This window comes from Ornithodoros turicata, chromosome 4 (assembly GCF_037126465.1).
Source record: "Ornithodoros turicata isolate Travis chromosome 4, ASM3712646v1, whole genome shotgun sequence".
NCBI lineage: Eukaryota > Metazoa > Arthropoda > Arachnida > Ixodida > Argasidae > Ornithodoros > Ornithodoros turicata.
In genome coordinates this window covers 35,585,208-35,657,296 of record NC_088204.1, presented here as the reverse complement: position 1 = coordinate 35,657,296, position 72,089 = coordinate 35,585,208, and the positions used below count along the sequence as shown (strand labels likewise).

Below are 72,089 nucleotides of genomic sequence, written 5' to 3'. Positions count from 1 at the left end.
ATAGCATATATCCTAGAAATCAGGTGCACCTTATCCTTCTGTAGAGTGCTCTTTCAATTCACAACTCAGCCCATGGGGTGTAAAAGTGTTAGAGGCAATTATGTGACTTGTCGTCCTGGGTGACATCACTGACCAGCCTCGGAATTTATTCCGTGCTCAGGAATTATTGTACAAATCACTTTGTATGTAGGACATGATAAGCAATATGTAAGTTGCAACCTTGTCTACAGCATTCACGATGGCCTCTTACAGGGGCCGTGTAACTTGAGTTTTGAATTTATAAAAATATAAGTATACAATATGTAATATGAAATTTATATAAAATAAAAAATAACATTTATAAAAATAATTTATAAACAAAAATAAAAAGGATTCATGGAAGCAATCCGTTAGCATACCCATTGCGCATGAAGCACACTTATATATGCTTGGACATCATCTAATTAATCTTCTGAACCATATGTGTGGCTGCATACGAAATGTTTTATGCGCATGCTCTACCTTCCTATTCCTACATGTGCACACGAATAACAGTGAATATATGTGAAGTGGCAAAAAGCAACGCTAGACTCTACCATCGTATTGCCCCTTTAACTTTTCCGCATTTATGTCTGGTGAACAGGGAATATCTCACTAGAAAAGAAGACATTTGCGCATTGTTTGGCAAGCAAATAAATATATTTATTTACATTTTCCATAAATCAACAATGTTGTGACCTGGTGCAAGTATTAATGTCAACAAGGAAAGTGCTTACAAATTATTCCTATGTGCTCAAATGCAGATATGACAATTCTGTTTTTGTACCTCAGCACAGTACAGTTTCAAAATTAACAAACTGCGCAGCATCAGCAATCTTAAAGTATCTCAAGAGGGGAATCACATAAAGCTCCAATAATAGACTGTGCAAACAAAGCTAAAAAAAAGCAAAGTACTTCAAGAAAAATCTGAATAATCGGTTGACGTTGTGATATGTACTACTACACTCTAAATCAGGCACCCGATATGTACCGCATGACAGAGGACTCGCACCTGGGCCAAGCGGTACACATAAGGTACAGTCCTCAACCAGCAGGTACAGTTCGCGACCACTGCGAAATTCAAAAGGTACAAGGACTGCGAGACCCATCCGTACCGGATAGGTACTTTTTAAGCGCGATCTGTAGCAGCTGTACCTCATGTGTTACCGCGTGTTTCCGGCGCATGAGTACGAACGCCTTCTCACGATCTCCATGCGCTGCAAAAATATTTCGCGTGATTCCGAATACCAGTCAATAAATTCCCTTATGCAGAACTGCGGTAATGAATCAGCACTATCATTCTATCAAAGAAGTGCAATAACTAGAACCTGTGACCATGAGGGATCGCACGTTTGGGAAGATTGCGTTTCTTGCAACCGCTGGCAAATCAGTTTGTTTTGAAACGTCGGGGACCGAGGACGAGTGTGCTCGGTCTTTGAAGAAACTCGTTCGACGCTTTCAAGATTGGAGTCATGTAAGGTGCGTATTATATCTATGAAGTAATTCTTCGTCAGCACGACACATTTTCGTTCATCTTCGCTCTGATTCCCAGTGGTCCTGATCACCGGCAGGCTGGACCCAACGACTGAGGGACGGAGACAACGAACTTTGCGCTTCATGCACGAACGTTGATGCGTGAATTAGAGAAGCCTAGATTGCACTTTACACCTGGATTACACAAGCAAGTAGGCACGTTTTTCAGGCAAGCTATTTCAATTGTTGGATTTTTTTAGATTGTATTTTCTTCTAGGTTACGTCCAGCCGATGTCGTAAATGGGTGAGTCAGTCATCTTCTGTGGTTGGTGTTACGTTTTGCGGAAGAAACGGAGTTGGGAAAGAACAGCAATCCAAAGGTGTGGAAGAGATAAAGAAGCGTGACCACAGAGCAGCTGCAACGGCGAAGAAGAGATGCAGTGGTCAGCGTTCATCCATATACGTTGTGCCCAGTGTGTGCGACGTTTGTGCATCATGACAATGCACGCTCGCGATGGACAAGCATCACCCCTGAAATGGATGTAATTTTCGAATAAAGGTATTTGTTTGTGATATTTATCGTACAGCGTAGCTTCCTGGGGCTTTTAATATATCGTAGAGGAGGGGAACCACCCCGACGGGTAGGCCTAAATCGCTGCGCGCTATCCGTTACATGTACCGCATGTGAGGGCGCGTGTACCTCTTAAATTTAAGAGGTACATTTAAAAAAAAATGTACCTCTTGGCCAAACGGTACTTAACCGTTACATATGCGTTACCTGGTTTAGAGTGTATGCACAGTTCATGAATGGAACATGTTACCTCGTTGCATTGCCTCCATGTAAGCACTAGAACAGGCAGCTTTTTAGGTCGCTCTTTTCGTGTTTTTCGATTGTCCTTTTTTGTTTTCTGTTCTTGCAATAGCAAGCATGGCCATAGTGAAACACTAGCAGCCAAGGACAGGATGAGACATCTGCAATGCGACTGCTAGCTCTAAACTGATATATTTATTAGCAGACTCTGGAATATACACATATATGCTGCTAAGCAAATGACAATATAACCAATAGAATAACAGACAAGAAAAAAGGGTTATATATCTTCCCCTCTCCTCATTCTATTTCACAGGCAGCCCTAGTATCATTCTGGGTGTGCCCGTGCGTTCCCTTTGAGATAACGTATCTCGGACAGAAGCAAATCCAACAGCGGACTGCTTACACATGCAACTGTCTTGGATTTCTCTAACCACTTGTTATTTAACTGCTGCCTTGAGCTGTGTGTTCCGGAAATTTAGGCAGCATCCAGAGTCCCTGCAATGTGTTGCCAAGTTTCTCGAGGGCATCAAAAGTCTGTCCTTGGCTGCCTGTGTTTCACTATGGCTCTCAGATACAAACTACCCCATTTCAACACAGTAGAAAACACAGATTTGTAAATAGCATCTGTTGACTGCACTGTACATACCCCCCATATAAAGGATCATAGTGGATACTACATCTCGTGCGATAATGTTAGGAACACAAAAAAGCTAGATTTGAAACCACTCTTACGTCGTAGTAGTAGTATTTGTGTGAAGCTACGCAATTCCTGTCCTGCAAATAATTTAAACCATATGTTTCATCTGCCAGCGTGATGATCCCCTGAAAAGCAATTCACACTTGGCGGGAACTACCGGTTCTGAAACCTATCCCTGACATGTGTAGCCATCAGGGAGAAAACCCAAGGGCTGCGGTGGAAAAGACAAACACACACGGGCTATGTCCTCACTGTGTATCAGCTGCTCTGGCTACTAAGAACACGTTCCAAATTAATATAACATGGCTTGACTAGGGAACACAAACGGACGTGTTTGTGTCTGTCGCTTCGTGTTCCCTAGTCTTGGGGTTTTACATCATGCATAACGTGCAGCTTTCCATTCACGCTTAATATCCGTAGCAGTAATGCATGAAGGCCACTGCTAAGTTGTGTTGAGAAACACCACTTTATGTTTCCCATGTCTAAATGAAACGTACCTGACCTGATCGAAATTAACCGTTCTGAGTCTGGAACATACAAAGAGAAAAACGCAACGCACGCCACAACATTAACAAATAGTCAAATGAGCTGTGGAGAGCTCCACCTTGGGACAAAGTCAACAAGTAATTCACCAAAAGTCAATGAGCGCCTGAAATGTAACATCTCTGACTGGTAGCAGGACGGTCCACATTCAATTCCTGGTGCTAGCACTGACTGGCTTTTTCATGAATTATTTGTTGAAGTTTCGATGTACTTGAGGACGATTCGTCAACCATTGTATCCTCATGAGGTGATGAGGGTTTGTCACCCCAAAGAGACTCCCTTTCTGGCATGTGTCCTTATGGATGCTCATCACTGCAGAAAAAAAAAAAGAAAAAGCATTTAATGACAATAAATGAATAGTCGTATTTACTGTATAATGATTGTGCACAACAGAAAGAAGACTTTTGCACAAAAGGCTGTACTTCTTGAGGTCTAACATCAAGTCACAAAATTCCAGAATATATGACATGTTGTAAGGTAGAGAATAAGTAGAGTTATGAGTTGTCGAGTTGAGTTGAGGGGGGAGTTGTACCCCCTTTTTATTTTATTATATATCATTGTATAATTATTTTTATGTCTGTAGCAACCCTCGCTCTTAACATTACAACATGTTTTATATGTTCTGGGATTTTGTAACTTCATGTTAGACATTAACAAGAGCAGCCTTGTGCACGAAAGTCTCGTCTCATTAAAATTTAGATGCTCTCAACAGTCTTCTTTCTGTTGTGAATCTCTTTCGCAGCATACCTGCACATTGCTGTTCTACGTACTGTGACTTTGCAGTAAGAGTATGGACTTTGAGTAAAAAGACTATACAGCACTGCTCAGGTATTTCTGCCTATCGAGCAGTATGTATGTATGCAGTATGCACACAGTATTTGTGCACCGGACCCACTAAAAATGTAGTGAATGTGGCATTGCCCACGGTAATGCACCAAGTTGAACACAATTATTGTAGAATCCAGGTATTTTAGCTTACATGTCAAGCCAGTACCACATCCAGTGTGAAGTTGTGACAAATAAATAGTTTCCATTTTTCTTAGCTCTCAGAACACAGACAGTGAATTAATAAGAGTAGACAATGTTAACATGCATTCTGGGCTATTCTTCAATTAAAGATTCACAGATAGTAAAGGCACCTTCCTCAATGGACGTTGATGACACTGAAAATTCTAAAACGTTATCAGCTTCAACAACAGCAGCTTCGGTGTGTCAAAGGATTGTATGTCCAACAGTAATCCAGCTAACAGTAACAAAAATGTGCAAAAGACAAATTAACTGAACTAATGTAACGTAGCTTCTATATCAGACAGTGAAGCTTGTAACACCCCATGCACAGGAACCAGTGTCCAGACAGCAAAACTGCTTGAACTGGGAGATAGCAGCTAATCGGAATGGCGACCTTTTTTTTCCACCCTGAAAGCACAGGTTGTAACTTTGAGGGCAGATTTAAAAGTGGTGTCAAGATGTCTGCATGCGAGTGCACATGAAAAGCTGAACATAGATGAATACTCAAATTATAACATCACATTGTCATACCTGTTGGTGGAGGTGGACTGCAACTAACGTGTCAGCAATTTCTTCATGACCAGATGCAAGCCAGATCATGCTTCATTTCCGCCTTCAGCGTGCACCTGTGGTAATTCAGAAGTTAGAGTATCAATAGTACTATTGTGTTGTTAATCGTGGTTATATCAGAGTAAGCGCAGTAGGACAGCTGCACAATGGATTGCTATTTTTTATATCTGAACCTCGACTTACATTTTTTGCTCTCGTTTTTTGCCTTGATCCTCCGTGGCACGTTCAAAATGTTGTGCGTCGGGCACCTCAGATTTTCATCAGACGATTTCGTGCCGAGATTCCAAATTGCCTCTGGAGTCGCGCGTAACCTGTGATAACATTCGTGGACGAAATCCTTGCAGTGGAAATTAGCAGGCACCACTGTCAGCCAAGAGCTTCGCACTGCTTGGTCTTTTGGCAGCTTATAATAGGTAACACTTGAATGCTCCGATGAATTGTTCTAACAGCGTAGCACCGTCGCATCTTCGACAACTTCGCCGTGGCATATCATGGCATATCACGTATCGTATCGCTCCAGCCCATAAAAGGCAATGTCAGAACAAGGAAGTGCACTTTGCAAACGACGCCGTGCCAAAAAAAAATATTCACATGCTTTGTTTCCGGCTTAGCAACAACATAACAGCTGTTCGCTTATGTACGATGCACAAAGGACGAAACGAAAGAAGCCAAGCGGCCAAGCCAAGAGTCCATGCCAAGCCAAAGACAGATAAACCGAGAGCAGTGACGTCGGTGCGCCCGTGCGCAGGGTTTGCCGACGGTCTGATGGCCGGGCGTGGGAACTAAAAAAACTGTTTTCTAAAAAACTACGAACAGTTGGAGCAAGATATTTCGCACACATATTCAGTGTTCGGTAATGAACACACAGCGCGAGTATTGCTCAGTTCTGCGGCACTTCAAAATCGGCATATCTGACCTTTACGTTAACGTTACGCCATCTAGCCCTAGACATCCAGTGTCTATGTACCTAGCCGAGATTTAGACACGTTTTTGACCAGATGTCTGGAACTTGGTCAGACACCCAACCATGCATTATACATGAAGTATGCAGCTAGACCAATTTTATCCCTCCATTCAGGCGACACGTCTAGGGTTATACATTTCCTGTACCTTACTTTAGCTACCCTTAGACGTACTTTAGACCATGACTAGTCCTGCTACCGTCCTGACATGTATTCGTGCAGAAATTTGATAGAATTGATAACAAACGTGAATCTCAGGATGAACATTTATTCACAGTAAACCACACACGAAGTCTACGGTACAAAACTCAGTCTAAAACAGGATTGACTTTGCTGCCAAACAGGCGTCTTGTGACTGATGACTGTTGAATTGCCTACTGACTTTCACAGCATCCGAAAAAAAGTTCGATTTCGTTAACCACACGACAACCATGTAAATAGAAAGCAGTTCCAGCCTTCCACCAACTGTATTTTCAGTCCTCTGTTGACAAAAAATTTTTAAAGAGGCTCCCTCAAGAGTAAGAGTAGGGAGCACATAGAACACCAGGAACATTGGAGGGCAACATAGTTACACGTCAGAGAAACTGCTTCCCCTTACATCACAGGGAACTACAGGGGGCTACAGTCAAGCTTATGTGCAATAGCTTGATGACAATACACACATGTGCAATAGATGTGTCGTAGGGTAACTTACCACTATTTTGGTATCTACCGATGCAAGATAGTCCAAACACCTATAAAAAGAAAAATACAGTTGCTATGAAACCATCATACGCAAACAAAAGTACTTGAGCAAATTTTCAGTGTGTGATTTCACTACCAGCGAAAAATGTAACAACCGAAGTCGGGCTGACATGATAATGAACGAAAGAGCAATTATGTTCTGGCGTGCCCGCACTGCATAGCGTAACGATGGACTATCGTTTACTCAAAAGACTTCATCAGTCATCGAAAACTCGTCAATCTCGGAGGCTAATTAGTGATACCTTATTTTTTTGCACTAAGGCACTCACTGAAATGTTCTACTGCCGAACATACAACGTTAATCACTTCTTTGAATGCTAGAGCAGTCAGGTCAGCCCACACTTCCCACTTGTTTCAATCGGTGATACGAAGCTGAAATAGATAAACGAAATGATATTCCCATAGTATGCCACGCACCTCTACCACATGCGATCTTGGTGCACACAAGCAGGCACACACTTTAATGAAGAGTGAACTCACCTCTGGAACTTCATACCCAGAGAGCAAAGGAACACTGTCCGCCACAGTGTGCTCTGGGAGCTCTGCTGCGCTCAACCGTTTTTGTCACTGGAGAGCACGGGTACGTTCTCGCGATGCTCAAAAATTGCGAGACAAAATGTGCGGGAGATTAGAACTTCGAAAGATTTTCGTATAACGACCAGTGGAGTGCAGCCAAGAGCCAACTGCTACCCGTTGCGCGTCCGTAAAGTTTGAAGTTTCAACGGTTGAAACTAAACAGGTTCGAACTGGTTGGATGGATGGATGATGGATAGTGATTGGGTAGACTGGCAGACGCCATTGGCATTGCTTCAGGTCGTGCTTATTGAGTACTTATTTTTGTAATATCTTTAATTTCCGTGGCCGTTCCTTAAATTGACTTGGCGGAGGTTAAATGTTAACTAACACATATGCCAATCTAGCGGAAGTGACACCAACGTCATCATCGTTATGCCATCACCATCGCCCGTCGTCGTTGTAGCGTTGTAGCGACGAGTATCTTATTTTGGTGCTGTGTATGTTGAAAATAGCTGTTCTGTTTGCAAACATTTTATCAGTGCCTTTGCTACTGAGCTGCAGGTGTGCCTAATATTTAGCTTATTGCTTGTTCAGTGGTTTCAAAGTGATACCATGGGCAGTTTCAAGATGTTTTTGAAGGGTTCTGAAATCCTTGAGCCACGTCAGATTCCATTTTACTGTTGCAGCTGTGTAACTTGTGGGAAAATATTATGTGCAGTAAACAAGCATCTGGGCGATTCCACGCGAAATGATCCAGCGGACCTGCTCGTCCCTCACAAAACTATCGCGAATTTTTACGAAAAATTTTTTAGCAGTCCATAATAGTGCAAAACGACACACCACGAAACATTTCTTCCCAAATCTCAATATGGCGGGTGCTACACACGAGCAAAGTTCGCAGCGCTGGCGAAAACCGTGCCTGGCGTGAACGGCAGCTGCGGCTCATTGAAAGCACCTAGAACTGTGCGGGTTTTTTTTTTTTGCGTATAGAGGAAACAACGCTTTACACAGCGTTCAAATCCCGGTTGTCGTGCTGTAATTGGTGCTGGTATACAAAGGCCAGAAGTTTCGCAATTTTCCTCTTACTTCGCGATTTTTTTGTGGAAAATCAGATCATTAAATTTTAATGAATATTTATCCCTGAGAAGGCCTCGTGGAATACCTCAACAGGAAAAATCGCAAGACACATAATTCATGTAGTCATTGCAGGAAAAAAAGAGGAAGTATGCGATTTTTCGAAAATTCGCTACAATCGAGCGTACAATACGCAATGAAGAGGTCGGAAGAGGCGCCTGAAACCAACGCAGTTCTATAGAACGAGCCTTCCTCTACAACATATTAAAAAATCTCGAGGGTGTTTTTTGGTATACGGGAGAAAATAATTTTTTTGTAGTAGAAGGTATTACGGCCACACAGACTCACGTTGCATGTATCCGGTGGGGTGTTATATTTGTTTCTTGGGCTCCCGTTTTAATTCTGCGTATTTCCGATTTTTTTCTGGTTGGTTTTCAATATGACAGCCACCCGGACCAAAGGAACATGGCTCTAGTTGAGCTCTGTGGAGTTCCGATTCACCAGTATGAATATTATAGGGGCGTGGATGCAGGTTCAGTTGAGAAAACTTTCCTTTAACTGTCACATTTAAATGCTGAACAATTCAGCAAAAATATTAACCACGAAAAGTCTAACAAATTATAACGCTAGAGGAAAAGACGAACGTGCAAAAAAGTCATTTACATGGCAGTACTGGAAACGGCGGAATCTCGTGGTGGTGGTTCATCGTTAATGCTGTCCTAGGTTCCAGTGAGGCTCACAGCTACATAAAGCCTTGCACCACTCGCGTATGGAAGCGTATACCCGCGGATATCCGCAAGAAACTTCTGGGTTCGGATGAAATATGGACGCTTGTTGTGATCTGCGGATCGGACGTGGATGGCGCCGGATCAGGAGCGGGTCAGACTCGGATAAACCGCGAGATTGCGCCATCAGTTTGCTTCACACTAGGTACAGAAGGAGTACGAAAGCCACTTGCGCATCTGAGAGAGATCTCTGGCTCTGGCGTCTCGAGTCGAGGTGCGCGTTCAGCGCCGATCTTGCGTTTCACTTGTAATAAACTCTACTTATCCCGTTTGGTGCAAAATGTGTTGCTGTGCTTGGTGCCGTATAATATTTCGTGGAAGCTAAATCTGTACTTGCTGTCTTGTATCCTTTGGTAGCAACATGGACGCTCAGGACTCGCAACAAAAGCTATGCCGCTCCGGGGTTTTCACTGTCGGAACGAGAGAGAGGAAGTCGCCCGTGTGGATGAAGTTTGGTGACAGTTTTTTTTGTTGCCCCCCTTTTTATTTTTTTGCTGTTTTGTGCTGACGGGAAATACCGTTTATTTCCTGGAAAATTGGCCTGATATATCGAGCATAGAAACTGAACTATTGCTGCGTGCCGTGGGAGACGCGAATTATTTGGATAGGTTGCGGATGTGAAAAAGCTCACCCGCGCAGGGCTTTAGCTCACACGACAAAAAGTATTACTTAGACCTGTCCATCACCGCTAATCCCCAATCTCCGTTGCCGGGACCGTGCACACCGGAAACGATGCCATAAACTTAACCACCCAGGATTGCAATACGCGTGTTATGCTACAGAAGCAAAGGCTATGGTAACCTTGCAGAAGTCTGTGCCACAGCATATTGCTTGCTCATTAGAACCCAACCAGACCAGAGAAAAATTGAAAATCAAAAGAATTTAAACAGGAGCCCAAGAAACAAATATAGCACCCCACTGGACACATGCAACGTGGGTCACTGTGGTCGTGATACCCCCTACTACAAAAAAAAAAAAAAAAAAATATTTTATGCTGTATACGAAAAAACACCCTCGAGATTTTTTAATATGTTGTAGAGGAAGACTCGTTCTATAAAACTGCGTTGGTTTCAGGCGTCTCTTCCGACCTCTTCATTGCGTGTTTTACGCTCGATTGTAGCGAATTTTGGAAAAATCGCATATTTCCTCTTTTTCTCCTGCAATGACTATGAAAGTTACATGTCTGGCGATTTTTCCTATTGAAGTATTCCTAGGGGCCTTGGCAGGAAAAAATATTCATTAAAATTTAATGGTTTGATTTTCCACAAAAAAATCGCAAAGTAGGAGGAAAATTGCGAAACTTCGGGCCTTTGTATACCTGCACCTATCACAGCACGACAACCGGGATTTGGATGCTGTGTAGAGCATAGCTACCTCTATATGCAAAAGAAAACCGCACAGTTCTAGGTGCTTTCTATGAGCCGCAGTTGCCGTTCACGCCAGGCATGGTTTTCGCCAGCGCTGCGAACTTTGCTCGTGTGTAGCACCCGCCACATTGAGATTTGTGAAGAAATGTTTCGTGGTGTGTCGTTTTGCATTATTGGGAACTGCTAAAAAAAATTCGTAAAAATTTGGGATCGTTTTGTGAGGGCCGAGCAGGTCCGCTGGATCATTTCGCGTGGAATCGCCCATCTGCCATCTCCTGCCCACAGTACGGGCAAAGTGCTTCTGTGTTTGTGGAAGAGTGGTTTATAGTGCTGCGCTGAACGATTCGTCGGAATTGTCGACTATTTGATTAATGTTTCAGTGATGCGATAATTTAGTTTCTGATTTCTTTAAGTTGGTGTAGCGTAGTATTCTGCAGGGGAGTTACTGAAGGACAAAATTGACATTTACCAGGAACGATAACGCCATCAGGAGCGCTAGTTCAAGAAACATTGCCTCATGCAAATGCGGGCTATCGTTAAAAAAGAGAAAAGGTTACATTCAGTAGAATAAAATATTATTTCACAGCAGTTACATTCTGATAATGTTTTCTAGTTGTGGATGCTATATATAGGTATGTGGATGAGCAAAAAAAAAAAACCCCCAAACCATCGTATGTAACGACATTATTTCAATTATCTACGCCTTCAATTCATCTGACTGATCTTTTGTTACAATATATGGTTATACAACTGACATAGGACGAAAGACTACATACTATCCATTTGGTCATAATATAATCGAACACAGTTAATGTGGTGCATTCGTGCATAGTTTCTGAAAATTGTTACAGAGCCCAGTTTTATTACCTCAGTATGATCATTTGCAAACAGATTGTGCTTGCTGCTTCACACATGTGTGATGGAAAGTAAGAGAATAAGGAATATCCTTCATGTATGAGAGTCATCCAACAAATAAGTTTACCTGCTCTGAACAAACAAATAAATCTATAGCATAATATTGAAGAAATTTATGTACAGACTAAAGCTCAACTTTACTCCCTAATTAAGTCACCTTATTTAGCTTAACATTTTTGGTACTGTGATACCAAGTTTTCGATACGTTGTCTGTGCCATGCTATGTCCTGTTTACGAAGTGGGGTATTCACTTTACAATTCACCTGATCAATTTGTGTTTCATGTTCACTTGCAAATTGGTGACTGCCGAGGGGCGCTTTGAGAGGAAGATGGAACAACAAATTGGGCAAATTTCCATTGAAGTAGGAAGCATCACCTTGAGCATGAGGAGAACGAAGCATACAGGAAGCTCACGAACGTGAGCCTCCTGTATACTTCATTCTCCTTATACTCAAGGTGATGCTTCCTACTTCAACGTTATGCCAGCATCTTATTCTCTCTGTGGCAAATTTCCACATGAATTTCTGGAACAAATCCCGAGTCTTCCAAGGCGAGTGCAGACAGCGTTGACGTGGTACGTTACTCCCTTCCAAGTCCTGTGCGTTTTTGTTGAAGCTTACCGAGGACCCTTGCATTTACTGTGGTTGTGCGTGTGAGATAATCTACAAGTTGCACACAATGATTGTCCGAAAACATTTCCATTTTCCAGACGAAAACGCGAGTTTGACCTCCTTCAGAGTGCTTTCACCGGGCACCCACCATGACTTCCTATGGTATTTTGCCTCAGCACTTGCATAACGCACCCATGTCTCATTAATAATAATGCTTCCAAGAAATTCATTTCGACTGTCTTGATACCATTGAAGGAAAATGCAAGCTGCATTCATTCGTTGCTCTTTACGAACGTTACTGAGCAAATGTGGCTCAACCTCGCATAACTCTCGTTGACCGAGCTGAAGTAAATTTGTTCCCCTGAGTATCAGAGTGCAGTACCAGTGACCCGCCAGTCTCCGCTAACAATTCTTGGAACTTCAGAAAAGAAATGTCGTTTCATCGTGTTATAGCTGATCTCCCACTGTACTGTTCATTGTGCACATTTTCACGACCCTGTATGAAGGACACGCCATTTCAATGCCTGTAAAGCGTTTTCTATAAACAGTTGTTAACTGTCGCTGGATATTATCTGAAACACTTTTTTCTTTGACGAAATGTAGGACAGCTCTTTCTTCACGGTCAGGTATTACATCCATCCTTGAATGCCTGACACATAAGTGAACGGCATTCCATTAACCAACGTCTGTAGTGCCAGGATGTCACACCCAGCTGTTACAGCATTCAATTCGTCCTTGTGGTATTTCTTTTGAATAACAAATACTATAGGGAAACTTATTTTTCCATGACCCTCCTAATTCCAGTTCACTTTCTCCATTTTGCTGCATTTTTTAGATTTCTTGTGGTGACTCTTGTGGACAGATACCAACATGGAAGATTAATAATAATTAGGGATTACGTTGAGAGACAACTGAGATCATGAGCGACGCCACAGCAGTCATTCTGTGGATTGCCCTCGTGAGGGTCCTTTAATGTGCAATGAAAGCTCACCACACACCGCATTTAAAGGAACTGTAAAGTGAATTTCAACCCAGCGTTATCTTATGATTTTATGAAAGCCTACGAAGAGTACTTCTCAGTTACGAAATATTTCTTTTTGAATGCCTTTTTTCTCTGAGTAATCGAATTTCAAAGATTGCATTCGAGCGGAAAGTTCAGTACTCCCTCAGCAACAACACTGGGTTGACTCGTGTCGGCTACGGCTATTCTCGCCTTCCTAATCCGCCTCCCGGTCTGTGGCGTAAGCCGTAACGCCGTAATGTTGTTTTGAGATCCACGTCGTGTGATGTAAATTTTTCCACATTTGAATGCCCTCAAGCTTGCGATAGTCCAGCTGTCACGCCCGCAAAACTTTTGTTCTTACGAGTGCACGCCGGAGACGCAGCATGACACGATATCATCCGCAGAATCGTCGACGGAGGATGAATCACCGTCATTGCCGTCAACTTGCCGCCGTGGGAAATATGCCACCGGAAATATGGCATTGCTCTTTCGGTTCAGGTGTCGTTGCGGCAAATGCGTGCCGATGGCGACGGCAGAAGAATGCCTTTGTTGCCACGAAATGAGACGTTACTGAAGCAGCGTAGCGGTTGTATTTCAAGAAATCTGTACTTTGAAATACTGTGGCTGAAGACTGAGTTGCTCCAGGTATTCTACTGCTACGTGAGAGAAAGCGACGAGTACGCTGCTATCAGGAACAGCAAAGTGAGGAAGTGAGTTCATTCATGTGTGCCTTCGAATTGTTATTAGTAAAGTTACATATCATAATTTTATGCTGTCCATGGTACATGCAGGAAATGTCGGTACGTTGCCTACAAACAGTTTACCATGTGGCTCTAGGTACCATTAGGAAAGAACTGCAGAAATGTCCTCAAAGCATATGCTGTACGTACCGTAAGGGAAAACTTTCCTTCTGAAGCATACAAGAGTTTTTGCCTTTTGACGTGTGATGCAGTAGGTGCTGTGTGACCCATGTGTATGTTTATTCGCTTTCATTGAGATGAAGCTCTCACTTTCCTTTCAGGTGCTTGTTGGCAGAATTGAATGCCTCCCATCTTGACAGATGGTTTGGTCGTGAACACTGCTTGATTACAACAGTACTCCTTTCATGAACAATAGAGGTCTGCCACATACCCTTCTGGAATAACCAGACAGCGACTACACAGTAAAATACATTCTACAGACATCAAAGCTTGTAATGTTGCTTTATTGATCACTGTGTTTATGAACGAGCATACAAGTGATAGCAGTAAACAAGCAAACAATGAAGGAGAACATCTCCATACTGTGTTCATATCAATTTGTCGTAAACAGTGTATGCATGCTTTTTTTTTCTGTTCAATACACAGGTGTTTGCCACAAACACGTTCTAGTCGAGTCCATAATCTCTAAGAGAACATAGGCTATCACTTGCCTATAAAACATCTCGCGTTAATGACTTTATCAGTATAAGAAGGCCTCAGGTGGGGGGTCATGCCAATGGCATCAACAGAGGCTTCTCTTCAGAGGCATCCCTATCGCTGACAAACATTTTAGACCTTTCCCGTGCTCATCCATCATTGCAACCCTTTCTCAATGCCTTATTATAAATTCTGCATGTTTTCCCTCATACCAGTCCAATTGCAGTCATTGTAAAGTTACATGCAGTCAATTGCAGTCATTGGTGCGGGATCAGGCCTTTTGCAGACCGCTACTATTTCACTGTAGCTCACGTCTTTGCAAGTTGTTGGTGTTTCACTCAGGATGTGATCTACATCATCTGCAAAGATAAGATACGGTCATGACTAAGTGTCTTCCGTATGCTCTTTATATCGGAACATGGTCCCTCATGGCTGTCATGGATGCTGAAAGTGTGTCAGGTCAAACCTAGACACATTATCTCGAAGCTTGTATACACAGTTTCCTCAATGACAGCTCATTTGTATACGTAAGCTCATACTTCTCCGCATGCTAAGCAGAAGCTCAGCATTACGCTCAGAATTGGAATTACACCTGTAAAGGTGGTTACAAGTATGCTCCATCCACGGGTTTAGCTCAGCACATGCACGGGATTTTTACGCAGCTTCAAGCTTTTTCTTAACCCTGTGTTACAAGATTCTCTTGTGGACTACATGGCCACTAAGCATTGTCAAGCATGGCAATTGCGTATTGCAATTGTACAAGCTTGTTTTTTTTTACTTTTTACTACATGTACCTTTTATGTCATTGTTGTAGATAGAATTATTGTAAGAGAAAATTCAACTACGCAAAGCCTTGTTTTGTATTATTTTTTCGTGCCCTCAATGCTTTCTACCAAGAATTTGGATTTGCTCCTCTCTACCTTCTTTGTTCCCTTTCTCTAATGTACATCAGTATAAATATCTGTACCATGTGTGTCTGTATCATGCCTAATGAAGGACACACTCTATTCGAAATCTTGTGTTTCAGTAAGATTATTTGAATGTTGCAGTCTCTTATGGCCCTGAGTTCTGATAATCCTACTTGTGTCCCCAAAGGGAGCCTGCAACATTTCTGGTAGGCGTTGCAGGTGAGGTCTGTTGAGGTGACTTTAATATTAATCAGCTCGAGTAACCAGGGAACCTGAGAGAACTGATGTTCTGAGCCTGGTTGTCTGCTTGCTCTGTCTCTCTTGTCTGCTTGCTCTCTTGCTCTGTCTGTTGAACCTGGTCAACAGCAAATACTACAAGGTGTCATTTGAATCTGTGAAAACATAAGGCGCTATGAATTCACACCTTGGCTGCTCTGACCCCATTGAAAAGGATTGTGCCAGGCAGCAAGACGTTGCCCGCAGCCATCTTGTTCACTTCTGGCTGACGTTTCCGAGATAAATTGTGTTCTTTTGGGCACTCTGCTTTTGTGGTGAGAAGCGTGACTCGAACATCTGTGCCCACTTTGTGAGATGCACCGGAAGTTCTGAATTTGATACACATTTGATGTACTTCTTCTTGTCTGGTGGAGCAGATGGCACAGCACTGCAGAGTAACAACAACAACAACTTTATTTTCGGCCTTGGAGAGTGGGGAGTTTCATCGCAACAGTATATGCAAACTTGTATCAGCAGGCCATTCAAAACTGTTGTCTTTAGATTTCCAGAATGACTCAACAGCTGGTTCCACCAGTGGTGCAGATATTGTCATATCATGCACCTGCAAGAGATGCAGAAGTTAAAATGTTAAACAAAACAAGAGCTTGACTCACCTGTGAGCATGAGGGTGTATGGACAATAGGTGTTGAATTTATCACCGGATAAAGGTTGAGAGGTGTTGACGGTAAACAGGCGTTTGCACGGTTTTGCTTCCGAATTTCACATTCTTGTCAGTCACGATGGAATCCTGTGTCGCTGATATAAATGAAGAATACCTGTACGGCGCATAATTTATTTATTTGACGCTTATGTTCTCTTGCGAGCGCTCAGGGCTCCACAGGGGAAAGGGGATATTGCGTTTGGTACATAAGCAGCGTAGGCATCCAAAAATCGATTTGGATTTGAAGTGAACCACATATACGTATTACTCATGTGTATCGGTAAATACATACCTCGTGTGCACTGGTGTTCGCATCGTCAGACGTCACAAGATGAAACACTGTTGTCTGGACTGCGGTCCGTGTTGAGAAGCTTTCGACCATCCGCTGCTACTATTTCGAACGATTCGTCAGAGAAATGGGTTGAACAAATACGGCGTGGTTCACGAACGTCTTCACCATAGCGCTTGCAACAACTTTCGTTTCCGCGCATTTCCCGTTGGAATCTTGCGGTACACAACGTCCCTTGTCGAAAGAGCACACTTGGTGTATCCCCAAAATTACAGTAGATACCTGGCATCGCTGTCAGGTGAAGCTCTGTTCAATTCCGGCAGGAGGAAACTAAAAAAAATGAAATTTTTTGAGCACACAAACTTCGCAAGGCCGTGCGACATGGTTGGGAGGAGAGCAAACAGAGGGCGCTGACCGCGCTGACAGTATTTTGTGATACTGTTTCTTCGATATTTTGAAGAATTGTCCCGGTAATTCTTGTTATTCTAAAAGTAGTGTTTATTGGAGATTAACAGCTGGTCATAAGTTCATTGTGTATTACTGTGGTATCACGTGACGGGAGTGCTCCCATTATGACTGTTTTAGCTGTTGTGGGGCGCAACCTACTGTCCCATTTAATTTTTCTAATTTATGCTGTGTAATAATGAACGCGCTTTGAGTGCTTAGGCTCTATGTGAGGCATCACACAGGCAAACACTACCAGGTGGCACACAGAAACAGGGGGGTCAAATTTCGCTTTACAGTTCCTTTAATGTCCCTTGCGGAAGATGGCATGTCTAAGAAACTTGTATCGTGGCACTAAGTTGCTGGCGCATTTGTCGGGTTCGAACCGGCGACCTCGGAATCAGAAGGCGAACACACTACAGACGGTTGCGTTACTGGCTCGCTTCATTTTGGCTGCGACCTTCAGCAAGCCTTTTGAAACGGTGTGGGACAGACAGCCACCGTCTGGATCACCAAAGTGATGTCGCCAGTAAGCGACGACGTCAGAAGCGACCAATGGGGAGGCAGGATTGTGACATCGCTCCGCAGTCGACGTATAGGCCAGGCTGGACAAGGCCAACCCCTGACCGTCGCTAACAAACGAGTTCAGAAAATCCTAGTGCTCCTTGTGCACACATTGCATCCTGGGCACTTGCTGAGCGCGAGAACGAAGAATAATCCTTCACATTTCGCTTTCGCTGAGCTTGACACGTCGTGGACAATACACCGGTAGGGGAGAACTCGGAACAGTTTGGAGGTCACCTGTTTCTTTCGTATTAGTAAACTACCCACAGTTCAAAGGGACGCTAAGCACTCTGGGATTTTCTGAACTCGCCTATTAAAGAGAACCCCACGATTGCAAGACGGGTATATAAGCGCGTCCCTTTCTGCATGTTTTTGTCTCCTCACCATGCTGTAATAAGCAACGTCACCTCGTTCTCCTCATTCCTGCTCCGACGGTCAAGCTGCCACTCAGAGGGTCCTGACCCGACGTCCGCAACCAGACTCAGCCACCAAGGCCGGTTCACGGACAACTTGAACAACACAATGATGTTAACTCTGCCATCAAGTAATTCAGTTTTCCGCATATGTTTTGTAATAACTGAACTTCAGCTTTGTAAGCCTGAAGGCTAAGCTTAGAACCGCCTCTTATAATTTAGTGAGTCCATTTGATACGTGAATGTGTCCACACCTCTTAAAATATCATAAGACAAAATCTTGATTATTTCTAATATGTGGTATATACAAGGCCAGCTACAAGACGTATACAATTAGCCCTTATGAAAAAAGTTTTCTAGATTGTATAGAGTTTGAAAACAAGAACACAGAATGAGAGCATTAATCCTGAATAGAGAGTGTATACAGTATTTATCTGGCTTCAATGTGGTTCCTTTCAATAATTGGTGATAGAAACAGATACAAACTGGATAGCAAATTTGAATAGAAGCTGGAAAGGATATTTTATAGAAGCTAGAAACAATATTATGTAGGAATTGGAGAGCATATTGTATAGAAGCCGTATACCGAAACCATTCACGCTTGTATCCACTCTGTATATGGAACCCTAAATGTGGTGTGCCCGATCCCAATGCATTCAGCAATGAGAACGCTGTCATGCATTTTAAAATAAAAAACACACACAAAAAGATATGAATAAACAAACACAAATGGGAGGGACTTGTATCGCGAGACGTATTTGCAGAGAGTCAGATACTGGTACAACACGCAACGAAATGACTTGGCCATATGGGGAGCCGTCTGCGCTTGAGATGCGACACTAGGGGTGAGGATGGCACGCATAGATTGTTATTTCGGGAGCAAATAACAGCCACCAAAAATATTTCATCCGACTCATTCACATATTACTGCATGGAAGACTGTGTTTCTTATTTAAATTACTCTGCAACTAAACCAACACAATCTCTATAACAAAATAATGTGGTGCTGCACGTTGCGCGTGTGTGGAGCCCTATATTCTACAATAAGCTGCCACGGTCTATGCCTTACACATGGTTCAAACGTGGTAAATACAGTTGAAATAGATACAAAACTGCTGCCTCAGAACTGGTTTACCCATTTTGTACACACATACCTTTTCCTTTGACAGTGTAGGATCAGCAGTCTGTCAAGTGCAATATTAAAAAGCAAACAATAAATGTTCGCGTTGCCTAAAGTGATAAGTCGCACTGTTGCTATTGACATTTATATCCATGTTCACACATTCACAAATAATATGCATTACTTGTTATTCAAATGTGTAGAAAAAAAATAGTACTACATGTCGATAAATAGGAACTTCCGTGCCTAGTATAACCACTTTATGGACTGTATAGAAAGTCTATACATTCTATTTCCTGAATCCTGTATAGAAAGAGTATCGAGTTTACCAGTAAAAACCCTATACAGATTCTGTCTATTTCCCATGCACAAAGTTGACACTGACACATTAGATAATCTATAGGTCCTGTGTATAAACTAAAAAATCAATTTCATCAGTGTATATACGCTCCTCTTTCTTTATTCGCACTGCTCGGTGCCTACTCGGTATTAATGCGCTCTACAATGGGTGAAAACTCCATATTTGTTACAGTGACGACATTACTGCACATTTGAGGACATTATTTCGTTGCACAAGATATTTAACAAGTACACAGACCGACGTGACATCCAGTCTATGTAGTTCTTCAATAAACATTTAGTGCAAAAAAGTCATGCCGTCAAATGTGCATTGATGTCCTCATGAGGTAATTACATGTAATTAACATCAATTAAATTGAGAGTAATTAAAGCAAAATAACATAATTCAACAGAAATATATGATAATTCAAGATTAGTTTAGGTAACCTGCGGTTACCTTCAGTAATGAAAGGGGTAATTACAGGGTAATTGAAGCTATAGAGTCGCTAGAGTCGGGTAGAGCACGGAGGTGGACAACCGGAAGTCGAGTTTCGACCGGAAGTGGACAATGGGAAGTTTGGTTCAGACAGACAGTGGATACCCGCAAGTCAAGTATGGACGGAAAAGGCGCATAACGCTAACGCATTTCTCTCGCATTTACCGCTAACGCGCCACTGAAGTTTTTCTTTTCCTTTTGATGAGGTTCCTTCCAATCTTACTATAAACACGTACCATGCCAGCATTGGACAGCGGCTTGCATGGCTCTCGTCAGCACTCTAAATCAGGCAACGTTTAAGCGAAACCGTCATCATCAGCTTTATTCCAGTAGTAGGGTAGTTTCATTTAAATCGAACAACCTGTGAAAGTCGTATTTTTTAATTCGCCCAGGAAAAATACATGTTAGAGGACAGCTCAAACGACGCAAATCGCGCCACATGCTACGCTCGCGCGTGGAGTAGTTTCCGCGTGGGAGAGGAGGAAAGCCTGAGGCTGCTTGAGCGCGCTTTCTTCTGGACCGACTTTAACCTGATCTAGCACCGCTCATTTTATGCCTAGCAACTGGAGGTTTTTTGTGATTATAGGCTGCACCATAGACACTGTCGACAGCCACCCACAGAACACTGAAGGCCACAGATTTTCTGTTAAAAAATGCCAAACTTTGCGTAAACGTTCAAAAAGGCCAGATTTTGTTAACAATTTGCTTCATGGCGGAACGTCTGAGGACATCGAGCTTAGTACCATTCGATAGGAAGTTGAAAGAAGTTTCGTGCTGTATAAAGTTCATTTTTCTCAGTCCAGTGCTTTCTGTGTTATTAGCTTGAGAATCGCACATGGTAGGCGAAAATTGCCAATGTTGCACCTCAATTTTCTGAAAAATGCCGTCTTCGATTTCCTTGATTATTTTTGAACAGGTGGCATCATGTCTCTACTTTAGACCCCAAGGGAGACAATCTTTTATTTTTACCTGAGAGACGCGCAGCGATTTTTTTGGTCAGGCATGGTCCACGAGACTGGAGCCTTGCGCGCCCCATCCACGAGCACGCGACCTTCAACCTCTTCTTTGCTACAGGTCTCCCGCTGACGAAGTAATCAGTGACCGCACTGCGTGAGCTTGTTGTAGTGTCCCCAGAGCATCACTTTACGTTTACCCAATGGTCTCCCAGTTCCGTCAGGCTCATTCAAACCGTGGGAGAGTACATGAGTTGACTGTGCGCCCTTGACGAGAAGCCCCAGTCCGCGAACATACCGACAAAGTAGTGAGAAGAAACGAAGCGCTTCGTAAAGATCGTTATGCAGTGGTAACATCGTAGCTTTTGTTTCAGGTTGCCGCCAGTCCCCCAGGCAGTTGAAAGTCACATCCTTTTCATTGGCAAAGGAACGTTGTGGAAGTTTCGAAAAACGTAAAATGTGCCCATTGCGAGACCCCTGCAGATAATGGCTGCAACCATTGGATTAGCATAATCAGAAAGCTTTACAGGACTTTCACATGATATAAAGTGACTGGGTTCAAGCGCATTTTTTGTCCGCCTAGTATCGCAAAACCACGACTGGTGCGCGAAAATTTTGCATGTTCGACCTTAATTATTTCTAAAACGCCAGAATATTCTTCACGATTTATTCCAGAGAGGCAGAATTATGCCTGTGCTTTGCGCTGCTGGTAAGGTACCTTTTCTCTTTTTGATTGAGACGCTGGGCTACCTTTCCGTGGAGCGATTTTTCTACACAAAGGTGCTCCTCGTATGCTTACGAGCGCGCTTTGCTTCGGAGTCTTTGGTTTGTAATTTATTGCCCAGTTGTTGCATTCGGTACTTACTTTGCACTTATGGTACGTATGTTTATTTTTTCCTTTGGAGACGCAGGCTAATACCTTCGTGGGCGCCTTGAACTTGCTATTACGCACTTTCATGGGAGTCGCACGCACGACGTGTGTGTATGCACGTGCGCATATTCACTATTCTCCATCACATGTGCTTGAGGCAATGCACATACGCACGCTATGAGGCTGTCGTGCGAGTTAATATTAGGAAGGCAGAACTACGGCCACAGGGGACAGAAAGTTACAACACCTGAGAATACAAATTTGTGGCCGCCTGGTTAGCAGCCGTATCTTAGCTTGGGAGCAGTAAGTGATAGTTCCGAAGCTGTGCATGCTATCTTTAATTAGTTTTATGCCCCGTATCGTTATTTCGGAACCACGACGAGTACTATATACAAAGCCCGTAAGACCGCTGTGATGACAGTATGTTGCTGCTCTCAAGTATAACACGTTCGCCCTCCACGAGCTGTGTCAGTGCCACCGTGGGAATCAAAATTTCCGACAGAACAATGCAGAACTAAAATCCCTCGTTTCCGGTAGCCGTAGGTGCCCTAAACTCTCGGTGTGGTCTTCAGTAATCCTTTTGGCATCCATGCGCTTGAACCCAGTCACTTTATATCATGTGAAAGGTCATATCTAAACCTATCGGATGATGCTAATGCAATGGTTGCATCCATCACCTGCAGGGGTCTCGCAATGGGCACATTTTACGTTTTGCGAAACTTCCACAACGTTCTTTTACCAATGAAAAGGATGTGACTTTCACACTGCCTGGGGGACTGGTGGCAACCTGAAACAAAAGCTACGATGTTACCAGTTGATAAAGATCTTTACGAAGCGCTTTGTTTCTTCTCACTGCTTTGTCGGTATGTTCGTTGGACTGGGGCTTCTCGTCAAGGGCGCACAGGCAACTCATGTACTCTCCCACGGTTTGAATGAGCCTGATGGAACTTGGAGACCATTGGGTAAACGTAAAGTGATGCACTGTGGACACTACAACAAGCTCACGCAGTGTGGTCATTGATTTCTGCGTCAGCGGGAGACCTGTAGCAAAGAAGAGGTTGAAGGTCGCGTGCTCGTAGGTGGGGCGCGCAAGGCCGCAGCGTCGTGGACCCTGCCTGACAAAAAAAAAAAATCGCTGCCCGTCTCTCGGGTAAAAATAAAAGATTGTCTCACTTGGCGTCTAAAGTAGCGACATGACGCCACCTTTTCATAAATAAGCAAGGAAATCGAAGATGGCATTTTTGAGAAAATTGAGATGCAACATTGGCAATTTTCGCCTACCATGTGCGATTCTCAAGCTAATAACACAGAAATCACTGGACTTAGAAAAATGAACTTTATACAGCACGAAAGGTCTTTCAACGTCCTATCGAATGGCACTAAGCTCGATGTCCTTAGACGTTACGTCATGAAGCAAATTGGTAACAAAGTTTGGCCTTTTTGAACGTTTACGCCAAGTTTGGCATTTGTTAACAGAAAATCTGTGGCCTTCCGAGTTCTGTGGGTGGCTGTCGGCAGTGTCTATGGTGCAGCCTATAATCACAAAAAACCTCCAGTTCCTAGGCATAAAATGAGCGGTGCTAGATCAGGTTAAAGTCGGTCTAGAAGAAAGGGCACTCAAGCAGCCTCAGACGTTCCTCCTCTTCCACGCGGAAACTGCTCCACGCACGACTTTCACTCGTTGTTCGATTTAAAATGAAGCTACCCAGGAACAATTCATGGGAGTTAATTGCAGATAAAAATTCTGCTATTTAATTGATAAAATATTGTATATTCCTAATAATGATTAATAAATAGTATAATTGTGCGCATTACAATTAATAGTTATGCTGTTTAATTACTAGTTGAGTAATTAAAAATATTATACCACATGCATGAAGTCATACTGCACCGGGGCCCAAAATCCATACTTATTGATGAACTCACTTATATGTATACAGAACAGATTCAGAATGAAAACATTATGCTTGCGATGTTTGTATAGAAAATCTATGGAATGTGACTGATAAAGTACCTATCCACTCTCAATGAACTTTCTATCTAGCGTCTTGGAACTGGATAGAGAAGGAATTGTATACAAAGTGGAAAATCATTTTCATAAAGGAGACGTCAATTACCAAATGTCTACAAGATATCTTGTAAATAACTAATTTTGGACGTTTAAATAATGGTAAGACTTCTAGACGTCTAGTCAACTACTGCTTTGGTCATTACCCCTAATGTCTACGGTTAGGACAGGTCTGGATGTCCACTAGACTACCATGTATTCCCTGGGACAATACTCGAAACTTCGAACGCGCTTGCACAGCAACCTCAATCAAGATCATCCTTACTGACGAACACCACAGTTCCTCAATCGAAATGGCCGATGAACAATTGTCCAAGCAAGTGGCACCGGAAACGCTTCGATGTGAGAAGCAGCTGCAATTTTGCACATGTATGTGTGACCGTTGAGACAGGAAACAACCTGTAAAGAAACCGAGGTGAATACCACGTTGGTATACTTTGTCGTCATGGATCTCTTCGACCAGCTTTCCGCTGTGATTCTGTTTTATCTGAGAACACGACAAGAGTTGCACAAAAAGAGCATCGGCATGTCTAAGAGAAGTTTCTTTATTTGTTTGTTTGTGCTATTGTGAGGAACACAGAAGTTCGTTGTATTCCATTGAAAGAATCTAAGATCTACATGTTTTAGGAACAGTGGATGCCATACATCTACGTCAGTGTCATTCTGGGAACAACGATTGAGGTCGAGGTTGATTTATTTTCCATTTTGTCTTAGTGTGCACCTTCTACAGTAGCATCAGCCTGCAGTAAACCAAGGAGGACAAGAACAGCGCGCCATTATGGCAAATTACATTTTGAGTGTGGTCCTCATTGTGGCCCTTTAGTATCCCTGTGCAGTTTCTCTTCCTCTGAAACAGCAAGATACACAACCACATGTCTAGAAAATCACAGTTGGAAGTCCCGGCTCCCATTTAAAAGTTCCGGGGAATGGCGAATGTAACAATTCACACATGATTTTGGCATGAAAATGCTTGCCGCATTTTGCAACTCTGTACTAACCACTACGACAAATTGCCTGTCACGGCAACAGTATATTGGCACAGCAAAATATACTGCAATAGATCAAAAGTCAAGAAATCCAAACTTCAGGATTAACTTTAGTTTAACATAGCATCTGGGAAATATTTTCAGTAGGCATCCGTGTAGTACGATGCGCACTCATGACAGACTGAATGTGAAAAACTACTGTTTCATATACCCAGACGGAACATATTGTCCCCCGGACATCCGAGATTGATCCTTACGTCCGTGTCCGAGGCGACGAGGGAGGAGATCAGCATACGGACAACGAAATTTCGTTAGCCCACGGACGTCCCTAAATGGATGTAGAAATTTTGTGATCCGTGGGACGTCCTTCTATGGACATTTGAACAGATCTTACTTCATTGACTCAGGCTGCGTTCCGATCTGTGGCCCTCAGAGTTCTGTGGGTTCCAATCTGCGGCCTCAGAGTTCAAGTTGTACATAGTAGTATGTTTTTTAAAACTGCGTAGAGAGTTGCAACACATGTTTAGTTGTGAAGGTGACAGTTTACGCACGATGTCCTACAAACTTAGCGCATTAGAGTCCTGCTGCGCTTGCGCCGTACGCATTTCTTGCGGGAGCAACGAGATGGCGCCTCGGCTAGGCAAGCCTCTTCCAATAGTGACAAGCAAAGGGGTCTACTCAGCTGCCTAGTCAGGCGGCTTCGCGGGCGCGAAGTATTGGAACGCAGCCACAGTCAAAAGTTGAAAGTCGATGTCCATGTGCACTGCTTGCAGCAAGAAAAGGAGGAACGCGCTTCTTGTTGTGCATGATAAAAATAGCAATGGTGTCTATATTTGCAATATGTGAACTGCTACAATAAAATCAAAAATAGTTTTCAAACAGTTAAATGTAACCACAAAAAGTACTTCAAAGAACTTTATCGGAACCGAAAATATAAATAGTTTTAACAATTGTCCTCGGGTTTTGGAGAGATACGAAACCCGAGGCGATCAGACGGCTGCATCTGTATGGCTGAATCAGTCTAGTTCGGCGCCATCTTTGTTTTTGTGAGCTCGGTGCACGGAGGAGAAGTAAGGAGAACGAACTCTGCCGAGCCGCCGTTGAGAAAGCGTGGTCTCGATTCCTCGAGTCTAATTGTGGCCGCGGCGCGGCGCTCGCGCTCCGTCAGGTACTTGCTCCTCTGAAATAAGGTTGCTGTAATGCACTCTTTCAGATGTACTTGTGTGTCCAGTGGAAGCAGAAAAACATATTTTGATAAGTAAACACGCTTATCATGTATCAAGGAACGATCTCTTCGTGAATTTTTCGCCTACAGTTTTTGTTAGTGCAAAGCGAGAAGCTTTTATTTCAGAATGCGGGGAAGCTTCCGTGAAGGGGGCTCCGCGTTGGCTGGAAGGCTTGAATGTCTCCGTAAGCGTGGGGCTCTCGCAGTCAAGAAGCTATTCTCTTTTTTCTTTTTTTATTTGCGATAAAACACGACACCCGAAGAAACACAAAGGTTGTTATCCGACATCGTACAGGATGGTACGCGTATTTACATCACCGCCAACGCACGACCACGAGATGTACATTGATAATGGTTTGCATTGATCAGTATTAGTTCCCGGGAACACCTCGCAGTGTGGGGTAATGATGCCAATGGGCTGGTTAATCCGCATTTGCATTCTAGCTGTTGCATGAGAGCTTTGTCGCGTATGCACAACGTTTTGGGAAACAGGAGCCTTTTGTCGTATTGCGATGCATCCGCTGGGATAGAGAGTTACATATTTCGCATGCCACCATACACGAATTTAATACCAAGGTACCAGAACGCACATCTGTCGCAGGTTTTGCACACGCGCGGTACAGGATTCAGTGCATGCACTTCCTGTTTCTCGAAGACGATTTTCATCATGGTGTACCGGGGGGGGGGGGGGGGGGTAAATCCCATATGTACTGGAATTAGGGCTTTTTAGCTTTTCTGGCATGGCAGGTATATATTGGTGGTGTTGCCGTATTGTTCCTTTTTTTTTGGTGGTGGTGGTAAAATATCCGGTGCAACGCTTTGAGCAGCATGCTTGTACAGAAGTAACTTGAAACTGAACACCAAAGCGATAGTGTATAATGTAGAAGTAATGTGTCGTTCAAGATTTCAGTGTTCGTCAACATAAATTAGAGACTAGATCCCGAGTTTACTTTGCAGTTCCCAAAAGCGAGCGATTGGCATGCATGACAAGATATAAGAAACTAAGTGCCAGAACCTTCGGAACCGCACCGTGTCCCATCATCAGAGCGTCCCGCCCCTCCTTGCACTCACACACACAAAGGTCTCTTAACTGCTTGATACGTCCGGAGATAAAACTTTCTCAGTCCCAGCTTATGCAACGACCCACATAACGCGCGATTCCGGAAAGGTCGCATCCGGCGACTTTCGATTACACAGCTTCTAACTTACTTTCTTCCCTCCTGACTTTCTTTCCTCCATACCACTCCAATGTGGCTTTTCGGAACAACGTTTGCTTCCTTTGGGGTATGTTAGCGTGTTAGCGCAGCGGTCAAAGTACGCGCGCACCACAGAGAGAAGGGCACGATACCCGAGACAGCCGGGGAGAAGTGACAGAGGATTCCGTCGGAAGCATTCGACACTACACCTTTGGCAATGTCAGACGTTTGTCTTACGTATTAAAGTTTCGTTTTTTTTTTCTTCTTATTTCCGATTCCATTTTTATCGGACAGATAGCTTCCATCTATGAGACCAAAACGAGGTAGCAGAAACCGAAAAAAAAAAAAAAAAATAAGAAACGAAAAAATAATTGTACCTGACCAGAAAATATTAACTCGTTAGTGGAGACACCGTTGTTCATGCTTATTAAACAAACATTCGTTTTGAACGCTTTTTAGTAGAGTATTCGAGCACAAACGGCGCGTTGCCGTGCAGGCGATTTCGCGGAGCTAGTACCGGAGGGAACGCGAGCGCCGCGCCGCGGCCAACAATTGTCTCGATAAATTGGGACGTCGTTTTTCAGCGGAGTTCGGTCTCCTCACTTCTCCTCCGTGGCTCGGTGTTTGCACGTCAGATAACTGTTTTCTTCGCACGCGTCCGGTTTCTCAGAATGTGTTGTATGAGATGGATTGCGAAGCAGCAGTGGCATATTTTCACGGAATGGGCTATAGCGGATCCTAGAGTAGGTGCGAGTCCTCTCACAGAATCGAGACAATCAAGATGGCATCAAAAGGCAGCCCTGCCGCGTCCTCGTTGGGTGTTGGATAGAAGAAGAGCCTGCGGTTGCGGACCAAATTTCGGTGAGCTTATATGAATTTCGTGTTTTATCGACACCGGTGCGGGCGCTGCAATAAAAATAATCTCTCGTCCCAGTGTTACAGCGCAGAAGACGACGAATACGTTGGGGGAACCGGGGCGAACCGTAACACGCGGGCAAGCAGTACCGGCTGGAGGGACAAAAGGAGGACACAAGTTGCAGTGCAGGCCGCGACTTTTACTTTGTATGTGAGTGTGTGCCTATGTTGACATCAAACAAGGAACTTCTCTGACACTATCCGTGAGAAAAGAACGAGGCGCACTGCACAGCAGCTAGGTAGGCGAGTGTGAAATTTTAGTGTTTAACGAGGTATGGTTTATTAATTAGCAGCTGTCCACTCATAAGGGTCACACAGGCTATCTTTGCCTTAGTCGTATGCTCTCAAACTGGCGCAATGATATGCCATTGTAATTTGGAACCTTTCACGTTTTTCTCTATGTAACATAACTGTTATTTTCATGCTTGGACATGCAGAAGGGGTGCAGAAAAAGGAAAACCAGGAGCTGAAGTTTCTGCTGGACACATCGGAGAACACAATCAGTATGTATTGTGGATGCAGCAGACAAATGTACCAACATGTAGTGGCTTTGAATTTTCCTCACAGGTGGAGCCAGGATTCTAAACACATTGCGGAGTGTTGAGTATGCCGGAAGGGGGCGGCACTGGAGGAAGATGAGCGAGCGAGCGGGTTCGCACGAGCAATAGAAAATAAACCGTTCTCCAGTAGAATACGGTCGGGTCAGCCTCCTCTATCCTTAACAATTGGTACCGAAACCCGGGAGAAGGCTGATCTCTCATATATTCACCCATGGAGAAGCTTCGCCGTAACCGAGCTGTCCTTCGTGGCGCCGTGACGCGGTGCCTGTCATCCGCTACCGAACTCCTGCAACAGCCCTCGGCGGCCCCGTCTGACTTGCAGGTAACCCTGGATGAACTTATCGACAAGGACAGGACTCTTACCGCTTTGAATGATAAAGTCGCAGAGCTCATTGACGACGACACCTACGAGCAAGAAATCAGCACCGCTCTCGATTACCACGACAAAAATGTGCCGTTGCGTAAGTCGGATTCGGTTCCTTCTGAGTTCTCGTGCCGCATCTAGCGCTACATTGTCTAGTACCGCTACCCAAGACCAATCAGGAGAGCGCTCAGGCGAAGGGTCGGGTACCGTCAATGCTGCTCCGAACGCTACTGCGAGCTGCTCGCGCTCAGGAACGCAACGGGTTAATCTACCGAAACTCCAAGTGCCGGTCTTCTCTGGTGAGCTCCGTGAATGGCAGGGGTTCTGGGAACACTTCGAAGCAACTATCCATCGACGTCCAGATCTCCCCGACATAGAGAAATTCCAATACCTGAAGACATACTTGAGTGGATCTGCAAGGCGTGCAGTCGAGTGGATTCGCCTTAACGAAACCAACTACCCGGTGGCGGTGAGCGTGCTCACCGAGCGGTTTGGCCGTACCGACGCTCTTGTCGATGAACATATTGATAGCCTTCTTGCCATCGCGCCTATCTCATGTTCGTCTCAGATAACTCGGCTCCGGGACCTCTACGAACAGATTCGGTTCCGCACCAGCTGCCTCGAGAGTCTTGGTGTTCCTGCAGCGGAGTACGCAGTAGATCTCCATCGGGTCCTCATGCGTTCCCTACCGGAAGATATCGCTGTTCTTTACAGACAGCGCTTGAAGACGCTAGATAAACAAGATGCACCGTCCAGCTCCGTAGCAGGCTCTCGTGCCGAAGAAGTGAACACTGCCATGGAATTTCTGAGGGTCCAAGTGGAGAGCAGAGAGGAGGCCAAGGCAGCACGCGTGAAAGAAAACTCGAATCTCACATCAACCGAACGAGTGCATTCACGAAGCTCCTCCCACCTTCCGTCTGCTTTGGTGTTAGCTACAGGATCCGCCCCTCCCGACCAGCTCACGTGTCCTTTGTGTGACCAGTCCGGTCACACAACCCAGGAGTGCCACGCCTCCTTATCAACCGATGAAAAGCGAAGGAGACTGTCAACAAGGCGTTGCTGCTTCAAGTGCGGCAAGCGTGGGCACATGGCTCGTCAGTGCCGCACTGCAGCGACACTGAAATGTCGGGCCTGTTCAAGCCGCCATCTGACGGTACTGTGCGACCTATGGAAGAGACCTGACGCAAGGTATCCACAACCGTCATCCGCCCTCGGGGCCTCGAACTCCCAGTCCACACCTGGACCACAGATCCCACAGCACGCAACAGCTATCGTGGCTGCGACTCATACGAGCAGCGGGGTCGGTCACCCGATATTACTACAGACAGCGACAGTATGGGCGTCTGGAGAAGGCGGCAACGTCATGGTGCGACTACTGCTCGATACCGGCAGCCAGAGAACGTTTATACGGAGCGATCTTTCCCACAAGCTGCATCTTCCTTGTGAAGAACAGGAAGACCTCACCGTACTTACGTTCGGAAACACTAGTCGGCCGCGACGGTACCATTGCCGAAGAGTCAAGCTGACTCTTAGCAGCCGATTTACCTCTAATGCAGTCACCCTAAAAGCGCTGGAGGTTCCAGAAGTGTGTACCGTAACAACTACCTTGGCCAGGCCTCCACAGCTCCCCGCATTTGCGGCAGTAGAAAAATAAAATCACGTCACAGTCACGTGGTATTACATCGTCAGGCATCATGACGGATGCCCATTGGCCAAAGGAGGATGCGCGCTCCGGGATTGGTTGATAAAGTTTCGAAATATCTGACAGCTCACTTTTCGCGGGCAGTCGGCCAGGCGGGCAGCTCCAAGCGAGGTCGCTGCGTCTCCGTGGCTCGCCGATGTCGGTTGACCACAACGACCAAAGAGGAAGTATACGCGCGGGTTTGTTCGTGAGCTATAGTGACTCTGGACATGTACTGATCTCCGATAAAGCGTCAACCTACGGAAATTCTTGCCGGGTCGGAACTGGAATGCTTGGTGAGCTGACGCCGGAGGAACACTTTCGAGCGCTGTCGCATTTTCAAATGCCGTGACTAAGAAGAGAGTGTTCGTAACGACAAAAGTATTTCCCGTGACTGTGTGACCAACGGTGCATCGCCAGAATGAGAAGATGCTCATCTGTGAAGCGCACGCACTCGTGGACTTCGCTCGCCTCCAGAAGTAGACTATATGTGTGCTTTGCAAGTTTGAACTTGGTTTGGTCGCTGTCAATTCAAGGAACGAAACGTCCTGTACGCACGGTGAATATTTGAGTCAAACATTTGAGTTTATACGTTGCATCAATAAATATGTATTTCGGCTATCAAAAATGTCCTAGTTATTTTGGAATAACGGGCGCCAGGTATGAAAACCAGTAGAAGTCAATGGCAGCCAGGGCCGGCCGAAAGCCGAGCCAAACTGAGAGGTTGCTGATTGGTTGGCTGCTAGGCATCACGACGCATTTTCATTGGTCATATGTCCAGTGTTGCCTGAATTATCTCAAACTATGGGCTCTATGGGGAGCTGTGGGCGCCTGCCTTGGCCACGGATCTGCCGGAACTCAGTGGGAAGAATCTGCTCTTCGCCGACGAACATAATTCTTGTACGAGTGAAAACTCTGTCATTAGCGTCCTTATCGGCTCAGACCTCTACTGGAGCGTGGTTACGGGACGTACCGAGCGCCTCGGCGACCGCATGTGTGCCGTGGAGACAATGTTCGGCTGGGTGGTCCAAGGAGTCACCTCAAGTTCCAGCCTTCCAGCACCCACTCTTTTTAGGCTACTTCAACATCGCTTGCGGTAACGAAAAAGTGATAGACCCTTCGGAGATGTGGACACTTGATGCAATTGGCATAACCGATTCAGCTCATTCCCAAGCTACCGAGGAGCGCACGGCATTTGACCAGTTTCAGAGCGCAGTATACAAGGAAGAGGGACGATACGTCGTTCCCTTGATGGTCAAGGCGCCCTACCTTTTGTCCACTACGAACCGAACCGTTGCTGAAGCAAGGCTACAGCGTCAACTTAAACGTTTCGAAGCTCATCCGGACGTGCTGCGAGAATATGACCGCACAATCAGCGAGTACTTCAACGAGGGTCATGCGGAGCGAGTGGAGCCGTCGGACCAAGGTGCCCGTCATGTGTATTATCTTCCTCACCACGCAGTCATACGGCGGGAAGCGGTGACAACCAAGGTTCGTGTCGTGTTCGATGCCTCTTCGCATGAACCGGGAAGTCATTCGCTTAACGATATACTGGACAAGGGCACAACGCTCGGTGCAGAATTGCTGCAACTTCTTCTGCAGTTCAGGTGCAATCACATCGTCATGACCGCCGACATTCGCAAGGCATTCCTGCAAATTCACGTCCGACGAGAAGACAGAGACCTCTTCGTTTCTTGTGGATCGAACGACTTCCCAGTAGCGACGAGCCTTGCCCAAACATCGTCGAGTGGCGTATGACGAGGGTGCCATTTGGAGCTTCGTCGACCCCATTTCTACTGTCTGCAACTTTGATGCATCACCTTGAATCTTGGAAGGCTGTTCATCCAGAAATCGCATCGCGTCTACAAAGAGCCTTTTACGTGGATGATCTAGTTATCGGCGCTTCAACCGAACCTGAAGCACTCCACATTTACCAAACAGCCCGTGCTATTGTGGCGGACGCCAGCATGGAGCTGAGAAACTGGTGCTCCAGTTCCGAAACGTTGAACGAGCAATTTCGTGCAGACGGTGTCTCACTCGACGACATTGGTCAACCGTTGGTTAGATGCAAGGTGCTTGGTCTTCCGTGGAACCGATCTGCTGACACTATCGTAATGACCACCCAAAACGTGTCATCTTACGTTGCTACGCAGCCAGCTACTAAGCGAGTTTTACTTCAGACCTTTGCGAGGCTGTTTGATCCTCTTGGGCTTCTTGGACCGTTTCTCGTCTGCGCCAAACTTCTGTTCCAAGAGCTATGGCGGCGCAATTGCACATGGGAAGAAGCTCTACCTGAGGACGTGCATGAACAGTGGAAGACCTGGACGTCCGAGCTTAGCGAACTTTCATCGTTCCAAGTCCCACGTTGTGTCATATCTCCTGCAACGCAAGGCGCAAAAGGACAGGAGCTTCACGTATTTTGCGACGCAAGCCCAATGGTGTACGGGGTTGCCGTTCATGTGAGGTGCAATCTGTCTGAGAACAGTTTCGCTTCACAGCTCCTCATGAGTAAAGGTCGCATAGCCCCGTTACGGCCCGTTTCGATTCCAAGGCTGGAACTATTGGCCTGCTTGTTGGCAGCCAGGTTATGCCACTATGTCATACAACTTCCCGAGCTCTCACAGGCCGTGGTTCACCTTTGGACTGACTCTGCGGTCGCATTGCACTGGATATGTGGTGACGCAGTCCGCCAGGAAGTATTTGTACGAAACCGCTCGTCCGAGATTCGCCGCCTAATCAGAGGATTCCACTGGCACCACTGCCGGAGCCAGGATAATCCAGCAGACTTACTTACCCGTGGCGAGCCAGCGTCTTTTGTTTCACGCAAGACAATTTGGTGGGCCGGACCTGCGTGGTTGACCAATCCTCAGGTCGATTGGCCTACAGATCTCTGCCCTAGTCAAAAGCACGATGACTTGCGCACTCTGCCTGTCAGAGCTTAAGCTTGCCGACTTCTCCTCATTTGCACGATCCACTCCTTAGGATAAATGATTACGGACGCCTTACTAAGGTTCTAAGAGTCACTGCTTGGATCAAAAGGTTTCTTCGTAACGCGTCACTCCACACCACGTCCTCCTCCGGACCGCTAACAGCCGCGGAGTTGTGTGAGGCAGAGTTGTACTGGATACGATTTGTTCAGCGCTGTGCGTTTCCTTCAGAAGTCGCTACGTTAGAGGTCGGACAATCTGTCGAGTCTGCTTCCACTATTCCCGTGTCGTGAGTGACACTTGGAGGACTATGTATGGATGACTTTCCCTCAGCAGTTCGGCACCCTTCACCTACTGCTGATAATCCCCCACTGCAAATTAGAATACCACTTTATCAGAGAATATTTTATTACATTTTGTATATCGCACACTTCGACAGCTTCTACAGAGGAAACATATTTTTACTAGAGCAGTATGCTGAAGGCGAAAAACTGGAACGAAAAGTACAAAAGAACACCTGAACACGCCCTTTGGCTTTGAGCAAGTATTTCGACTGTTCTCAATATCAGTTTTCTGAAATATTCAGGTACTGTCACCTTCAAGAAAAATAATAGAAATACAACAACGAATGCTCTGGCTGGCACAGTAAAAAAAAGGTACTCAAAACCTTATAATACCGTATTCTCCCCCATTAGCTGGGATGCCGAAAAGGAGTGTTAAAGTAAACAATGCTAAAACATATATGTCAATCTGTATAGTATGACGACATCATGACCCACTGGTAGCCTTTGATTTGCTTATGCACCTGAAAATTGCAACTTCTATATGTGCTATTTAGGTAAGATGACATATACAGAGTGTGTGCAGAAAAATGTAACCCGCGTTTTTACATGTAACTCGTCTACTTACCCGAGGAACTACCGGTGGCGTACGACGGCGTATGTATGCGTGCGAAAGCTACCAAAAAATCCTGGAAAGCATACTCAGCATAAAAAAAAATAGATAGAGCACGGAAACATAAGTCTCCATGCATTAGAACAGTGCGGTCATGACTGTGCATGGTAGTGCATGGCGGTCTCAGGAGAGTTATGTGCAAGCACCACTAGGGGCACTACCGATGAGCATCCATGTGGGAAACCGTTTCGAATTCTGCACCGATAGCTCCCCTAGCGGTACCTGAACACAACTCTCCTGCGTCCGCCATGTTGCCCTATTCTGATGCCCGGAGGCCGACGTTTTCGTTGCTCTGTTTATTTTTTTAAGCTAAGTATGGCTTCCACGATTTTTCTGCAAATTTCGCACGCATAAATGCGCTATCGTGCGCCACCGGAAGTTCGTTAGTTAGGTAGACAACAAGCTAAGTGCCTAAATGCGGGTTACATTTTTCTGGACACACCCTGTACAAACCATGCTGACAATATAAAAAGTACAAAATGCCCTTGACAGTAAAACTATGAAATGGAAGTCCACGTACCACAAACGAGCAGATTGCTCACACAAGAAACTCGATATATAAAAATGCCAAATAAAAATATCAAGTGGAGTCCTCAGGTCAGGCTTGGTCACAACAAACACTTCCTAGTGCCACCCCCCGAGTCATAGGTGTATAACACCCAAAGTTATATACCATGTTACCGTGCATTATCTGGTGCTCTGGATTTTCCAGTCTTAATCGTATTGTAGTATGTGCACATTTGGCTACACCCCCTTTTGTTGGTCACCTTATTTTAGACCACGACGCCAGATAATGCACGGTAAGGAGAGAGGCAACAATTTAAAAAAAGATTGCTACAATAAAAATAAGAATATGAAGTCCACATATCACAAATGAGCAGGCTAGCTCATACAAAAATCTTATCGTCCACATATCACAGATAGCAGGCATGCTCAAGACGAACCTGATGTCAACATCTTGCATGTGAGCAGGCACTCACACCATGAACTTTGAAGTCTACGTATCACAGATCCTGCTCTTGTGCGTTACTCTTCTTTATTCCACCTCCTGCATGGCGAAGCCAGGTCATAATTGCATTTTCTGTTTCTCCAATGGTCCCAGAATTGGGGGTCATCGTGATGGCACCTGAAAAAAAAAAATGCTGTCACAAATTATCTCTACCAGTAACGCAATGAAAAATGAGGTCAAGACATGAAATGAAATGCAACTGAGAGCTTCCAAAATGCTCAGTATCACTCAAGTTCCTCACATAATTTCTCCTCATTTGCCCACGGTTCATCTATACTGGCTGTGTGTGTTGCACAGCTGAACACGAGTGGCAGGCCATCCATGAAGACGCCTAGAACCGACGTGCAGATAGCCTTTGCACCTGTAAATGAGACTACAACGCTACAATACACACTGCGACACTGTGAATCACGGACACATTTCTAATCACATCTACTACAGAATGGTCTTTGCCATACATCTTTTCATTGTCATGCAAGTCCCGACACACCTCACCCTGAGTACGTAGTAGTAATAATAACTTGGGCCTTATGTCACGAGACAACTGCAAACATGAGTGACGCCACAGTGCTGGGATCTGTGGATTAATTTTTCAAACACAGGGTTCTTTAACGTGCGCCAAAATCTCTACACACAGCACACCACATTTAACGTCCCTCGCGGAAGATGGCATGTCTGTATCCTTCCACCTAGTTGCCACTGTCCTCGACCGGGTTTGAACCCGAGATGGTGAGATCAGGAGGAGTACACGTTACTCAGTAACCACCGAGGGCGGCAGTAAGAGTAGCTTGGTGCAATAGTGCGCCATGTAATAATGTGTTATGGCCATAATTTCTACTATGACAATTCTCATAGTTGCAGGTGACTCTGCTGTTTGAGACTCTGAATAAAAAAGAAAATAGAAAAACGGCGATAGAATGAGCTAGGTAACATAGGGCAATTACTTTTCTAATACCTACCTTTCTAATAACATAAGATAAGTACAAAAAATCACACTTACGGCAGATAATGCTTGTACATTCCAGGCTTTTGAATCGTTTTTTTCCGTGTGCCCCTATCCAGCTGAACTGGAGTGCAACGACATCAGTCAGAGTTGGCACAAAAAACGTCTCGCTTTATCCTCATTGTTGTTGCCGCCAAGGGTTATTATGTACTGGAGCTGTAAAGAAACACACATTGCCCTAATTAATAGATCAAGTTGCACAGACTAATATATTTAGCAATTAGGTCCACCATCCCGCATGCATCACATAGCAGATTATTTATCTAGAATTATACTAATTCTCTTTTGGTGGGCACAATAACAATAACTAATAAATAAATTGATATTGAAATAAATCAAAATCAAAATCTTCAATCTTTGCGTCAAAATCTTTGTAGCTTAAAAGCATGTATTTCACATTCACAGCACCTACAATGTTAAGGTGAAGTGCTAATGATCGACTTAGTATTACATGTTACACTATCTCAAATATCACACAGTATGTGCATCGCATGTGTGTGACTAATTCTGTACTTGCAGGGTACCTGCTCTCGAGCTAAGCCTCTATCAGTCTAGCTTGGAGTAGTATCAGTAGCTTAGAGTCTAGTATCAGTCTCCATCTAAGCACGCCTATCAGTCTAGCTTGCGCACCAGTTTCTCTCTATTTCCAGACGATGCATGAAGTCCTCTGTCAAAGGCAAGCAGACCCTCCATATCAGTAAGGGGCTCTGTGAGGACATCATCTGTACTTAGGTCCCGAGGCTTTTGAAAATGTGAAGTTATGACGTCTAGTTGTTCCGAGTGCTGCTGAAGACGAAGCGTTATCATGTTCAAGGATCTGATGACCTTCTTCTCAAATTCTGGAAGGAAGATATTGCACGAAACTTAGCCACACTGCCAAAAATTGGCATACTGATACAAGTACGGGTACACAGTACTAACCTGCTTTGGGCTGACTTGCTGTAGATACTGCACACATGCATTGTCATACAAAGAAAACAGTAAATCCGTTAGCCCAAACTACACAAGAGCGCTACATAATACGAGGAACTTTTTTTTTAAAATCAAGCTCACCATCACTGCTGTTGCCGTAGGATTTTTGTCTTGAACGTGAATCTCCTGCCATCCCTGCTATCTCTGACTGAGACCTTTGGGACTCTCTAGCTGTGGAAGATGCAATCCTGAGCAAAACTTCTCTCAACTACAATGGCTGCACGTATGTAAGGCATGGTTTAATTTGATTTTCCTGGCGCAAGGGAAACACAGATCATGCTGCGCCGAAGGCATGATACCTTAAACCATTTTTACTGAATGAATGCCTAGCAGGCATAAACCCTATACTCCAAAATGCACTTCCTGACAAAAAATTAAATAAATCATAACAATGCTATTTAAGCTAGCAGAAAAAGGAGTACTTCATGCAAAAGGCAAAGGGTCTACTAGCACACTTCTATGACAAGTGAGGCCTGTGAACGTACAGGGTGTGCATCCCAAATCATTGTCATTCTGAAAATGATCGATTAGTTGCTGCTGCGCAGGTAGTCTGCTGAAAATCCTCTTGTCACCTAGCAGAAATGCAAATCACATGCTATAGAAACAGAGGAGTAATCATAGACGTTAACATGTTCAACAATTACATGGCTTGAATGAGCAACATTTATGTAGTCAGAAAAAAATGCGGACCATAAGTTGCCGGGGCCTGGCTGTTATGTCCATAGGGTTGTCGTTCACACTCTTGGGGGCTGCTCTGCGAGAACAAGCACTCATCACCTGGAAGTTTGTTAAATCTCTAATTGTGTGAAATATGCGATACATCTGGAAAACGTTGCAAATTACTTCAAAAAGAATAGTCTCGCTACTGCATGAACGCGCGTGAAAAATGTGCTCACCGTTAGTGCACCTCTGGCTAAGGTAGCTGCGTTCGGGAATTCGAGTTCCATGAAAGTCGGAAGGTAGCCGACGTGGTGCCTTGTGCAGTCCTATATGAAAATACAATATCCTGACAAGTACACGTGAACTGCCTCTGCTGTTTGTGTACTATTCTGAAGTGGCCTAGGAATATGAATACATAACAGTATGAGTGAGTACAAACAGCTTGTATAACTTTGGAAGCTGCAGCAACTGTGTGGTACTTAGCTTCTATACAAACAATTATGCACACCAGGATAGACAAAATATTCACCATGGAAGCTTGCTCCTTGAGGGTCACTAAAAGGGGATGGTCGCAGCTGACTTTGCATTTCAGGAAGAGGCAAGATGTCAGCATTCTCCTCCACCATATCTATGTGAATGATATCAAAATAGTGACTGAGTGTTGTTTGACAAGTTAGACGTTTTATCAAAGAAGTGCGCATGTGCTTTGAACGAACTCGAACAAACGACAACGCTTACCGTCAATAAGTGACTGTGAAGTATGGTGCGGCGTGCTCTGTTGCTGGCTTGATCTAGATGAAAATGGCGGAGCCTTGCCCTTGGTGGTGTTTTTTGCAACTGAAAATTAAAAGAAGATTCGTGACAGCTTCCATGGCTAAGAAATCTACACCAGTGAAGTGTACAAGAAATATCTTATCCTTGGTTCTGAAGCCATATTGCAAATGCATACCCTGCCCCGTGGTTTTGTGTGTAGTACGACAATGTGGAGGAGGGGTAGGTGGCCGAGATTCCTAGCTATCAGAGTATATGGCGCTTCTTTTCTTGCGTTTGCCACGACCATACTGAATCTCAGCATTGAGATCAGATGTCTCTTCAGCCAAAGACAAGTTTGCCCGAGCTGCATCGTATGTTGCTGCATAGAAAACATACTTAGGATTGAAAGTTCAAAGATAAGAATGCAATATACCATATCTCTTCAGCACCTTGCAGGAAAGTTGCTTCCATGTGGGTTCTGGTTCTTTTTGTTTCCGTACCAGTGCTCCAATGTTTTTCCTGTCTTTTGAAGGGGGCCATCGACATCTATCTTCATCTATCCAGGAGCATGCCACCACAGCCACACTTTCATCCAGAAATTTCACAATTGCAAAAGGCAGCACTGCCTCGCCTGTCAATATATTATAATACTTGTGCAACATATATTAGTGTGAACGAAGTGAATAGATAATACACATACAAAAAGTCCCATTCCAGTTGTAGAGGGTGACAAACAGCAAAGACCATAAAGAATGAAACAAAACTTAATAAGAAAACAAGCTTTTGGATGGAGTCCGTCTGAAAGTTTATTTCCTTGCTAAATACATGTTTCACTCTCTAACTTCTGTTGAAGACGAAACACAGTAGGCTAATGAACACCAAGGCTATGATGTAATAGAGATGCTGTCAAAGATAAATGCAGAACTAAATCTAAGTGCTGTATGCAGCAAGAAAGCTACATTTAAAAATATATGAATGGGAACTGCCGATAGTGGCCAGATACGTTGCGCTGACAGCTGGCTAACAGTAAAAATGTCTAGCATGGATGACTCAAAAGGGAAAGAGTACAGGTCATCGACGTTTTGAAATTTCCTCCCAATAATACATGTCTAATTCGTTGAACTGCTGTAGGCAGCGCCACTCGTTACAATGACACTCCCATCATGCAACAAACAGGTGCAGTCATTCGCATTGTTTTGCAGGCTGAAGCGTCCTGACACCGTGACTTTGTTGTACAGCGGAGGAACACAGCCTACAGGAACTGATCGCCTTGGCATTTCACGGGATAGCACAACGCTGTTTGGTTTGTCAACTTGGGGCAGTGGAACAGACCTCTGCTCAACAATACGGTTATGAAGTTGTTCCAATGACCTATCTGGTTTCCGCACATCCTTCTTGAGTGTCTGCATGAATTTCTCAAATGCGAAGGCACTCCAGAGATCTAGGGGGGCCATGAACACTAACGTCACTTGCCAGATGGATTAACGCATGTATATTATGCGAGATGCGGTCGCCGCCATATAGCTTGGCGAACTTCTGAACAAAGTGACGTAGGAGCCTATCTGCGTAGTCTACATGCTCCAGAGGAGGGTTGTACCTTGTCAGAGTGGAAATGGCAACATGGAGTTCCATAGAATGTTCATACAATGCAGTTGGGAGGGTAGCGTTTAACACGAGGGGCCCAGTATAAAGCATGAACATACGAAGCTCTGTCGCCTTCCTCCTACTCAGATCCGACATACCTCTGGGCTTACGACTAAAATATGCGGGGACAAAAGGTGCCAGCTCAGCGTGCTTCAACGAGGCACCCTCTCGTAAACTTGGAGAAAGTCTGCACTTTTTCTGACCAGCAAACCACATGTGAAGTAGCCTCTTTTGGACTGCAAGGCAAACAACATGCATGTAATCCAAGGGGACTTGAGTAACTAAATCGATCGGGAGTTGCTCCAAAATGGACGTTCCTATGTGGTACTCTTCTTGTGTACGATTACGGAAGTCCTCGTCTGTTCTGATGGGAGCATCGATTTCTGGAAAGCTCACCCTGTCAGTGCTGTAATCGCCATCGGTGAAGCATTTGGTGCAGCTATAATACCCTGAGTGTCCTTTCATAGTTAGTATATAAGATTTTGGAGGAGCATCGCATACGAATGCAGATATGCAAACATGCACTTGCTTGCCCTGAATCTGCGTCCCATTTTCATGCAGTGAAAGAAACTCGGTGACAAATGGCTCCAAGAAAGTATTCGCAGATAATGGCTTCGAGTTACTATGATACACGCCAATCGGGAAAGGCTGAACCGCGTTACCGCTGTTCATCACCCTGCAAAGTACGGGCCAGAACTGACTGTGCTCTTAGAAAGCGGGAGCCCATCTACATTTATGTTAATGCTGATTGTGGCGGGTAGCGGATCAAAGCCAGCAAGTGCGTACTACAGCCCAGTTTCCAGAACAAAATGGCAATATTTTCCACTGCCCATTACTCTGACCGCAAAGGACACACGGGGAGTACTCAACAAAGTTCATGCGCAACCCGGGAGATCAACCAAGCACGGGTGCGACTGCAAGATTTTTAACATCCATGTTACGTATTTGTGATGCACTCCACTTAATGCCCATTTTTTTTACTTCTTCCTGCATCCTTTTGCATTCACTGACAGCTGTTCCAGATGGGGAGGCAATATTGTGTTCGTTTGCTCCAGCAGAAATACCATCCTCGTTTGAGCCACTAGTGCGAGCATCACACATCGATGTGTCGGTTTCTCGTGAAAAGCAAGTCCCGTATTGTTCTTCCAGTCTGCAGCTGGTTGATTATTATGCTCATCTTCAAACTCCGTGGTTTCATTCAAGCGGCTAACCGTGCTTACGTTCGAAACGGGCAAGACATCTACGCCAATGTCTGCTTCGGTAGGCGCAGCTAGGCTTAACTCTACCTCGGCATTCTGCCTCGTTTTTCTGTACAATGTAGCACGAGAATATTTTGGCATTGCGACTAAACTCAGCAGAACAGCAGCAGGGCATGCTAAGCAGGATTCACTTACGTAAACTTTCCATTGCCGACGAACAAAAAGAAACACATTGGGCAGAAAAGCGCGAACGGATGGCGGGAACCGCTGGCGGCTGGTCCGACTGGAGCGCCACAAGCGTGGTAATCGCTCCTTGGATTGAATTGTACATGTTAATGAATTTGTGGTGTGATTCAGCGCAAAGGTATAGAGCGTGAGAGAGAAATGACATAAAAAGTTCAAAAGTCATGTGAAACGAAAGAGCACGATTTCATTATGAAAAATTGTTTGGCCAGATCTGGGGAAAATTGACACCGAAACCTATAGACACTGCACATGGGGCACACGTACATTTTCTTTCATATTTTACTTTTTCTTTCATATTTTAGTTTTGTGATCATGCGCTAGAACCGCAAACCTATTTATCTCCCGACAGTGTGACGTCGCTTTTCAAATTGCCCGAAACGAAAAAAAAAAGAAGACAAGAATAAGAAAAGGCGATGACAGAAAGAAAGAAAAAAAAAGAAACAAGAGAACTATTCTCTCTCACCCCCATACCACCCGAGTTTCAGAGTGTCCGGAACACCGGGTTGGTTACTGTAGTTATGACTTTATCTCAACTACTGGGGAAAAAAATTCGGCAACCTTGCAGTCCTAGAACTGTCTCGTCAGGGGCGCCTTGGGACAGCCAAAACTGATTGCGGGAGGACAGTCCCAAAATGATATCCCGGGGATGCCCTCTGGCCATCACTTAGCGCACGTCGGGATCTTTTAAGGACGTCCCTGGGACCCCTTGTGTTTTCTGGGATAATGATCTCTGCAAACATCATCAACTCAAACAAGTGAAGACTTCTGTGAACCTGGGCCACAGCACTCAGGCATCCAATGGGAACCAAAACGGTGCTCTACACCACTTATGGATGATGTGACAGAGACCACTATCGGTGACACTGACAATCCAGCAGACACCACTTATGTACCACAACACGACAGCCTTCTTGGGTAAGTGCTTGACTTCTTCAAAGTGCCACGTTTTTCTATGTTACATCCAAAGTTCTTGCAGTGACAGCCCTCAAACCAGCAGTGTCAGTCCCCAGGAGGAGAGAAAATATATAATATTCGAAAGCAAGCTGAAAGAACTGTTTCGTTCCTGCACCACATGCTTGAACCCATGTACTACAAGCTTCAGCTGTGTCGGTTCCCTCCTCCGAGTTGAGTCCTGCTGCGTAGATGGTCATACGTTTGTGTGGGAGAGCCAGCCGTACATATCAAATAAGCCTGCTGGAAACGTCCTGCTGTCTGCAGCAATTCTGTTTGGCGGAGCAAGTCCCACTCCAACACTGCGGATTCTCAAACTGATAAATGTCAAGTTATAATTTGCATTCGGTCCCCAGAAATCATTCGCATGTAAAATGAGCAGAAGAGCTTACAGTGTGTTCACATTGCTTTTACATTTTCTGTGATCACACGTTTTTCAACTACTAGCGAGGATACCTTCTACCAGCAATAACTGAGGTACGGTTTTTGGTAATGACATAACTTGGAAAAAAATGTAACCAGTTATGTATCTTACTACCACAACTGGTAACTCGACTGCAAGTTAACCATTCTGATTTTTAATTTTTTTTCATATTTATTTCATTTCAACATGAATGACATTACTAAGTGAGTTACATACAACGCTGGTTTACTCGTTATTACTGAACTTTGCTTTTGTTGGAGGTATGGACACAGCACCAAGCGCACTCCTGGTTGAGTTGCAGGACAAGGAAATCGACTTGGCTGCTGATGGAAGATGCGGTTCTCCTGGCCACAACGCAAAGTACCTCTCGTACAATTTCTATGATGGGAAGCTGAACAAGGTTGTCCATACAGTACAGGTTCAGGTATATGGTACCTTCGTATACTTCATACTTTTTGTGTGAAATATTAACGATAACCAGATGTCCACAATAAAACTTATTCACTTGATCTATTAACAGTCAAATGAAGTGGCATCAAGCTACCACATGGATCTGGAAGCGCTGCAGCGTGGCCTTGAAGAAATGCATGATTTCAACGTCGGTGTACGGTCTTTGACAACACATCGGCATCCCAGTGTACGGAAATACATGCGTACATCACACACAGAGGTTAACCATCAGTTTGATGTCTGGCACGTTTCCAAAGGTATGCTCTGTAGCAGACAGGTATACTGGAATTAGTTACAAATATCAACCTACTATGAGATCCTTACTTTTCCTTTTCATATTCTTCTGTATAGACATTCGAAAGAAGCTGATGAGTGCCAGCAAAGGAAAAGGTTGCGAAGCACTTGAGCTATGGTCAAAGCCCGTGGTGAATCATCTGTACTACTGTGTCACCCACAGCAAACGAGATGCAGAACGTGCGTTATCAATGTGGAAGAGCCACAACAATCATGTGTGCAACATTCATGAGGGCCATGAAGGCCCATATCCACGCTGTCTGCACCCTGCCCTGGACGAGAACAACCGACCATGGCTCATTCCTGGTAAATGAACTTGCAACAGCGCTGTTCAACATACAATAGTTTTTCTCATTTGTATTAAATCTAATTATATATTATATTCCTATGAAGGGTCACAGCCGCAAAAGAAGCTAGCAGAGATAACCCTGGCAACATATCTGCTGAAGGATATTCCAAAGCTGTCTCCTGATGTTCAGACATCAAACTTGAAAGCATTCCACAGCCTTCTCATCCGGTTTGCTTCCAAGTCTGTTGGGTATGGCCCCAAAACTATGAAATGCAGGTTTGTAGGTGTCATCAATAAGCTGCAAGCATTCTGCTAGAAATTATTTGTGTGCATGCCAATGTATCACAAATTTATGAAGTACACTTACATATAAGGCACGAAGATAATTACTTTCTCCATTGAACATGTAGGACGCAGCTAGCCATCCTGAATGAAAACTTTCAATGAAAACTTCAACAGGGCCCATGCTTCCACAGAAGATGGAGAACTGCGCTACCTCATGAAGCGATCAAAGGTGTACTCTGGAGAGTATGTTGCGCTGCCCGTCAAGGAGGAGCCTACCTTCAGTAAGTGAACCACAAACAAGATACAAGTACTGAGCCGGTGCCGTGTCAGCCTATCCATATTAAATTCAAAAACATGAGCAAATTTTGTTGCTGTTTACACATTATGCTCGCAAGCTTCTGGACAAGCTGGTAGAGCTCTGCCATAAATGGCCTACATTTGATGACGCATGGGCTGCAAACCCTCCCGATGAACAGCCTAGTCTAACGAAGAACGAGCCCCCTGTAGACAAGATGGCACTTGTAGAGGCCAGGCAACACCGTCTAGAGATGTGTCGCTGCTGCCAGTGCAAGGAAGATTAGCAAAGTACGTGAACCATTCAGATGCTGTATTGTCAAAAGTGCATAGCACATAACACACTATAGTGCTCAATGTCAACTATCGACATGTCGACAATGACAAGACTTGGCATTAGAGAAAACTAACAAACAGCAATTTTGTTTCACTTCTCCTTTGTATAAAATGAGTTGGCAATGTAACATAGATCATATCATATAACATAGACAGTGTAGTACGTCGAAGGGAACTTTTCCCGAATTGCCCACACAACATATGGTGGCAGCACACGACGGTTCCCTTTGCCAAGGTGCCCCCAGAGCCAGGATGCACACTGCCGGTAGGCAACATAGCGGTACCTCCTGTAACAAACGAAACAACATCATTATGACGAGAACTGTATTTCTCTCCTACAAGGTCTGCTGCTTCAGGGTCGTGGGCCAGCATGTCATTTATTGAACTTGACACTGGAGATGACACATTTTGTTTGACAACTTCAATTTGGGCTTTCAGAAAGCAACTTGCAGGTGAGTGACTACAAAAGAGCGAAGCTGAACCGCAAGACCGATAGAATCATCTATGTGGAAGGCTAGCTTATCATACTACGCACTGGGGACAAGGCATTTACTTCACGGCAGTTTCCATCTGTAGCTTTCTAGCTAGTAGTTTTTCGCATGATTCTGCTTTCTCTGCAGTTTCTCTGTAGCTTTCAGAGAAACAGTGAGTACATATAAATGGTAGCGAAGGCGGGAAAAAAATACGAAGTCTGTGTTAGCAACCCTGCGCCCTTCATGATACACACGCGGGCGTGGTTGTTGAGGGGCAAACTACGAAAGTAAACAAAAATAATTTAATCGGAGGCGCGAATAATGTGTGTACTAATGCAATATACATGTTTTTAATACAGCAATTCGCGCGGTCTGCCAGTAATACGTCAGATTATGGACAGAGCCGAGTACGCTTCCGGTTCCTGTCCCTCTCCATGTTCTTAGCTACTAGTTTGCCGTGCGTTGACTGCGCACTTTGTGACAGTTCATAGCCGTTTTCTTCTTCGTCGTCGTCTTTTCAATTTCAAACCACCAAGTCTAACATGGAACATTCCTCGGAGAGATGCCACATTTCAGCACAATAGCCAGCTATTGCTTTATTTGAGTGTCAAGAATGTGGACAGTATTGACTTTGGAGGTGTCGGTTCCTCTTCCTGTCTTTGCGACGCTTGTGGGTGCGTGTGAGGAAGCCTTCAAAACCAACGTCAAGACATTCCTCACCTCCCAAGGGGTCAGGTCCAAGGCCGTGTGAAGTGTTAGACACACTTGTGCCAAAGACATTGAGTTTGTGTTCTTCATCGGTGTATGATGATCTATTTCACTTTTTTATGAGGGTACGACTGTTCTGGTTTGCACGACAAAGAAATGAGGAAGTACAAAGTCGTACGTTACGCCAGCAGACACTGCAGCAGGCAACGAGACTAAGTTCGTAATCTCTGCACGTTGTTGTGATGTAACCAGAAGGTTTCTTTCCATGCGAAAGGATATGCATGGTTCTGTTGCCTATCCAGTGTTTTCAGTTGTAACCTAGATTACACATGATCTCTTGTAATTCTTTCATTCCTGTGTAGCATACGATTTGGCATACATTTTCTATTTTGAACCTTCAGCAGTTTGCCTATTCTTTAATACGTATTAAGTGTATACCAGTGTACATAGATCCCTAGCACGTAATTTTATATTTTGAATCCTGCACTGAGTTCCGTAGTTGTGTGCACATCCGCCAGTATGTCGGTGCAGTTATGTGCAGGGCTAAGCCCTTTGTGCAGCTTGAAAATCTACATGGCATAAAATGGCAAAATGTGCACAAAATAGCAGAAGCACAGAACATTGTCGATGCTTTGACATGCCTTTAATACAAAAATGCTGTAGTAATCAAAGTAGAAGTAGTCATCACCAGGGTGTGTACACACTGAACAAGGTTGTCTTTGCTGAAAGCTGATATTATTGTGGCTGTTTTGCAAGATAAAGTATCAGAGACTTCCAAACTGAGCTAATAGACTTGTGCCTTCTAATTCCCCCATAGCATTCGTTACAATAAACTGTGGGCAGACATAGCACCACACAGTATGCAAATATGATCTTCAGGTGCAAATATGTAGGTAAAAGTAGAAAAAGTAGTAGGTAAAAGGTGTGCAAAAAGGTAGGACTCGAACCCAGTTCTCTCATGTTCAACATTTGCCGCTTGCGTCGATCCCTGTCGTATGAATGTGTGTATGCGTGTGCAAAAATGTAAGAGTGAAAGGAGGATGAGTGAGAGAGAGTGACTGGTTTGTCCCTTCTGATGACGCACCTTGGAAGTCGCTGAGAAGAAGTGTTAGCTTAGCTCAATTGGTAGCGCCCTGGACCGGTAATCCAGAAGATGTGGGTTCGAGTCCTACAGCTGGCTAACCTTTTCAGTGACTTTCATCTTTCGCTGTTTTTGATGTTCAGCAAAACGCGTTCCAGCATGCGCCTCTGGTAGTGAGCCTTGGTAGAGCGAATTATGCCCTGACCTCAAGGATGTGCAGTTTCGAGGAGCATTCACGTTGCTCATCTTCGGTAACTTTGAGTGCGCTGAGCAGTTATCCAGGATGAGGACGATGCTCCTCCTCTCATTCTTCATCTTTCGGTCCAGTCTCATCAGCCAGTCTGTAAATATCCTTGCAGTCATCCACGCCTTATTGTTGAAGTCGTAGTCGACAGGAATACTACGTACGTTCTTGAACGCGTTCGGCTTCCGCGACTTGCCCATCACTAGTGGTTTCACTTTCACTGATCCAGTCATGTTGCAGCACAGCAATACGGTGACTCTTTCTTTCGATCTTTTGCTGCCTTTAACCTTCATCGTCCGCTCGGGCAGCAGTTTGAAAAATAACGCAGTTTGGTCCGCGTTGAATATATCGTCGGGCTCGTACTCCAAAAGCACCTTCTTCAGTTCCTTTTCTCTCCACCCGATTGCGACATCTTGTGGTGTGGACTTTTCTTCTCCGGCTAGTCCCTTGGAAACAATGTCATGCCGGGCACGAAAAGCTCTCAGCAAGCCTTGTGTTCCCTTGAACTGGTCGCCGACACCGAAGATAACGCTAAAGTCTTTCGCCATTGCACACAACATTGGCCCGGTCACAGGAATGTTTTGCGATCTCACCTCAAGGAACCACTTCAAAACTGCTTTGTCAACGTCCTCGAAGTTTGCGGCGCGGATCCGCTTGCGGGGTGGCGGTCCTCGATTGTTCGTGGCATGCTCTCTCTCGATCTTCTCGCGGTCTTTCAGAAAGATGGAAAGAGTTGAAGCGCTGATCCCAAATTCTTTCGCCACGTCGCATTTCTTCCTTCCAGCATCAACCGCTCGAAGTACAGCCAACTTGCCATTCAAAGAGGACTGCTTTCGCTTCGGGGCTTTCGAAGTCATAGTCAAGAGTCGGATAGCAGTAACACGCCGTAATGACTGGAGTCCATTGCAGACGAATGTCTTTCAAAAGCAGGAACCCAAGCAGCACGCCAATATTGGTCCAATATTGAACCCATATGGGCTGCCAAGATTGCCAATATGGGTCCAATATGGGCGGCCAATACTGGACCAATATGGGGAGTGCAACCAGGCTCCATATTGGACCAGTATGGGCTCCCCATATTGGCAAGCCCATTTTGCGCCAATATTGCCAATATTTCTGTGATTACACCAATGGAAACTCCGTGTAATAATAAAGCATTATCCTGTATAATATTCACCACTGATTATACTTTCCTCTGATTTTTGCTTTTTTTATTTCTGCGGATCTAATTTCTCACTGCACGACACAAGCAGTCCCACGAAACTGCCAAAGATCCCTCAGAAGCCTTCATTGGGATCGCAAAATTCTGGAAACTAAATTTTTTTAACCCGCTCCCAGACTACAAAAGAGCGAAACACTTTCGTGACGATGACGGACATACGGAAGAGCAACTCACACTACCTGCAGCAACTTGAAAGCACCTAATTTTACAGAAGAGCCATCCCTTCCTATCAAATATTGCGTTTTTTACTTGACCTGCCGCAATTTCGTTATCATTACAGCAACCAGCGACATTTTAGCCCTATGAAAAGTCCGTTCGAGCTGTCGCGCATGCGCATTAGCTATACTGTATACGCGTGATTTCGCTCGAACAACCCGCTCGCTCTCAGTCGGCTCGACCGATTGGCATTGGCATCGCGAAGGAAGATGGCGGCTATTTCCAGAACGTGGAATGTTGAGTTGTCGAATTCTAGCGAACGTTACATTGAGATTGTCACGCACGTTGACTGTTTCGCACAATGTGTATCATCTGCGGGAAGTTGTTGGATGTAACGATGTACTGAATTAGGTATTTCACGCGCTTCAACGTTCAGTCTTGCCGTGCTGCTTGGGCATTTGTGCAACACGAGTACGTACCAATTTCTGTTTTTTCAGTCAATATGGGGTGTACGCGGGCAATATGGGGCCCATATCGCCAGGATTTTCCGAATGTTGGCTCAAAGTGGGCAATATGTTTAGAAGTTCCTGTCCCGGACCTTAATGGAAGAACTCCAAGCCCAATCCAATCGCATTTATTTCTGCGAAGCGAACTACCACACGACCTGTTCCTTCGAAATCCGGAACGCGATTTTCCAATAACACAAAAAACCATACCCGTGCAACCTGCTTCTTCTTTGTCCTCGTCCTTCAGTCCGTTGTACCAACTTCTAAATGTCCCAAAATTCAACACACTCCTGCCCGAAGAAAAGGTACTTTTCTTCTGTTAAGTGTCCACTTCACACTTCCACCTTGTAGAGCAGTTCTCCCGGACGTATCACTACTGCTTGATTTGGGATGCGAACCTCGAAAGCTCTTGCTTTGCCGTCTTTACCGGGAAAACTTCGGACTATTCTTCCCATCGACCATCTTTGCCTTGGTTTTCCGTCTTCGCGGATGATGACCAAGTCATCGACTTGAAGCAGGCCTCCTTTGGGCTTGCTACAGAGGTTGCGCAGTTCTGTGAGGTACTTCGAGTACCATCTCTTCCAGAACAGTTCCAGAGATTCCACCCGTTTCTGCCACAACCTTTGTATCGTGGTGGCATTGCTTCCATACACATTGCCAGAGGGGATACCTGGCAGGACCAGTCAGAAATGCTGATGGAGATAATGGCCGCTCCTTTTGATCATCGTACACATAGGTTATTGGTCGCGAATTCAACACGGCTTCGACCTCGGTGATTGTAGTGCTGAGCTCGGCTTCTTTGAGACACCTTGCTCCGATCGTCTTTTTCAGAGCAACCTTTACTGACCTTATTAAACGCTCGTAAAAGCCGCCCCACCAAGGAGCATGTGGAGCATTGTATCGCCATTCTACTCTCCAGTCAGCAACCTTTCCCTTGACTGTTTTGCTGTTGACTACGTCCCATAACTCTCGCAGCTCCTTGTTACTCCTTCGAAAAGTCTTGGCATTGTCACTGTAGACTATGTTGGGCATTCCCCGTCGCGCCACGAACCTCCGGAACGCTAATAGAAATGTGGATGCTGACATGTCTTGTACTATCTCAAGGTGCAAGGCTCTAGTGACTGCACACACGAATATCACGAAGTGCACCTTCTTCGCAGATTGTCGAGTTCTTATCCACAGCGGTCCGGCGAAATCCAGTCCAATCACTGTAAACGGTTTTGCCTGGGTCACCCTTGCTGCTGGCAGCGGAGCCGGTTCTTGTCCTGAAGCTCTTGCGTTATATCGCTGACATACGACGCATTTCCTCAAAATTTTCTCGATAGCCTGACGTGCTTGCAAAATCCAGTATCTCTCCCGCAAATGCACAAGTGTATCCCTTTCTCCGGAGTGGAGCAAGTCCCAGTGGCATTGTCTGATCAACAACTCCGAATAATGATCTCCCTTTGGCAATACCATGGGATGCTTCTGGTCGTAGGGCAAGTCGCTCTGCTGCAATCGGCCTGTTGACCTGAGAAGGCCTTTTCCGTCCACGAACAGCATGCTGCTTTGTAACTTTGACCTCATCGGGAGCGGTTTCTTGCTTCGCACAGCTGCTATTTCCTCTGGGAACGCGTTTGCTTGCACAGCTTTCACGCACTGTTCCTCAGCTCTTCTTAATTCCTGCGCTGTCAACGGTGCGCTTTGGCGACTTCTTTTCCGCGCTTTTTCGGTGAATCTGAAAACCCAGGCCATGACTTTGTGCAGTTTCTTCAGGGTACTGAACCTTCGCATGTCGATGACTTCGTCTGTCACCGTCGTTACTGTCTGCAATACGTGTCTTGATTCCTTTTCCTCTAGTTCGTCTTTTGCAAAGTCACCATCTGAGCTGCCGCCAGGCCATTTGCTTTCATCCTCAGACAGCCAGCTTGGTCCTGACCACCACGTCTTGCTTTCGATCAACTTTCGTGCGGAGATTCCTCTTGTTAACAAATCTGCTGGGTTTTCTTTACTGTTACAGTATCCCCATTCTGTTGTCCTCGTGCGCTCATGAATTTCTTTTACTCGATTGTGGACGAATTGTTTCCATCGTTGTGGATCTCCACATATCCATCCAAAGCGCGATTTTGGAATCTGTCCACAGGTGTCGTCGAACTGGAGTGACTTGAATCTTTTCTGTGATGTAGGAAGCTAGTCTTGCTCCTACCAGGCATGCCATCAACTCGAGCCGTGGAACCGTCAGTTCTTTTATCGGCGCGAGCCTAGACTTCGCCATTAGCATTGTTGGGCTCTTTGTACCACTGGAATCTTCCATAACTGTATATGATACCGCTCCATAAGCTGCGGGGCTTGCATCACAGAATATATGTATCTCCGTGAACACGACATCTGCATCCTTGTCCTGCCCGCAGTACCTTGATACTTTCAGGTCTTGCAGGTGCAACAACTCTGCACACCACTGATTCCATGTTGGTTGAAGTTCTATGGGCAGTATGTCTTCCCAACCAACCTTTCGTTTCCACAAGAACTGGAAGAATATTCATGCGCATACGGTGAAAGGTGCCAGCATTCCCAAAGGATCGTAAACTCGTGCGGTGATCTGCGGGACCCGTCGCTTGGTGTCTCCTCGCTCCTGATGCATGTCCCATACGTCGTTCATTGAAATCGTTAAAACGTCTTCGTCCGGTAGCCACGCTAATCCTAAGACCTTTTGCATGTCCTTCGTGTCCCCTAATGTCCTTTCACCAGACTCCGCTTGCAAGAATTGACGCACGTCATTGTCGCTTGACGCCCACTTGTGTAACTTCATGTGCGCCCGCTCCTGAATCTCTGTTGCCTCTTTAGCGATCTTCTTTGCCTCTTGCACATCAGTGGCTCCGATGACCAGGTCGTCGACGTACATGTGTTTCCCTAGGCGGCTCGCCGTCTCTGGGTACTCTTCTTCCATCGCCTTGAAATGATTCCGTAACGTAGCAGCAAGCGAAAACGGAATTGCTGTCGTACCAAATGGGACTCTCGTCATCCGCCAGCTTTCTATCTTTGGTAGTGGCACTCCTCCTTTTGGCGTTGTTTCATACCATAGGTAACGTAGGACATCTCTGTCCTCCTTTCGTACTTCTATTTGTAAAAAGGCTTTTTGTACGTCGGCCACCAGGGCGATTTTCTTTATCCGGAAATTCATTAACAATTCCACAACATCCGGATTTAGATTCGGTCCTGCTTCTAAACACTGATTGGGCGATTTGGCAGTGACGCAGCTTGACGAACAGTCGAATACCACCCGCAGTTTTGTTGTAGTGCTCGAGTCTCTGAGAACCGCCTGATGTGGCATGTAGTACACGAGGTCTTCCTCGTCACTGTATACTCTCTCTGCCATGCCCTCATCACTGTACATTCGTATAGTTTCGTCGTACCTCTTCAAGAGCTCTTGATTACGAGGGAGTCTTCTAGTCAACTGATTAAGCCTCTTCAGAGCTACTTCTTTGTTACTTCCCAAGTCCACTGTCGACTTGAACGGGAGAACTACTTCGTAACGCCCTTCCTTCAGTTTCACAGTTTCTGAGAACTGACGTAGCACTGTATTGTCCCTTTCATCGTCGGCGTCAGGTGTCACTCCAATGGATTCCAGCTGCCAAAACTTCTTCAACGTCGTATCTGTTTCGAATTCATCCACTGCTATCCGTAACACCAGAGCTTGATTACAGTGCTTGATTATTCCACTTTCTGGGAACACTCCATGAACTCTCCATCCGAGTCTTGTTTCCACTGCCCGTAAACTGCTTCCAGTCTCAAAACTCTTCCTGTTATGAGATCCCAGTATTGATCCGGGCCTACGAGGACCTGAATATGCTCTCGACTTTCAGGGCAGACCAAGTACTGTACTGAAATGTTCCTTCCTTTCATTTCGTTGATTATGCTGGAACATGGTGCTACGGTGTTTTGGGTGCTGATGACGTCCGTGACAAGTACATCCATGTAGTACTCCCTACCGCCGTACATACTCTGAAGCCTGAGGGATACTCACCGAAACATCCTCTCTTCTTGTCGTCCTCCGAACACGCCAACTTTCAATGCTTCGTGACCAACCGTCTTGCATTTCAACCTCTGAGCAGTTTGTAGTGTCACAAACGACCTCTGGCTTCCTGTGTCAAACATAACTTTGCACTTGTCCGCTCCCACTTCTCCTTTGCACCAGGCGCGACTGTCTGCAGCACGGTTGTTGGCCGCCTTGACTCTTCCACCAACTCCAAGCTTAGCTGCGCCGTCCCGCCGGTCAACTTGCCCTTGCTGGGAGAATCCTGACTTCCAAACTTGCACACTGACGAAACGTGTCTCTTCTGACATTTCCCGCATTTGACTTTCCGCCAACACCTTCTTGACACGTGATTTGGCAAAGTGCATCTGAAGCATCGTCCTGCTTCTTGCAGTTGACGCAGCTTCTCTTCATTTGGAATCGTCGCGTTGCATTCTGCAGTCACATGCTCCCGCGCTTTACAGAAGAAGCATTCTGGACTATCATCTGACGTATGAAGTAGCGCTGAGGCCGATGACGGTCTTCTGAATTTCCTTGTGTGCTGGGTCTTAGCTTCGTTGTCCTTCTGCTTATACCCTGACGAAGGCTTTTCTTCATGGGCATTCAATCTCTCCCTGCTCTCTACCTCCACTCGGAGGAACTTCATGAATTCAGTCACCTTCGTCACGTGTTGCTTGTCGGGACCTATTGAAGTGTCCTCGGCACTAACTGTCTGATTGATACTGTTAGTAGATGCCTCCTCTTGAGCTTCCAACGTCTTTCGATTGAAGTTGATGACTATTCCTTGAGGTACAAGCCGTATCATGAGTGAATACAGCATCGACGCAAAAGACTCCTCGACTACGCCCAGTGCTTTCAGCGCTCTCATGTGCGATGAGATATCGTCATGAAGCTTCCGTAGTCCTTTCGTATCCTGGGCTGTCTTCACGGGCTGGAGACTCATGAGCCTGCCCATGTGGTCCTCTATCTGAAGCGACTCATCGCCTAATCATCGCCTCATCGGTCTAATGAGGACGGGGAATTGTTAACCAACACTAATTGCTTTCTGTTACTCAAAAAGTTCCGTATCCACGTAAGGACGAGCGGGTCGATGTCCAATCCGGAAAGTTTTGATATTAAGCGAGCATGTGGGACCCTGTCGAATGCTTTAGCAAAGTCAATAAATATTGCATCAACCTGGCATCCGCCATCCATGCTGCTCAATAAGTCATGTGTTAGACCAAGCAGTTGGGACTCGCATGAATAGCCACGCCGAAACCCATGGAAAGGTTATTTGTTTCAAGGAACGTCATTAAGTGATACACTATTATATGCTCAAAAAATTTACAAGGTATACTTGTGAGAGAGATGGGCCTGTAGTTATGAGGTGTCACTGTTTCGCCAGACTTGAAAATCGGAATTACCTTCAAGATAAGCCAGTCGGATGGGATATCCCCCGTAGAATGTGATTGGTTAAATATAAGCGTTAAAAGCTTGGCTGAGACCTGTTTAGTGTTTTTTAGGATTTTGGATGTTATTCCATCGGCACCGCAGGAGGGGAAAGTTTACTGTTATCAATTAGTTGTAATATACCGCGGTAGGTAAAGGATAGGCCCTCCATCCGGGGGAAGTTGTAGCAAGGGGATGAAGGCATAAGTGTAAGGTCCTCACGTGTGAATACCGACGCAAAGTATCGGTTTAGGGTAGAGGAACAATCTTCGTCCGGGGCTATCACACCAGTACTGTCAAGCAGCCTTGTAGGGGTAACAACACGCGGAGAAATAGTTCGCCAATTTTTTTTTTTTTTGGTTGGTGTTCTAGGAGTGATGGCAACGTGTGGTTATACAAGGAAGCTTTAGACTGCTTTACACACTTCGTATTTTTTTTCTCAGCTGAATAATAGCGATTCCAGGGACGTGAAGAGTTAAACGTTTTAGCCAAACGGAATAATCGCTTCTTCTTGGCACGAAGTCGCCTAACAGTAGCACTATACCAGGGAGCTGAATCTGAGGAGGGGACAGAACAAGTGGGTATGTGAATCGATTCCAGTTCCCTGAGCTTCTCCCTGAACAAGCATCAATATATTCGCTTTTTGTTCTTCCTCAACTTCCTCTTCTGACCACAAAGGTTCCAACTCCGCATCCACTCGCTCCAAATTGTCCATCTGCTTCTTTACTCGAGCAACGAGTACTTCTATGTCCTCTTCGGCTAGATCGACACCAGTGAGCTTCTCTGTGGCTTCATTGACTGTGCGAGACAATGCGCTTCTTAGCCCTCGGTGAGCAGGTCTTCCATGTGTTCCATCTCCTGTTGTAGGCCTAGTAGTTCGCAGAATGCTTCATCAAGAGTGGACTGAGATCCTTCGTCTCTTCCTTGTCTCCCGGGTTTCGGCACCAATCTTCTTTAGAAGTTCCTGTCCCGGACCTTAATGGAAGAACTCCAAGCCCAATCCAATCGCATTTATTTCTGCGAAGCGAACTACCACACGACCTGTTCCTTCGAAATCTGGAACCCGATTTTCCAATAACACAAAAAACCAAACCCGTGCAACCTGCTTCTTCTTCGTCCTCGTCCTTCAGTCCGTTGTACCAACTTCTAAATGTCCCAAAATTCAACAATATGGGGCCCATATTGCCAGTATTTTCCCAATATTGGCTCGAACTGGGCAATATGGGGCCCATATTGCCCATTTTCAGCCAATATAGGGAAAATCTTGGCGAAACGGGTCCCATATTGGACCCGTATCGCCAATGACCAGCCAATATGGGCCCAATATTGTGTGCTGTTTGGGAATGCTTGTCACTAGGACTATTCCCGGAAAGACAATGACCTCACTAGCTCCATACAGCCTGCACACAAGAAGTGGGTCAAAGTCAGAGTCCACGCACCTCGACCCTACCCACGTGAACAGATCATGCGGTCGGGCAAATGCCAGGAGGATGGTTCTCTCTCTCTCCCCAGTCTTTTATGACCCGCGCGGAACCGTCGTCGCGTGGTGTCGTGCGCGCCGCGTCGGAGGTCGGAGCTGTCACGAAGTTCGCCGTTTGCTTCCAAAACTTCGTTGTAAAAGTTGCGAATATCGCCCTACAGACTGCAAAATCGCTTCGTTATTTCGGTACTTTCGTTACAAAAGAATTCGTTATAAATGTCCGAAATATACATTGGGTCCTTTGGGCGCCTGACCAGACCGCGAAAAACGCTCGTTAAAACGGCTCTTCCAAAGTTTATATATTGTATAACGGCAGCCTTCTGATGCATGGGCGCCGTCACGCAGGGTAACTTCAGCAAGTAAACATTTCCGTCGCAACACAGTCAAGAAATTATGATTCCTTTTTCTCTCTCTACGTTCCAGAAACATTAGGTATCTGAGCCAACACAATAGTTGCGAGCGCAGTTGACATACATAAGTATATGCAGATCCCATACCGTGAGGCTACCACTCCAAACGTGGTTGCCACGGTTTCGGTTTCGGCTCTTTTGCATATCAAAATTCAGGGATGGATAATATAATACACGTGCGTGCTTCAAAGTTTTTAAACGTGGTGTGGCTTTCAACTAGGACAGTCTCCCATACCTGTATCTCGCTTTTCTTCAAGACTTCCTCATTTAGAAGTTAATTAACGAATTTGGGTAATTAGTCATCTTCTATAGTTCCATACGTCCTTGGAAAAGATATAAGCCTGACGGTAGAACTCAACTGCACAAATGACGTGCTCTCGTGGCTTTTTAATAAAAAATAGTCCAAGCTAAACAAAACACGCATAAAATAAACAGTAATGTGCCACAAACGCACCATAGCACACTTCATGGTCATGGTTACATAATTTTTATAATAAAACAGGTAGAGCTACCTGTACATTAGTTTAGCATTCACGTGTATGGGAGTGGAGCAAAACGACATCCGCAAGGTATTTTGACATTCTAATTTTCATAATTTACTAAGATTCAAATGTTTTAATGAAGCCGTTTTTCTTTCTTTCGAGAGACAGAAAGAGAAGAATTTCTAAACTATCTTTTTTAAATGTTCATTTTAGATATGAAATGAATCCTTCATATCTCCATGCTTCAACTTATTATCCATTTGCATGAGTTTGAGAAACAAAAGCTGAAGAAAATGTTACCTCTTTTTATAGTGCACGGCTTCAGGTTGTTCATTACGAAGACACCTCGCTCAAACTATTCTACTTTCCTTATTTTATTTATTTATTTACGCGTATACGCTACACCGCCTTAGGCATTACAGTAGCGGGGTACAATAACCAACAAATCAAGAAAGTAACAATATTGACATCGGTAAGCACAGATACCTGTACAACACTATGCGAACACAGCAAACCGACCTCTCCGGTCAGCACTCAAGACGATTTTACTCGCTTGTCGTTTTCGGGAAAAAACGAGCAAAGAAAAACATCAGTTCTGCACCTATATGGCTGGGTTTCCTTGTAGTGATCCGATCTTGGAGAAATATAGAGAGGGGGTTTCAGATATCTTTCCTTCCTTATGCCGGTCTTATCATTTACGATATTTCCTAAAAATTCCAATTCCAGTTTCCTTCTTGGTCTTCCCAACACTTGCCTTGGCTTTAATCACTTACAGTAACAATAGATACCATAGAACTAAATACCAAGCGACCCGCAATATTTTGAACCCTCTCAAGTCTTTGAATTAGTAATATTTCGTGCGGGTCCCAAACCGTGCACCCATATTCCGAGATTGGCCGGATCATAGTAATATATGCATCGCTTTTAGCTTTTAAACCAGCCTGTCTAATGTTGTGAAAAATAAAATGGAGCGTTCTTATTGCTTTCGCAGAAACATAATTTACGTGGTGGGTCCATCTAAGATCGCTGCTAAAGAAAACACCAAGATATTTGTACTCAGCAACTGTATATAAATATAAAGAATGAAGCTTATAGGAAAACTTGATTACACTAGATTTCTTGTAACATGCATTACCTTACATTTGCTAGTATTTAAGCTCATGCCCCATTTATCACACCAAGAAACGATTCGACTTACATATGCCTGGAGAGGTTGACTATCTGAACGGTTTAAAATGTTCTTGATATACAACGCAATCGTCTGTGAACAACCTAATTTTGGAGTTTATTGACTGTGTTATGTCATTAATAAAAATAAGAAATAAGAGAGTTCCCAGAACTGATCCCTGTGGGACACCAGGCCGCACGCAACTTGCCGATGATGCTCTACCTTGGACTACTACACGTCGAACCCTATTTCTTAGGTAGTCGGCAAGGCACTGTAAAACATCCCTATCTATACCAAGGAAGGAAAGTTTGTGAAAAACATAGGCATGTGGAACCATATCAAATGCCTTCCGAAAATCTACAAAAACAACGTCTGTTTGTACACCTTTACCAAAAGAGGAGACGAGATCATGATGGGATTCAGTAAGTTGAGTGGTACATGAATAAGTGTGACGAAAACCATGCTGTACTTCAGAAAAAATAATTATTGTCACTTAAATGCTTGAAAATGCCTGAGTAAATTATGTGCTCTAATATCTTAGATGAAACAGAGAGAAGGGAAATAGGGGAATAATTAACTACATCATGCCTAGGACCAGACTTAAAAATTGGGACAACATTGGTCGATTTCCATTCGTTAGGTATAATATGGCTGCATAAGGACTTGTACAAAATAAGAAGATACGAAGATATGACGCAATAACATTAGCACACCGTTCCATAATCACTGGGAATATTCCATCAGGTCCCACTGCTTTTTTAAAATATTTTCCAAAAGGTTCAGTATACCCTCATAACTAACCCATAGATGAGCCATTGAAACCCTAATACATTGGGTGACATCAAGGAGTGTACCGGGCTCAAGCACTTGGGACACAGAAGAAAAATAAGTATTGAACAATTCAGCTTTTTCAGCGCTACCTGATACAATCATACCTTGATTTGAAAGGTCAGGAATGCCTGCTGTATCACTTCTGTTCACCTTCACGAACCTCTTAAATTTCTTTCTTCCATCTTTGTCTTTACAGATCCGATTGAAAAATGTCTGTTTTGCTTCGTTCATTTTAACTCTAAACAGAACACTTAGTTCTTTGAATTGAGTATAACAAAAAGGGGTATTATGTTTACGATATTTTACGTATGAAGCGTTCCTCCTCCTAATAAGTGAGCGTAACTCCGAGTTAAACCAGGGTTTGTCTCTCTCACGCCTCTGACTAAGAGTCTTACTAGGGACATACATTGCTATACAATCTAATATTAACAAATGAAAATATTTCCACAAAGACTTGATGTCATTATTGCTGGACATTTCAACAAACTGGGGAAAGAAATCTGAAAGTCTTGAAGACTTTGATTCATAGTGACTGAGGTCATAGCTGTAAACGAGACGCTCTTTGCATCAGATATTGAAAATACTTTCAATACAGCAGCCAAGATTACCTCGTGATCGCTCAAACCTGGTTGCGTTCCCGCAGGGGCGAAAAAGCTCGTGCTAGAGAAGCAAAAACTGCATTGCTTGTTGATAGTTTCACTACAGGCGGTAAGAGTAGTTTATAGAAGTAAGCAAGCGATGGCGTGTTTCTTCATTTTTTAAATATTTTTGTTATCGTCAAAAGTACATTTATTTCTTCGGCAAATGGTGTTTATTGCTGCACTATATAGGCTCTGTCGATTATTCTAGCCACGGTTCAGTCAAAAACAGCCAGACAATCTTCACGAGTCAGCAAACGTACCAGCGAACTCCTGGATGCACGATAAGAGTAGTAGAGAGACGTATAGAAACAAGCCGGGGTCCAAACTACGACCCCCCCCCCCTACCCTGAGCCCTGCGCGTATTTTTCCCTGCGCGGCGCGTGTGGGGAGGGCTGCGCGTGCGCTCATCGTAGCGTATTTTTCAGCCTGGGCAGACTTGTTTGGCCGACTTCATATATTTTTCCGATACAGCAGGTGAGCGGTTTACATGCAGAGACATGCAAAGAAGGGTCATACACAAAAAGTACAAGTGAAAATATATTTAATAATGCCATTCAAGTTGAGATATATTTATTAAAGCCAATAATGCTGGGAATTGTGATGCCAATCAGTTGAAGGAGAAAAACCCAGCCGAAAAAAACTTCACCACCTGTAACAGGGCGGTGCTCGGGTGGAGGGCTGCTGTTGTGGGCGGAGCGTGACCGGAGGGCTGCGTGCGCACTTACCATTCATCCTGGGCTGACTTCTTTCACCATTTTCCTACTTGGCCCGACATCCTTCCCGCGACAGGTGGGCGGTGCTCGGGTGGAGGGCTGCTGTTGTGGGCGGAGCGTGACCGGAGGGCTGCGTGCGTGCTTACCATTCACCCTGGGCTGACTTCTTTCACAATTTTCCTACTTGGGCGTCGCGTGGACGGAGGGCTGCGTGTGCGTTTACCATTCAGCCTGGGTCGCCGACTTTCACTCATTTTTCAGCTTGGGCCGCCGACTTTCGTCATTTTTCAGACTGGGCCACCGACTTTCGTCATTTTTCACTCTTAGTCGACTTGAATCGTAATTTTTCCAGCTACAACAGGTGTGCAGTTTACATGCAAAGGATAGCCATACACAAAAGTACAAGTGAAAATATATTTATTAAAGTCATTAGGAATTATGTTATTATTATTAATTATGACTCTGTGTCAATGGGAAAAACTTAGCCAAAAATCTGTAATAGAAGGAACACAATACACGTAACAATACTTATTAAAGGTATGATACATTAGCATTGAATAGGTATCACAAATCAAACACAATATTTTTTATTACTGGAAGTTTTCAATGAATCAGAAGTGATAGCGCATTTAAGATATTCTTAATCAATACGATTACAATCAAAATTATAAAAAGTCTGAGATGTAAGAATCTGATAGGTGTAAGTAATTTCGAGCACAATCATAGCTAATATTCCAATGTGACACAAATTTAATTTCTATTGAAGTGAATAGCACAGACATAAGGCAATAATTCGAATCAACACATAGCATTAATATAGAACCTAACCGACATGTAGGGAAATAATAGCTACACCATATCAAAACGATCACCACATTTAATCAAAGAAGATATTCTTAATCAATATGATTATAAACAAAATTATAAGTTGTGTTATAAAAAGTCTAATATTCCTGTACGCGAGAACCATCTTTGCAATAGCGGGAAGTTCTGATAGTTGTATGTAATTAACTGTGAACAGCAGAGACACTGGAAGACTATGGGAGACGAACACAAGACGAAATAAAATCTATACCACTACAAAGAAGATATTCCACTTCACCACATAGCACGCTCCTAGCCAACAAACAGAACAAAGAACGACACGAACACAAGAGGAAAATCAGAAGAAAAAATCAAACTCATCAGAAAACAGATATGTTAAAAACGAACTTCACCACATAGCACGATCCTAGCCAACAAACAGAACGACACGAACACAAGAGGAAATAAATTCTATACCACTACATTGGTTAATCATAACAACATAGTAATCTATCATTCAGAAAATGAAAAAATCAAACTCATCAGAAAATAGACATGTTAAAAATGAACTTCACCACATAGCACACTCCTAGCCAACAAAGAATGGCACGAACACAAGAAGAAATAAAATCTATACCACTACGAAGAAGATATTCCTAATCAAAACAACACAGTAATCTATAATTCAGAAAATCAAACTCATCAGAAAATTAATATTCCTATACGTGAGAACCATCAATGCAATAGCGTGATTATCTGTCATAACATTTTCGAGCGCAATAGGGAATCTCAGTTTCATATTCCAACATTACTCAACTTTTAATTTCTTATTAAGTGAATAGCATAGACGTAAGGAAATAACGAGAAACAACACAATCAACAGCTACAATTAATAGACAGCCAAACCTGCGCACCATCCAACCCATAGAGAAATAATAGCTAATCAATCTATCAATGGCGAAATAGCACAGACTTAATGCTGAAGAACAGAGGAACACGCGGCGACACGTAAACAGCAACAGAGGAAAATGATCTATCATTGAACCATCATAAAATCAACCAATATACAATTTTCATTCTGACAAACACTACGAACCTTACTGGAGGTATCCAAGACGTAGGAAATATGCACTGTTTTCACTCTTTTCCTCAAAGCCGGGAGACTTTATGTCTCTATCTATATGGCCAAAGCACTGCGCATGCTTTATCACTCAAAGGGGTGGGGGCTATATTCCTTCGTCCAGCAAACAGAACGCTCTAGAGGTCAGATAAGAGAGAGTTCAAAGGCGATATATTTTATTGTGCAGCGCAAATAGATGTCGGTATCACTCGCTGGGGTCACTATCTTTTCGAATCCTTTCCCTGAAATGGAAATCTTTCGTCAAAGTGGTTGTCAAGTCGGCTAAGTTTGTAGAGATGCGATATTGTTATTGAAGATGTAGAGAAAGTCCAAATTATTAATTGGTAGCAACGATACTCAATCAAAAACGAGAAACAAATTTAATTACGTCATTTTTTGTAATATCTTGCAACAGAAATTTCTAATGAACCACACAGAAATATCAAATGTGAAAATGCAACTCAGAGTTATGAGGCATTCCCATCTTAGAGGTACTTATTTATGTCAATCGAGTGAACAATTGAAACAAATACAAGACAATAATTATCTCGAGCGGTAAGTTCACAACTCATAGAATATCAGTCGAGTGAACAATTGAAACAAATACAAGACAATAATTATCTCGAGCGGTAACTTCACAACTCATAGAATATCAGTCGAGTGAATACTTGAAACAAAATCAAAACAATAATTCTCACGACAGGTGGAGATTATAGCATTCTAAATCAGGTAATAAAATTTTAATCAATAACACAAACATAGATATGCTTTTAATTAAGTGTAGATGTGCACTTGAAAACAGAAGAGACAATTGTTCTACATTGAAAGGATGGACAGATTTTGTACTCGATACCATAAGTCATGGGAAGATGTGATAAAAAACTGCTTCGAAAAGGAGGAGCCGCGAAACGATTTGATTATCGCTGCATTTCAATACGTCCTAGACATGGTCGTATTCGGAGAGATGGGACAAACTACAGGACTGAAGGTGCAAGAATTTATATGCCGAATCTACAATACTTATAAAAATATCTGCACATCAACGTCGGAAGGGCCATTGGGATTGATGGCGGAGTTTTTGAGGTTTGCCAACGAATAATTGAAATACACTAGACCAGATGTAATTGTAATCATTGCAATGGGCATTGCATACATCAAGAAAGCAGTTTGGATCAAATTATCATATACAAGCGGTCTATATCGCACGATTCATTACGGATTTGTTGAAATTACACATATCTGAGATGGAAAGTACATAAAATCTTATCACGTGATATATTCCACTACCACGGCAACGCAATTATTTTCTTCTACCAGTCTCTGCAACGATGTCGAATCAGCAGAAGTTCAATTTTGCCGTCCAAGGTCTGATGTATTATCACCTGTTGAAACTCAACAAACATATGAATTGCGGTGGACTACCGGACGATTTTCATCTAATACTCTCTTGTACGCCATTCAAGAACCTTCATACAAAGTAAGGAAGCATCAATAAGAGACTGTGCAAGTTCATCGCGACAAAGTGCAAGTTGTTGAAGCAATACAAACACGGCGACAACATAGCGCCTGCATTAATCAACGCTGGATTCAAGCGCCCAATAATCAGAATAAACTATTTAATGTCTTCGGAATTCATCAATGAAGACAACAAACGAAAACTTCAGAGTTTGAAATAGAACTGTAATTTATCGAAATAAACAAGTGCATAAGTGAAACAATAATTGTAATCTTTGTCATCATTATAATGAATTCTTCGCATCACAATGAAAAACACTTTACATTTAGCATGGCTAGACTGAGAACAATGATCGCTAAGGAAACAAATATTCCACAATTTGTGTAAGAATTCTCATATGGAATGAGACATGACCACCAAATAGGTTTTACTCGACTACACTCTGTACAAGTTCAACATCTGAAGGATAGAATTGCCGGAGAAGGATCGGTCATTGAAATTTAGAGACATGATACATCAGTCTATGATTGCAAAAAAGGATCACTAATCTCATGTGAAAACTTATAATATTTCATGAATTAAATTCCACAGTGCATGTATATTTTTCAATCAGTTGCACTAGCCCAGACTTAGTAAAAGAAGAAAAGATGTCTTTGACAAACAACCGATTGGAGTGCGGAACAAATAAATAAATATTGTTGTCAACACAGTTGTCCATTGTTTGAGTAGGAAAAAGGAGCCGTCCAAGGCTTGCAGTGGGGGCCAAGATATGGCAAAACGGGAAATACGGCAAGATAACTGATTGCGGCGGGTCGTTCGCGACATCTTTTACAATCGCATTGGGGTTCACTGTCTGGGAGATAATACGAAGCCTTCGTGAAAAGCGAATCTATTATCAGATGCCACAATGCAAACGAAAGATTTTACGAGCGCGACGTGCAGGCCAAGTCTACATTTCTAATCACGTAGTCTTCGTGACACATGGCACACAAACGTATATGAAATAATTTCCAAGTGGCAATCAGATTTTGTGAGAAGTGGATCACACAACAGCCGTCAGAAGTGCTTAACCAATGTACAATGAAGATGAGCGTTATGCATAAACACAATGGAAGATATGTTATATTAATTATAATAACCAGATCAGCGCAGGTCACACATAAACGTAGATCCAATTCACAAAATATACTCGAGATTTCCCTTAACCATACAGAAAACCTATCACATTATTTTAGTGTCATGGCATCTGAGCACTACAAATGGAAAGGCCAGTAGTAATGTTACAACCCAAGATTTACACAGAAAATCCACGGCAAGTATTGCACTTTTTACTTTAAATTATTTTAAAATTACTTTAAAATTTTTTAAAAATTGAAAAAAAAAAAAAAATTTAAATTGGGCAAAATCTGACTCAGTGCAATACTTGTCGTGGATTTTCTATGTAAAACTCGGGTTGTAGGAAATAAAAAACTAGATAGAAAAGAAGCAGACAGTGGGAAATGATTTATTTGAAAATCAACGACGCCATCTTGAAGAAATCACGCCAGTGCGGGCGACTGGAGCACGACAGTTGCAGAGGCAGGTGGCACGCTAGTTCCAGGGCGTCACACCAGATGGCGCCAGCATCGTAGCTCTATACGAGAAACACAGAGAACAAGAAAGTACTAGAGACACGTAAAAATGGCAACACTGCTCGACAAGTCTAACCATGCCAGAGCGCGGGGAAAAGGCCTAACCGCTGCTGCTAAACAGCACGGAGAAAACACTACACATCGGGGGAAAAGGCTTAAGGCAATCGACAAGGCCTAACCAGAGCGTCACAACACTACGCGGCTAACACATGGCGGGAACCACTAGCCGCACGATGGTAAACGTGCGCAACAGGCTTGGACACCGCTAAACAAGTCTAAACATTCGCGTACGGCGAGAAAAGGCTTAACACGAGCACGGTAAAACAACGCGCAAACACCGCTGCGACGGAGCGTCCGCTCTCGTCGACAGCCAGGGATCAAGTGACGACGGAGCGACCGGCCGCACATCTTCTACCTACGAGAGCCAGAGCTGGACTGACTCAGGCGACGCGCCGCGGCAGCTACGCATGCGCGCGCGCTCCTAGCGCCCTCTGCTCCACCCGACCGCGCATGCGCGCGCGCGCGCTCCTAGCTCCCCCTGGGCCGCCCGCGGGTGTTTTCGGTTTCGGCTCTCCGCTGCGCGCGCTCCTAGCGGCGACGGGTGGCTTCTGAGTTTCGGTGTCACTCTCGTTTCTTTGCGCGCGCGTTTATCTGTATAAAGGCAGCGCGCACCGCGCTCGCGTCATCACTACGTGAAGATGTTCCGCTACCACTCGTTACAAAATTGTTCCCGCACCCACGCTTCTTGGGAAGAAGTGGAGAAGGAATGTTTCAGCAGCGAAAGTCCCCGCAACGAGCTCGTCATCACTGCTTTTCGATACGTGATAGACATGGTAGGCTTTGGCAATATAGGAGAGATCTCGCCAGGGCCACTGCAGGAGATGGTGCGTCGGGTCTACGCCCGTTACAAGAACGTCTGCATAACGGTTCCTGACGGACTCCTGGGACTGATGAGCGAATTTGTGAGTCTGGCCAACTCAGAATTCAACTACATCGCTGCAGACATCGTGGACGTACATCGTATTAAGCACGCCCTGCGGAAGCAGCCACATTTGCAAGCAGTCTATATCGCCAACTTTGTCATTGATTTATTGAAATACCGCTTAGTTATTGACATGCAACGCATTAAACAATCCGAATAACGTTGACGAAACTATGTCTTTTCTCTCACTGAAACATGTTTATTGAATACAAACAAAGGAGTTGGACGATAGATGCCTGCCCCCTCCCTGACTTGTCTGATCTAACGAACAGAACGAGATGATCAGACGTGCCAGAAAAGGGGAATCTCCATCGCAGCGTCGTCATTGCGCGGGTCACGGTACCAGCACGATGTCGGTATGGTCATTCTTTTCCACCCATTCCGCTACCGCACTGCCACGATGACCCCTGCTTCTCCTGTCTGCGAGAGAGAGAGAGAGAGAAGCATATCTCGACTACAACTTTTATTCTCGATTACATGCGCGTGCAGCTCTTTGTTCCGCGGTTACTCGATCCCTGACGACGACGCTCTCGGGCTCTCTTCCGGGTTTTCCGATGCTGCACAAAGAGAGAGCACTATCGGAATCCTATACGCGTCAAAACACTAGGAAAGCTTAGCGTATTCGCAGCTTCCATAAGGCAAGGAGTGTACGGCATCCACGAGATAGCGCTTGTCGTCGTAGGGGACCAAGCTCTTCTTGAGTCTTGAAATGGTGTACAGTGTTTGCTTTATACTTTGTATGGTGCACTGCTTCTGAGAGACTGTCTTTTCATTGAACAGAGAATCTCGGTACACTTCGTGCAATAAATGTTTCCTCACCACGTCTTTCTTAACTCCTTTCGCTCTCGCGATCTGTTTGTGTGACCCAGCCAAGAGAATGCTGTACATTTTCGCTCGGATGGCTACGACTTCCTGAATAACACCACCTCCCGTCTCGTCTTTGAAGTACCCCATCTGGTTCGCGTGCTCGTCGTTGAAAAGCGGGTGGTCCGGTGGATAGGAAGACAGATCTAACTCATTCTCAATCTTCATGAGCTGTTCTTCCAGGCTTTCACACGTGAGAGAAAAAATTATGCTGTCCGTATCGCTATAGATCAATAGCACTGGACACGTCAAGCGAGAAAAGAGAGACTCGTAGATGAAGCTGTACATTCGGACTTTGGATATCTCTAGAATGGTAAAGCCCACGTAAAGGGGGTGCGTGCATTTGACCCTCCTATTCTGCATCTTGTATAAGATGCACTTGTCACTCAGAATGTGAAAATGCTGACTGCTGACGGAGCTAGCTTTTCGGAGAGCGCTTTCTGTGTCGTAGGCTATAGCGTACCTTTTCATGCGTCTCACATTTTGTATCGACTTACCGAACGTACTGTTGGACATGGTTTTGTACAAAAGTTAGTAATTGGGTGTTTACGTCGCGAGACAACTGAGATCATGAGCGACGCCACAGCGGTCGGTCTGTGGATTGCTTTTGCCCACCTGAGGGTTCTTTAACGTGCGATGAAAGCTCATCACACGGCACCCCGTATTTAACGTCCCTCGCGGAAGACGGCGTGTCTAAGCAACTTGTACCCTGCCGCCAAGTTACTGGCGTCCTCGGCCGGGTTCGAACCCGCGATCTCGGGATCAGAAGGCGAACACGCTACCGACTGAGCCACCGAGGCCGGTGTTTTGTACAAAAGTCGTTCGAATTTCGTGGTGGCGGCATTCCTCAACGTGACGTTTCTGTGCACGAAGGCTCGCAAAAAATTGTCTTGGCGGTACGAAAGAATGCTGTGAACACGTTTTATTTTCATGCCCAACCTCACATACAGTGCGAGCAATGCATAATGAACGACGTAGAGTTCTTTATCGTAGCATGTCAGGAAGAGTTTCTTTGTGGGAGGGGCGTTCAGCGCCAACGCGTCTTTCAAGTGTCGCTGGTAGGCGGAGAGTTCGTTCTCGTTCACACACCTGTGTTCGGGTGCCAGGGGAAAATCCCTGGTGAGTGCGTGCAGTTCTTCGGGGTATGTCAAGTCTACCACGTAGACGTAACCCACTTCCGAATCGTGAGGAATGTTGAGAAAATCGATCTCGCTCCACCTCGAAGGATCGACCCACTGAAAACCACCTGTCGGGAGATGGAATCCGTCGCGTCCTGTCATCGCGTACGGGTACAAACTATTCACATCGAGGTACTGGATAAAAGTATTTTCTTGCTGTGGATCGTAATCGTCGCACTCCTCGTGATTAGCCCGACAGTATCTATGGAAGCTGTTACAAATGCCTCCCCTGATTCCTTTCTCGATCGTTTCGTACATCTCCGGATCACTTATGAGCTCGAGCTTGACTTTAGTGAACTTCAGAGCGCTGCTCCACGCGTAACTTGCAAGGGACACGGTGCGTACGATATCTATCCTATCCGTTTCTTGCGCAATTCTCCTGAAATGCAGCACGACGTCGCAGAGCTGACAAGTGTCGAGCGTAACGTAGAGACGCGTGTAATCGCCCAGGTCCTTACATTCGAGCAATTCGAAAAGCTCGAGGGCGTACTGATAGTCCTCGTCCGTGATCTCTTGGTCGTTCAGGTCACTTTTGAAAGCTTCCTTTGGCGGTAGTGCGGGCAAATTGTACGCTTCGAAACTGTCGACGAAGGTGTACGGGTAAATTCCCTTCTTGACGAGGCGTCGGAAACGGTCACCAAACATTTCACGGGTACAATGAAACGCGCTCTCGCCACCGCTGGCGAGCAGAGTTTCCACCAGGTTCGACAAGGACATGTTGAAAAACTGCGTGGTATCGCGGAAATGGAGATCTCCAATATTGAACCCTCTTATCTTTTCCGAACTCGAAGCTAAGATCCACGGTTCACCCATATTTAGAACGTGCATGTATCGGAGAAGGGAGCTCAAATCGTATTGCAGGTTGTGCACGCACACGACGAGTTCTTTGGTATTACGACACGTAAGGTTACACGTATCGCACAGCGTGGCGACAAAATTCGAAGAACCGGGCTCTACGAAGTGGGTGTGGTCGTGATGCGACACTTTCCGTGTGTGTCGGTTAAATTCGATTACACAAAATTCGCAGTGCGTAGCGCTCGCGTGCCGAAAGTGGTCTTCCACACTCATGACCAACGGTGAGGGAAGACGGTTCAGCCTATGGATTTGTTCGCTAAATCCCTTGAGCGCGAACAAGCATTTTTCTGCCGCGTTGGGTCCCAAATAGCCATCTACGCCCATTATTTTTCCGTCACAACTCCGCACTACAACGATGCTGTACGAACTCATCCTGTGCACACTCACGGCGTCCTTAACAAGTGCATCCTTTTCCAAGACACTCTCCGTGTCTAACACCGCGAAATAGGGGTAGGGATGCGTGTACTCAGTCTTGTTGAAGGAGACACTCTCCCTCGCTTTTGGCATTTCGAGGATCACTTCGTCTACGTCTCGACACAGACGTTCGTGCTGCTCCAACGCCTGTCTTGTCCCATAGCCGCTCGTACACTTCTCACAATAAAAATAGTCACCACGTCCCATGAAAGTGCTAAATTTTTTAGTGCCATAGAAATGCTCCCTAACCTCGAGCAGATAGACTTTATCCTTATAGAGCGTACAGGGAACCCGTCCGGTAGATATCGAACTCGTCTGCTCGTCGAACACGTAGATGTACACGGAGATTTTGTTTGTTCTCTCCCACAGGGTAACGTCCTCGTAAGTGACTGGGAAGCAGGGGGGCCAGTACGTCACGCGCGTCTCCGGGTTCCGCGGATTCATATATTTGTGATATCTGACATAATGGTTTGCATTCCTCTTTAACGGATGCAAGAGTGCCAGCACGCTATACTTGAGGCACTCGTTTTCGTGATTCGGTGGAAGTTTGACGTTTGTGAGAGTCTTTCGTTTTCTTTTTAGCAGCTCGGGAAGCTCGATCGTGCACCCAATCCGCTTCGGTTTTAAGCACGTTAGTTTCAAGTCGACACATTGGACGTCGTTCGAGGTGAAACCAGACCCTTCTCTCGCATAGTTTTCAACGCGTTGCGAGGATTCTGCGATGGCAGCATTTATCGCGCCTTCGATTTCTTGACGGTTATGAACCACTCTCATGTGAAGGTTCACGTGAAGGAGATGAGAAGTCAACCCGTCGGCTCCGTCCTTAACCATGAGCGCCTTCGAGCACAGACAAAATTTGAAAGGCATGGGATAAGCTTCGAGGACGCGCGTGATTACTGGAGCTATGCTCGGTAGATAGAGTCGCAAATCGTCGACGTTGTCGTCGTGCGGGGAGCAGAGAAGCGTGTACCTAGTAGCCGTTCCGTCGAATGCCTCGTCTGCGACAAAAAAAGGAAGGAATCGTCTCTCCGTGACGGAGGGATGATTCTCTACGACGTGTTCTCGCAATTCAACGATTCTACGACCCTGGACAGGCTCAGCTTCGTTTGGAAATTCTGGACTTGCATCTGGTGATTCATCTCTAGCCCTACCAGACAGAGGAATGAAATCTGCATAGGACTGAACCCCTTCCCACATGAGCAATTCGTCTGCATTGTCGTGCCCATTTAGGGGTTCGTCGTCGTCGTCGTCCGTTTCAGGTATTACGAAAGGAGGACTACTGACTCTGTCGTCGTCGTCGTCGTCATCTGAAAGGACGACTGGGCTGTTACCGAGATTCTCTATTCTAGCTTCGTGCTCTCTTTCTACGGCCACGAGCATGGCATCGATGGGGTCGTACTGACATACGAGACAGCGCGGCACTGCGGTCAAACAAAATCAGTACGAGATTCCCCCTCACGAAACAATGCTCACTTTTCCCTTCAGTTGAGGAACGCTTGAGATTGATGATGAGAAAGGATGGGATGAGTCCCTGTGTGTGTTCAGTGTCATGCGGAGACAGCGGCTATTGGTTCCTGAAAAACAATGTCATACATATAATACACTCTCACAGCAGAGACGGTCAACTTACATTTGGTCCATGAAACGCCTCGCGTCGTGGATGGATGTCCCTCGTGGGCTTTCGATCAATCGTCGTAGAACCAGCGCACCTTTT

At 44.7% G+C, this 72,089-nt stretch overlaps 3 protein-coding genes and 1 long non-coding RNA gene across 4 annotated transcripts; 3 read left to right on the top strand and 1 right to left on the bottom strand.

Moving 5' to 3' along the window:
- The first annotated feature begins 28,331 nt into the window (after positions 1-28,331).
- On the top strand, positions 28,332-28,953 carry LOC135392982 (uncharacterized). The gene is made up of 3 exons (XR_010422354.1): positions 28,332-28,372; positions 28,659-28,724; positions 28,789-28,953. It is a non-coding gene; the product is annotated as an uncharacterized LOC135392982 (long non-coding RNA).
- Positions 28,954-31,951: 2,998 nt separating this feature from the next.
- Positions 31,952-32,584, top strand: LOC135392330 (uncharacterized). Its single transcript, XM_064623045.1, has one exon. It carries the CDS (start codon positions 31,952-31,954, stop codon positions 32,582-32,584), a length of 633 nt encoding a protein of 210 aa, XP_064479115.1.
- A 53-nt stretch (positions 32,585-32,637) lies between these two features.
- LOC135392329 (uncharacterized) lies at positions 32,638-33,768 on the top strand. Its single transcript, XM_064623044.1, has one exon. It carries the CDS (start codon positions 32,638-32,640, stop codon positions 33,766-33,768), a length of 1,131 nt encoding a protein of 376 aa, XP_064479114.1.
- A 14,097-nt stretch (positions 33,769-47,865) lies between these two features.
- Positions 47,866-48,879, bottom strand: LOC135392328 (tigger transposable element-derived protein 6-like). Its single transcript, XM_064623043.1, has one exon. It carries the CDS (start codon positions 48,877-48,879, stop codon positions 47,866-47,868), a length of 1,014 nt encoding a protein of 337 aa, XP_064479113.1.
- Positions 48,880-72,089: the final 23,210 nt, after the last annotated feature.

Excerpts from the sequence above, each read along its gene's own strand:
- LOC135392330 (XM_064623045.1), top strand. The coding sequence starts at position 31,952 with ATGTGGACACTTGATGCAATTGGCATAACCGATTCAGCTCATTCCCAA.
- LOC135392329 (XM_064623044.1), top strand. The coding sequence starts at position 32,638 with ATGCATCACCTTGAATCTTGGAAGGCTGTTCATCCAGAAATCGCATCG.
- LOC135392328 (XM_064623043.1), bottom strand. The coding sequence starts at position 48,879 with ATGACTTCGAAAGCCCCGAAGCGAAAGCAGTCCTCTTTGAATGGCAAG.